We start from the raw sequence: 71,589 nt of genomic DNA, 5'->3' as shown, positions 1-71,589 counted from the left end.
ACCAAATTTTACAATTTGAAGACTCAGAAGGGGGCCTCAGAGTCAGCGAGAGTTGAAGCAATCTCAAGCTACCTAGCTGACTGTGATCTCCCCACACTGACAGAGGAAGAAAACTCCCGCCTCAACTCCAAGATCACTAAAGAGGAACTGATATCCGCGGTGAAGTCCTCCAAAATATCCAAAGCACCGGGCCTGGACGGCTTCTCCAATGCCTATTATAAAAGGTTTCTCCCGATCTTAACTAAACTCCTGCTGGGTCTGTTCAATCCATTCCTGGAAGGGAACCCTATCCCCTCGTCAATGTCCCTAGCAAACCTGGCCATTATTCATAAAGAAGGGAAAGACCCGACACAATGCAGGAGCTACAGACCCATCTCGCTCCTAAATAATGACCTGAAATTATATAGCAAAATCCTGGCGAATAGGCTGAACCCTATCTTGCCAAGATTAATAAACATTGACCAAGTAGGGTTCGTCTCAGGGCGTCAGGCCTCAGACAATACCCGAAAGATCTTTGATATTATTGAGCATGTTCACCTTACAAACTCCAAGACAATGTTACTAAGTTTAGATGCAGAGAAGGCATTTGATAGAATTGATTGGCTTTTCCTTACCAAAACGTTAGAGAAATTCGGTTTCAAAGACACATTCTTAGAAGGAGTCCAAGCACTGTACCAGAACCCATCAGCAATTGTTAGATTGCCGGGAGGAAATTCAGAGAGATTCCAAATAAGAAACGGTACAAGACAGGGTTGCCCCTTGTCCCCCCTCCTCTTTGCTCTCACCATAGAACCTCTGGCGGCTAAAATTCAAAATATCCAGGGCATAGCGATTGGAAAAACAAACTATAAGATCTCCTTGTTCGCTGATAATATTATCCTGACGCTAACCAAGCCCCAAACTATCCCTTCCTAACCTCCAAAAGGAACTTGAGGACTTTGGGGGTATATCGGGATACAAAATTAACAGTGATAAATCAGAGGCCCTAAATCTCAGTCTCATAGAGCCAGAAGTGAAACTAATTAAAATAAATTTTGCTTATAAATGGAGCCCTTCATACATCAAATACCTGGGAGTGAATATATCAAGGGACTACCAGTCACTATATCAGCATAAATACCCAGCTCTCTTTGACAAAATCAAAAAGGATTTGAGCAAATGGGAAGATTATCAGATATCATGGATCGGAAGGATGATATCCTTAAAAATGAACATACTCCCAAGATTACTATATTTTTTTCAAACCCTCCCGCTCCATGTCCCCGGTTCAGAGCTCAAAAACATCCAAAACAGGATGTTCCACTTCATTTGGCAAGGCAAAAGGCCCAGAGTAGCCCGTTCAGTGCTATTGTCACCACGGGGGAGAGGGGGCATGGGGGTCCCGGACATCCAGAAATATTACCAGGCGGCCCAGCTAAAACAAGCGGCACTATGGAATGCGGACCTGACCCAAAGATGCTGGCTCCAAATAGAAACACACTATGCTAAAATGCCTTCTCTGCCAGCATGCCTATGGAGTATGGAAAGGGAAGATGTGCCACCGCAAAAATTTAAATTAAGAACGACAAGACACACATGGGAAGTCTGGCTAAAAACTAAGCTCAAATATAGGCTCTCCTCCACTGGCTCACAACTTACGCCAATATTCGATAATCCCAAATTCCCCCCGGGGTGTGCATCTAAACAGTTCGACCAATTAAAGTCAAAAGGAATAAAGACATTGACGGATATACTGAGTCTAGGAAACCTCTTAAGCTATCAGGACCTAAGAGCTAAATATAAGATCCCGGATTTGGATGCGTTTAAGTACCTCCAAATAAGACACTTCGCCCAAAAAATATCCCCAAACCCGGAGTTCCCCTCTCTCACTAAATTCGAGAGACTATGCAAATCTGATTCAGATCAAAGGGGACTTATCTCCAATATCTATTCGGAATTGGAAACGGGAAGGGCCTCCTAAACATGACTATATGCTTAAATGGGCCGCTGACCTGAATATAACTATTGAGGAGGAAGATTGGGAAGAAATTTGGGGAGCGGCCTCTGAGACATCTATATGCACCACCACAAAGGAAAACATTTATAAGATACTCTTCTATTGGTATCTCACGCCAGTGAGATTAAAACAAATCTACCCTCTGGCATCGGATCTATGTTGGAGAGGCTGTGGTCAAAAGGGAGACATGGCCCACATATGGTGGACATGTCCAGAAATTAAAAATTTTTGGACTATGGTCCAAAATTTAATAAAAGAGGTCACAAGCCTCGACCTACCTATTGAACCACTGACCTTACCTATTGGCCAGACCAACTGATGAAATTGGTCGACCAACTAGGAAATTAATCTCCTTTATTCTCACAGCGGCGAGATGTGAAGTAGCGTCTTCTTGGAAGAAGGTAGCCCCCCCCCCCCCCCCCAATAAGGGAATGATAAAAAAAGAATTAACGAGGTGATGCTTATGGAAAAGCTCACAGCCTACCTAAAACAAAAAACTAAACCATTTTATAGGGTCTGGGAACCCTGGTTGACGCTATAGGAAAGGATCCCGCTCCCCCCCCCTCCCTCCTCTCGAAGTAGGAATCCTCCCACGGAGGACTATCAGCCTTAATAACTGGGAGGCAGACCGCCCAGGGGAAAATACACTCCCTCTCGTTCTCGGGGGTCTCCGGCACGGCCTCGTTCTCGGGGGTCTCTGGCACGGCCTCGTTCTCGGGGGTCTCCGGCACGGCCTCGTTCTCGGGGGTCTCCGGCATGGCCTCGTTCTCGGGGGTCTCCAGCACGGCCTCGTTCTCGGGGGTCTCCGGCACGGCCTCGTTCTCGGGGGTCTCCAGCACGGCCTCGTTCTCGGGGGTCTCCGGCACGGCCTGGGAGAACAGCGCTTAGTCCACGTCAGGATCAAATGGCGACTTGTAACGTTGATCGGGTTCCGGTATATAGATTCCCAGCTGCCATAGGAAATCATGGTAGACGGGGGGAGCGGCGGCCAATCCCAGTGCGGATGCTGCACGGGGACCAATGCAGCCTGTCTGCATGGCCAATCAGGGCAAAGGTGAGTTAAAGGGCTTGGAGGGAAATACGAATGAGCCAATGGGATCAGCGCCTCGGCAGCAGCTTCCCCAGCCGGCAGGATATCCCCCGCTGGGCGCCACAATGTCAGGGAACAGCCAAATGCTCTGCTGTTCAGGCAGATGGACCCCCGCCCGGTTTCCGCCCGGGCCCCTCACCCTCTTTTCCCTGCTCCTCTCCCTCCAGTTCTCATGGCTCAGAGACCTGGCTATGCCTTATTGTGGGCACAATCACTTTAATATTTGGGTACAGTTTATAACACAGGAATAAAAGGATTACATACACAGGTTATACAGGGGGCTAACGGGCATGTAAAAACAGGGTAATCTGGGGCCAGGTCATCCCCAGGCAGGGCCAGGCTTAACCCTTATTATGCTGGTCCCAGGACCCACTATTTATTTATACAATATTTTACCAGGAAGTAATACATTGAGAGTTACCTCTCGTTTTCAAGTATGTCCTGGGCATAGAGTTAAGATGACAAATACATGGTTACAAATACAGTTACATTAAGGGAACAGGGTTATACATTATATACAAGACATTGCATGCACAGTTAGAAGATATACATATTATAGGCGTATGAAACAGTTACAGACCAGGTTAAAATGTGTGACAGCCTTAGTTTTGAAAGAACTTAGACTGGTGGCGGCTGTGAGAGTCTCTGATAGGCTGTTCCAGTTTTGGGGTGCACGGTAAGAGAAGGAGGAACGGCCGGATACTTTGTTGAACCTTGGGACCATGAACAGTCTTTTGGAGTCAGATCTCAGGTGATAGGTGCTGCGTGTGGTAGGGGTGAGGAGCTTGTTCAGATAGGTGGGTAGTTTGCCCAGAAAGTATTTAAAGGCAAGACAGGAAAGTTGAACTTTGCGCCTAGACTCAAGTGATGACCAATCTAGTTCTTTGAGCATTTCGCAGTGATGTGTGTTGTAGTTGCATTGGAGAACAAAACGACAAATTGAATTGTAGAGGGTGTTAAGTTTGCTAAGGTGGGTTTGAGGTGCCGAGCCATATACTATGTCTCCATAGTCAATAATTGGCATTAGACTCTGCTGTGCAATACGCTTTCTGACCAGCAGGCTTAGGCCTGGGACATAGTAAGCACTTAGGTGCTGCTACTCGCTCTTGCTTGCTGCCGCTCGCTCTACCAGGAGCTTTTTGCTGTCCTGGCAGAGGAGACAGCAAGCGCGCTTGGGAGGCAGGTATCACTGTGTGTGTGTCACTTGGTAGCTGTCAGTGTGTGTGTGTCACTTTGAAGTGGTCTGTGTGTTTGTGTGTCACTGGGGAACCTGTGTGTGTATATGTGTGTGTGTGTGTGTGTGTGTGTATATTATATAATATTTTAAAAATTAAAAAAAAAGATATGTGAGAATAAATTATTTATTAACATTGTGCAACTTTGATAAATATATTCACGCACGTGCACACACATCACACACCACACACCACACATACATACATACATACATAAACACACCTCTGTGCTGCCTCTGTCTTGTCTGGTAGTTACAATGCCGGACCGGCTGCAAACCCATTGGATGGGAGCGGTCACGTGGCCGCTCCTCCGCTTCCCCGAGCGGCAAATTTCAAACTTGCCTGTCTCGGGGAAGTTTCTCAGCCTCCGCACGCATCAGCACGCATGCGGAAAGGGAGAAACTATAGCCGCGCTTTTAACAGATGCAGGGGCTTTGTGCATCTGTTCAGCGCGGCTCAGCGACGCTGAGTTCACTATGGCCTGGGCCTTAGGGAGGATTTGTTCCTGTAAAGTACACCTAGTTTGGCATAGGTTTTGGATGTTAGGGTATCAATGTGAATTCCGAATGTTAAGTGGGAGTCGAACCATATGCCCATGTATTTAAAACTGGTAACAGGAGTTAGGGTGGTGTTATTGTTGGTTCTGATCTGGAGCTCAGTCATGGAAGCTTTAAAAATGTAGTCTTTGTCCCAAACACCATTGTTACAGTTTTGTCTGTCTTTAAAAACAGTTTGTTTTGGGAAATCCAGTTTTCGAGTCTCAAAAAGTCAGACTGAAGTACGTGTTCAAGGTCAGAGAGGCTATGGCTGTGTGCATATAGGATTGTGCCATCTGCATACATGTGTATTGAGGCTTCCTGACAAGCTGTGGGAAGATCATTGATGAACACTGAGAAGAGTCGGGGCCCCAGAATAGAGCCTTGCGGGACGCCACAGGTGATATCCAAGGGGATTGGAGTTAGACCCTGAGATGGACACATGTTGGGATCTACCTGATAGGTAGGAATGAAACCAGTTTAAAGCATGCTTCCCTATTCCAGAGCTCTGGAGTTTGTTGAGCAGGATAGCATGATCAACTGTGTCAAAAGCCTTTGCAAAATCTAGGAATATTGCACCAGTGAGTTGTCCCCGTTCCATTCCACACTGGATTTCATTGCAAACTTTTAGCAGGGTAGTTACGGTAGAGTGTTTGGGGCGAAAGCCAGATTGGAATTGGCTAGGGAAATTTGTCTTGTTATAGTAATCGCTTAATTGGCAGTGGACACATTTTTCCATGACTTTGGATAGGATTGGGAGAAGGGAGATTGGTCTGTAGTTTGAGACAGTGTTTTTGTCCCCACTTTTGAAGATTGGGACAACTCTGGCACTTTTCCAGGTCTTAGGGATATGGCCAGCAGACAGGATAGAGTTGACTATGGAAGCAATTGGTTTGGCAATTGCTGGGGCACCAAGTCTTAGGAACCTAGATTGTCGTAAGTCAGGTCCACATTGGCTGCTTAGTTTTAATTTGAGAAGCGCTTGTGTAATCTCTTCGGATACTGGGCCAAATTGAAAATTGTGGGCAGTGTTGGGAGGGGGTGGGGCTATGTGGGTACTCCCAGGATGAGATTCAGGTTTGTGGTTTGGGTTGCGTTTAGCTAATAAGTTAGTAGCACACCCCACAAAGTCATCATTGAATGCATTTGCAATGTCAATGGGGTTTGTCAGAGTAATATCCCCCTTAGTGATATTACTTGGTTGTTGATGGTTAGGAGGCTGGAATATATTGTTGATAACCTTCCAGAAGTTAGCTGGGTTTGATGTGTTCTGGAGGAGATTGTCAGAGTAATATTGTGCTTTTGCGTGCCTTGTTTGCCTTGTGCACATGTTCCACAGGCATCTGTAGTGATTGAGATCCTTGGTAGTGCCAGTTACACTACCATCACCATGGCGCATAGTCATCCAAGATACCCTAGTAAACAGAGACTAAAGTAGATTGATGAATCCCTGTGCGTTTCTCTATGAATCGAGCATGCAACTCTCAGGTGGTTTTACCACCGCGGGCCGTACCTCAAGGGCGGTGCTCCGTCTCCTATATACAAACCCCGCACCCAGCGCAAAAATCCGACCCCCTGCTATTATATAAAGTAATAACAATGTATTATCCTGCAAAATAGATTTGTGTTAGCCAGTTTGAGGTGATGTATTAAAAAGTAGCACTCAGTCTGACACAAAACAGCACGGTCGTAAATGCAAAATACCCGACAATAGAGACCCCCAAAATCCCCCCCGCAGCGTCCCACCACGTAGAAAACATTCAGAAAAAATATACCCGGGTATAAAAAGTAACAGCAGCACATGTGGTATGTAAGATGAAAACACAAACAGAATATACAGCTCACTAATAATATCAATACAGGCATACCCCACTTTAAGTACACTCACTTTAAGTACACTCGCGAGTAAGTACATATCGCCCAATAGGCAAACGGCAGCTCACGCATGCGCCTGTCAGCACGTCCTGAACCGCAATACCAGCTCCCTACGTGTACCGAAGCTGTGCGCAAGCGGGGAGACTATAGAGCCTGTTACACATGCGTTATTTACATCAGTTATGCACGGATATGACGATTGCAGTACAATACATGCATTGATAAGTGGGAAAAAGGTAGTGCTTCACTTTAAGTACATTTTCGCTTTACATACATGCTCCGGTCCCATTGCGTACGTTAATGCGGGGTATGCCTGTATAGTAGTGAATATGAGTGTGCCCACAAATGCCTAGTTTGGCATTGGGTGCATCAGATGAGCTGATTATAATGTATTGTCAAAAATTAGAGAGAGGTGTATTGACACCACTACACTCCATTAATGCACTCCGGGACCATTAAAACATAACATTTAATGGATATCTAATTAAAATAAAGTCTACATGCATGAATATCATTATAACAAAATGTAATTAACATGGATAGGGAGGGAGATGGGGTGGTAAAGTTGAGCTAGAGGTGTATTGCAAAGTATAAATTTACCTCTAATTGTGAAAGGTAAGTAAGCAAAATAAACACCTGAAGACACCTGTCTAAGATAGGGCGTAGTACCTCGAGATTGCCACTACATAATGTGACTACATATCTGGATTAGCATCTGATACTGTAATGCGGTATCTAGCACAGCATACCGATCAAACCAACCTATTATTGATTATTGTAGTGCCAACCCGTGGTAGGGTCTACGCTAAAGATAACTAATATAAGTAGTTGATGAAACCAGTTGAAATGATCAGTACATACTGTCACGGTAGCTTATGACAAGATATAATGAACACCAAATATCTGGGTTGAACTGAACGAGGCTTAGATATAATAAAATATAATTTATTCCTTAAAAAGGTGAACACAGCAATATAGTACAATTAACAGACCTACGAAACTAGTTGGATGTAACATTCTATTGCCTTATATCTGCTTACATTGGCCTTTGTCTATGTATTGGCCTGTCCTGTTTTTATTTCATCCTGTGTGCTGTTTTGGACACTTGTGAGAGACTTTGTAAGACTGTTCAAACTTCCCTATTGAATCCACCACTGCTGTGTAGACAGTGACGTCATTACACAGCGTCCCGCGACGGAGCGGCATCGTGGCACGCTGAGGGCACCCCAGCAAGCTGCGTTTTAAACTCTGTGCAGAGGATACACCTGCCGAGGTACAGGAGCAGCTTCATATCGGCCAGGAAGCAGGAGCGATTTCACCGAGCCCCAGTACCAGCTGCTGAACCTGGCTGCATGAAGGGAAATCCCCTTGGGAGTGAAAGACTGACGTCCTGCCCCAGAATCAACTGAGCTGCATCAGCAGAGGGAAGCAAGCACCCGATTCTACAGTTAACAGCTGCCGAGTGGTAAACAGTGTGATACACACTACATGCCTTTTACCAACTTTTTTCATGTACGCAGATATATTACCCCCTTTTTAATTCTATAATATATTGTTGAATTTGCTTCACTATTTGGCGTTGTGCGCTGTTTTCTTTTGTTTCCAATTAACAGACAAGAAGGTAACACTTACTTAGGGTTGTGGGATGGAGAAGTATCAGCTAGCAATTCTCCAGCAATCCGGTGACATTCAAGATGGTATCAGAAGAACTCAAAACTGTAGGGTTGACACAGTTTATATACCTGTGTAACCCTATTATTCTTAACATTGAATACAGACTATTTGTGAACAATTATCTGTATCCAATCCCCAACGTGGAGACACAGATTAACCCATGCCCCCCCCCCCAGCTAGTTAGCCCATGTGTACTGGGACTCTGAGGGTCTTATTTCTGTAGCCCCATAATTCAATCAGGGGCAACGACCAGTCTACCAAATGAAGTATCTGATAGGATCTTCATTGTTTGTAGGTGTAGACATAACACTTACAAACCACTCCAGTTTGGTGATTCTCCGCCCTCAGGTAACAATTAGAGTGGCAGAGTCTGTTGATTAGTACTTAAGCTCAATCATCCGGCTGCCCTTCCTGACCTATTTAGCATAGCAGATGGAGTCTGCATTTTTCAGAGCAGATCCAAAATACCATACATATACTCTTTAATATCTACACATATTAATAAGTTCCATTCTGGTGGGCTCAGTGGATCGAAATTTGCCAGTTTTTAATGCCTACAGTGACTCCACATATTGGCCAAATATCAACTCTCTGTGACCTCCAGAACTGGAGATACAGAAATACACTTTAAAACATTAAAATACAGGATTATAATGAAACAGGGGAAAATACATTTTCATGACATGACAAGGTGTAAACCACATTCCTGGACCGCAGTCCAGTTAACCCCTTGCCTCCCTGGTGAGGTCAGGGGTGGCCATATGGGGTGCAACCCCTTTAATACCGGGCCAACCCCCTCTCCCTCTACACATACTTATAGCAAAATGACCCTAGGATAAATGGTTGATCACTCTGATATAATATCTACACTGAAGGCACAACACAATCATAGGTTGGTGGTATGTGGATTGAGACTGTGCAAGACAACAGCTCTAAACACAATGTAAGAGTGGATGAAAATTTAACTGCAAATTGATACAATAGTGACATTAGTATTAAAATGCCTAGTGCGCTGATAAGGTGACTTTCACTGCTGATGCAAAGTAAAAAAGCTGACACTCCGTTATAAATAATGCTATGGTATATATAAATGCTATCTATAATCTATGGTTGCTGGTAATGCACCACAAGAAGATATATAAGTCACTGTGTGGTATGAAAATTGATTAAGCAATGGCTAGTGTGTTGATAATAAGGCTAAATAGCGATGTGCCAATTGCTATACAAAGGATGTAAGTATGCAGTGATCCTGGCTAATCATTAACTCCAAGCCGTGTTAGTCAATGCAGGAATGAAATTGCAAAACTAGCCAAGATAAAAGTGCATAGCGTTCAGTAGGTACACAAAGAATGCACACGGCGGTGCCAAATAGTTCAAGGACAGCAATATACATACAGTAGCCAAGCGGCAATGAGATGTCAGCCAGCGCACAGTAGCAGAAAACTGCTGTAAGAAAATAAGTGGCAATCTGGTGGAGGATACAATTTACCAACGATACACAGCTCCCATACAGCCTGCCCAGATGACGTCACTACGCGAACGCCCTACGCGTTTCCCTCCTACACGGAGATTCTTCAGGGGCGAGTTGCACAGAGTCCCACATCCGTGGGTATCACCACTCCTATGTGTGCTGTATACACCATGAAATGATGTATCCCAGGGGGATGTTATTGGTGGAATAAAGTGATGGGATGGGGGGAGGGAGGACTCGAGAAGCTCCGGCTGTAACCCCCCCCCCCCCCCCGTTCCCCCACCCGGGCTCAGGAACCTGCTATACTGCCCGAGAGACCCCATTACATGTTTTCTGGGTGTCAATCCCGCTGAAACATCTATACGTAGGGACTACTCAACCCCTTCCCTGCCAGACCTGCAGTTTTGCTTTTCCCATTCCTCCTGTTTGCCATGCATGCGGGTCCATGTAGTTCTGATCTCTCTCTCTCTCTGGTTCTGTATTTGTACAACAAAAGACAGGGGTGCCCAATGCTACATCCAATTGACAAAACATATATGGTAATAATGTATAACGTTTAAATACTTCAATAATAATAATAATAATAATTACTTGGTTATTTAGTTAAACCCTTTGGCCAAAGCGTCGTAAGCCTGCATACCAAACGTCAAGGTATAACCAAAAATGCAGGTCCTACACTAGTGTAGGACCTGCATTAATTTGGTTATACCTTGACGTTTGGTATGCAGGCTTATGACGCTTTGGCCAAAGGGTTTAACTAAATAACCAAGTAATTATTATTATTATTTAAGTATTTTAACTTTATACATTATTACCATATGTTTTGTCAATTGGATGTAGCATTGGGCTCCCCTGTCTTTTGTTGTACACATTTGCCACGCTCAGTAGCACTCCTTTTTGACATAAATATATATATTCATGATGTGGTGGGTGTAGGAGTTTGAGCTAGCTGGGAATGTGTGTGGTTCTGTATTTGCCATGCATTCGGGTCCCTGTTCTGAGCTCTCCCTGGTTCTGTATTTGCCATGTATTTTGGTCCCTGTAGTTCTGCTCTCTGGTTCTGTATTTGCCCTGCATTCGCGTCTCTGTAGTTCATTCAGGGGAATTAGCGTATAGGTTCTGTAGGGGAAGAGGAGTGTTTGCGCGCACACACACACACACACACACACACACACACACACACACACACACACACACACACACACACACACCTCAACTCGTTACTTCTGTACTGTTCTAGAGGTTAACAAACACACCGATACCCAGTAAGCTCATTTAAGCCCCAAAAGTTACCACAAAATATATATGTATATAAATGTCAAAAACGAGTGCTACTGGGCATGGCAATATATACTACAAACAAACACAAACAGAGCCCAGTGCTACATCCAATGCAAAAATACACAGTGACATACCTATATATCTCTTGAATAAAAGGGTCATTTAGTTTAACACTTTGGCCAAAGCATTGTAAGCCTGTGAGCCCCTCCAAGGCATGACCATAATTCACAGGTCCTAACGCTGATTACAATTCTTAATAACCTGTACCATACTAGGAAGAATGATCATAATTGATCTGTCATAATCAGCTGCATGGTTCTAAATCTGATTGAAATTCTTATTTACCTTGACAATACCAGGAAGAATGCTCTGTATTCCATCTGTCGCAATCAGCTGCATGCAAAGACCTGTGCACATGGAAAGTGGGATGGGACGAGCTTTCCTAGTATTGTACAGGTTATTAAGAATTGTAATCAGTGTTAGGACCTGTGAATTATGGTCATGCCTTGGAGGGGCTCGCAGGCTTACAATGCTTTGGCCAAAGTGTTAAACTAAATGACCCTTTTATTCAAGAGATATATAGGTATTTCACGGTGTATTTTTGCCATTGGATGTAGCACTGGGCTCTGTTTGTGTTTGTCTGTTCTAGAGGTGCAAGCTCGCTATCCCCAAGTCCAGCGCGCCAGTCCTAGAAGTGCCCACAGACAAATATCCAGTCCTCGAGGTGAACGCAACATCATTTATTGAACACAAACATGAAACAGTGTAATGGGTCTGTGTGTATCTAAACAGGGGGGGGGGAGCAGAAGGGTGTTGGCTCGTTAGGACTCCTCGTTAATTAGCATGTTGGGGATCCCTCTGGTGATGGGGAATTCTGTGCCAGACTCGGGGCACCTCAGAGACCCTTCAATCACCTCAACCTTGGGGGAGAAAAGAGGGGAGTACGAGACAGAAGAGGGGAGGGAGATAGAAGAGGGAAGTAGGGTGGGGGGGAAGTTTGAATGATAATGTCATCTTTATAGCGTAGCCCTCTCCCCACCTCTCATTCTATCTTCCCTTCCCATTCTCCCTCTCCCCTTCCTTCTACCTTTCCCTCCTTCCTCAAACTCTCCCCCCCCCTCCCCACGTTACCTCCAGTAGGACATGGTGAACCTTCCTCAGGAACTCCTCATCATTTTCATATCCAGCCTGAAGCTGGCGGGGCAAATCTGACAAGTGCCCCAGCTGTGGGGAACAGATAATGGATGTAAGAGCAGGGACATTCACATGGGAGGGGGGGAGAGAACAGATACCACTCAGACTGGGGAAATCACATATACTTGGAGGAAAGTGTGACTCACACTTGGGAGAGGCATCAGAAAGATGAGTGGGTCACTTGCACTCAGGGGAGTTCTTACTCACACTCTCTGCGGCTCCCACCAGCGCTTCCCACTCCAGTTTGGGAATCATACGGGAGACAAAATCTCGACTGAAATCTACAGAACTGAGTTTGACTTCATCAGCCTGTGAGGGAGCAATAAATATACATTTTTAGTGAGTGAGAGACAGACACAGAGAGAAGGGATATATAGAGGCGGAGTGAGGCAGACATATAGAGACAGAGAGAAGATATATCTATCGCTATCGATATAGATATATATACATATACACACACACACACACACACACACACGCACTATCCCTTCTCTCTGTCTCTATATATCCCTTCCCTCTATGTCTGTCTCTCACAAGATATATAGGTGTATATATACACACACACACACACACACACACACACACACAATCTATTTTTTGCGTGAGTAGACCCTTTGGATTTACAGAGCCCCTCAAATATATTATAGGTATTTGAATTTATTTTTTTAAATCTTTGTATTTGGAGGCCCCTCAAAGTGCGAGGCATAAAGGTGTGTGTGTGTGTGTGTGTGTGTACACAAACACACACCCCTTCCCCAGCCACAGGGCAGGTCCAACAAGGAAACACCAACTGCTGAAAATACCAGGAAATAATAATATGGGAAACCCCCTCACTCACTATCAGGACGGGACACTACCCGGGGAAATCAGGAGATAGCTGCCCCGCAGAGCTCATGCACAGCGTGTACATATAGTGTAAGTAAAACTACATTCAAGTCCAATTTTACATCAAAGGTTTATAAAATCAGTTGTCACACTACTTTTGCGATTTACTTTTTACAACGTTCCTGTGGCCTACAATATGTGGGGCGAACGGGGGGGGATCGTTTCAAAGTCGAATCAATGAACTATAACATCAAAAAGGGACTCGCTACACACAGTCTCACGTCACTTTTTTGGTTCATCATGATCAAAATCCTAAGGGTTTGGTCTGTCAAGCAATTGGAAGTTATTCACATAACTGGAGAGCTGGGAATAAGATAAAAACAGATCAGTAAGCGTGAAGCATACCGGATCTAGGAGTTAAAAAAGCAGTCCCCAAATGGGTCGAATATCGACTTTGATTTGGGAGTATTCCTAGAGAGTTAGGGATCGCAGCCAAGGTTAGGCATTCTCACCCCGCCTGTTCTTCTAGTTTCAGTGACGTGTAAGATAAATGTAAGACGGTCACTGGGAGAACGGCGATTAGATAACCTTATACCACCTGTTGTCATGACAACATTGTTACGGAGTTTGTGGTGCTATATTTGACAAATGGGGGGGGGGGGGAACGGCTATAGTCACTGGGGTAGATAATGGGCATTTAGAAGATTCATAATATTGTATTTCTTTTAAAATAGCCAATTATTATCTGCATCGCCTTCTATTTAGTATTCTCTATAACATCCATTCATTAACTCCTTGTTTGGGTGCATAATCTATTTCACCTTTGTTTTTCTGCTGTCTCTGATGGGACACCTAAAGGGATTATATGATTGAGAGAGATAAGAGATACACACACACACACACACACACACACACACACACAATCTCTTTGGCATGATATATATGCATCCCCCATGGCAGAGAATCAAAAATCTTTAGCGTGCCTGTGGATTAACCTGCCAATGATTTGTTGTTAACCGTTTGGTACTATATGTTGTGTTTGTTATGTATTTGATATGCTGAGACCTAATCCAGTCTCTCTAACCTGCAAAACAGTTTTTATTTATTATTGTACACAAGTTGATTGTTGCGGGTATAAATTAAGAGACATGCCTATCCACATTACATACCCCTGAGGAAGTGACGTTTTACAAAACGCTTAGGGTTAGAGGTGAAGGCATTCACCACAACTGATCCTGGGAACCTTGACTGAGCCAAGGTGAGTGGAATTACTTCTGCGTTGCGCACGCCGTTCGAGCGGACAGCGAGGTGAGTGCAGGGGCACCAGTATACCAGAGTGTGCGGCGTCTGTGTGAGTGCCCCAGAGGGACACTATCAACATCCATGTGAAGCCAGGCACACAGGAGAGAGACTATCCTGTTTGTCCTAAGTATGATTCCAATTTCTCTCACTGGATGAGCAACAACAAAATCACTATTTCCCTGTGATCAAGACATGTCTGTTTTACATTATTTTATTAAACTAGCTTTCTAGCGTATCATTAAGTGTTGTTTAGTGTTTTGTTATTCTGTTTGTGTTAGCATTTTTTTACCATCAGTTTTCAGCAGTTACACACTATGATTTTCTCATGTGCTTATTCCCACATATTAGGAGATCGCCCCCCGTGGTTTATCTGAAGATTCCCGGATCATCCAGACTGGACATTATTGTATGGTCAGGTTCCATTATTTGATATCTGGACATTATTTCATGCGCCAAATTTTATTTGTTATATGTCTCTCACTCATGAGATATAGATATACACACACACACACACACACACACACACACACACACACACACACACACAATGTATTTTTTGCGTGAGCAGACCCTTTGAATTTATAGGGCCCCTCAAATATATTATAGGTATTTGAATTAAAAAAAAAAAAAAAAAATTATTTGGAGGCCCCTCAAAGTGCGAGGTATAAAAGGTGTGTGTGTGTGTGTATACACACGTACACATATACACACCATAACCAGGTCGCAGGGCAGATCCAACAAAGAAACACCAACTGCTGAAAATACCAGGAACTAATAATATGGGAAACCCCCTCACTATCACGGCGGGACACTACCCGGGGAAATCTGGAGATAACTGCCCCACAGAGCTTACAATCTACAGCGAGGATAGTTAGAATATCAGCAGAGACGTGCGTGTGTTATATCAATATACACAGATATAGAAAGATTTAGTATATAGATTGATGTAATATAGAGAGAGAGAGTGTAGTAAAATATGTAATAACTTTATTTCATATAGTGGTTCTCTCACAATGGGACTCAGCGCTTTACAAAGTGCCAATATATACAGCCTGTGAGAGAGACTGAAGGGAGATTGTATATATCACACACACACACACACACACACACACACACACACACAAGTATATACAGGAGGAGGTATATTTAACCCCTCTTTACGTGGATATGATGCACGGCTGCAGGACGCGGTGCTGGTGACTGACTTAACTCCGGTGCCAGTTTTGGATTTGTAGGCGCTCTGGATTTCTACACTCCGGTATATGTGGTTACAAACACACACAAACACAGTCTCCCCCCTGCTGGATGAAGCCTCCCCAATGATCTCCCAGGTCCTGCGGTTGCAGCCTCTTCTCCACGTCGCTCCCACACATTCCCTCATCCCATCTTACTTTGGTCGTCGTCCTGGTCTTTTCATTTCCCTTGGAATCCAGTTGTGCTTCATCTTTGTTCAACGATGGTCGTTTCTTCTTGCGATATATATCCGGCCCAGCGCCATTTTAAATTTCTTCCCCCTTGTGATGTCACAGACTCTTGTTTTGTTTCAAACCCATTCATTCTTTTTCCTGTCTTCAGACAATACCCAGCATGCATCTCTCCATACGTCTTCGTGTTGTCTGAAGATTCTGAATTATCTTCGTATTTAGGGCTCAATTGTCACATCCACACGTGAGCACCGGCAGGATACGCTGGTCCAACACTTTCCTCTTGGGGCACAGTGGAAGGTTCAGTTGAAATATGGTCTTGTTTATTCCAAATGCCTCCATCCCATCTTATTCTCCTAGTGATTTCATTGACAAAGGTTCCCATCCGTTGTTTACCGGCCAAGGTAGATATAGTCTTCAACTTCTTTTATTTCGATCTTTGTAGAGGTGACACATTTTTGATCATCACTTTGGTCTGAGAGTCATATGGAGGCCACTTTCTTCTGCGAGTTCTCCGACTTGGTGCCTCACTTGTGGCAAAAATAATGTAATCTGCAGATCTTAGGTGATTCAAGTATTCACCGTTGATTTTGATTTCTTTTTTCTCCCACTTCAATATCTTGAACTATTCAAGTATTCCTGTGAAAAGCTTTGGGGACCTCGTGTCTCCCTGCCGCGCTCCCTTGCTGATCCTGGTGACACAGTGTCTCCCTGCCGCACTCCCCCACTGATCCTGGTGACACCGTGTCTCCCTGCCGCGCTCCCCAGCCGATCCTGGTGACACGGTGTCTCCCTGCCGCGCTCCCTCGCTGATCCTTGTGACACCGTGTCTCCCTGCCGCGCTCCCCCACTGATCCTGGTGACACCGTGTCTCCCTGCCGCGCTCCCTCGCTGATCCTGGTGACACGGTGTCTCCCTGCCGCACTCCCTCGCTGATCCTGGTGACACCGTGTCTCCCTGCCGCGCTCCCTCGCTGGTCCTGGTGACACTGTGTCTCCCTGCCGCGCTCCCTCGCTGATCCTGGTGACTCCGTGTCTCCCTGCCGCACTCCCCCACTGATCCTGGTGACACGGTGTCTCCCTGCCGCGCTCCCTCGCTGGTCCTGGTGACACTGTGTCTCCCTGCCGCACTCCCTCGCTGATCCTGGTGACACAGTGTCTCCCTGCCGCGCTCCCTCGCTGATCCTGGTGACACAGTGTCTCCCTGCCGCACTCCCCCACTGATCCTGGTGACACCGTGTCTCCCTGCCGCGCTCCCCCGCCGATCCTGGTGACACGGTGTCTCCCTGCCGCGCTCCCTCGCTGATCCTGGTGACACTGTCTCCCTGCCGCGCTCCCCCACTGATCCTGGTGACACCGTGTCTCCCTGACGCGCTCCCCCGCCGATCCTGGTGACACGGTGTCTCCCTGCCGCACTCCCCCACTGATCCTGGTGACACCGTGTCTCCCTGCCACACTCCCTCGCTGATCCTAGTGACGCTGAGTCTCCCGCCCGCACTCCCTTACTGATCCTAAATCTCGCATGTATCTTCATGTAATCTAATGGTTGATGTGGCTTGCTTGTAAATGTTCCTTAAAATATCAATGTACTATACGCTTCAACACTTTGTCTTCTTAATACATTTAAAAACATCCGAGGTGTAAAGAGACGCTTTTTCTAATCTACGAATCCTAGGCTGAGTGTTGAATCGTATTTATTACTTCGGGAACTCCGTTCTTGTATCACTTGGATGGGGTCTAATAGTGTTGCACCCACTGTGACATCCCGCTTGTTCTCTGGGCTCGCGGCAAAGTTCCGGGTCTGTAGCAGCCGATTAGTGATACTCTTCGTAAACATCTTGTAAGAGATTAGAAGTAGGCCGATTGGTCTGTAGTTGAGGTCTTCTTTGGAAGGACACATGGTACATCTTGCTTTTCCTCTTCTGGATTACGTTGTATCTCATTTGTTCTCGCACAATTTCAGGTAGAAGTCATCAGCTCTCTGATAAGTGCACGCTCTTTTCTTGTCGGTCCATCGTCTTGAGTGCAATGATTTGCTTCTTCCCAATCAGAAGTCACTGCTGCGTCTTCTTTAGGCTTTAGTTATATACACACACACACACACACACACACGGCGTCATATGACGCACTGGGCCTCTTTCCCACGCTCACTTCACATGGTACCTGGAGTTACCGGTTCTTACACAGGACCGGTATAATGGTGGTGCCATCGGTGCTAGGGCACACCGAGCGCCGCAGTTACAGAGGCTCCGCGGCTTTCCCCCACAATACAACTGATTGCCGGGGGGAGAGTGCAGGGCCTCTGTAACCGTCTTACCTTCTCCCTCCATCATTAGGCTCTGCGATGCCGTAATAACAGGAGCAGAGAGGGGGAGATGCTGGGAGGAGAGGAGATGCCCCCAGAGAAGATAAGAGCCGACCCCACACATCACTGCACCGAGCCCCGCAAACATCCCAGCTGGCCCTGCTTACAGCGCGGCCCCCCACTCTCCTCTGGCCCAACTTCAGTAAAACTGATTGATTGAGATATATATATATATATATATATATAGATATAGATATAGATATATATATATCATATGTAACATCGCCGGAAGAAGAGATCAGTGTATCTCGAAAGCTCGCACAAATAAAAGCATTTCGTTAGCCACAGAACGGTATCATCTATTTATTTTTTGATTATATATATATATATATATATATATATATATATGAGACACCTTTCATTTTTCAGCATATCTTGTATACTTCTCCCTCAATCCCCATAAAAATGTGCTTGTTAATGTGTAATCTGCTGTAATTTAATCTGAAACCCTAAAAATATTATAAAGTGTGTGTTCAAAATCGTCGTCCTACTGAACCGCGCGCCTGGAGACGAGAACGCCGCGGTCTGATCGTATCATAACTCGCTGATCCAGCTGCTCCTGAACGATACGTTGTTTTACGAATTCGTTTTAGCGACAATCTTCCCCACAACATTTATACTGATTGCCGGGGGAGAGCGCAGGGCATCTGTAATTGCCTCTTATCTGCTCCTTGGCTTCTCCTGACCTCTGGGTGATGTGGTCATGGCGATATTGCGACAGCAGGGGGGAGGGGGGCAGGTGTACGACTTAAAATGTTTGCGCACCCCTGGGGTACAGTACTGTTCTGTCTATGGAATAGTGGGTACGGTGAAGAGATTGCAACTAGCATCGTTACACCGGGAGGTTGATCCCCGTCCCTGAAGGGTTAATAGAGTGGCTAAAACCCTCTTGCATCCTCCTCCCATTAACTCCTTTGCACACGGTGGGTAGCAATGACAGCACTTGGACTTCACACACCTGCACTGGGTTTTGGTGTGTATTATACACACTATCAATCAAGTTCTCATACAAGCAATTCATTGAGTGTACCTGTTATGAATGACACCCATTAAATACAGAGTGTGTGCGTGTATATTTTTTTTTTATTTTTTTTATATATAAATATATATATATATATATATAAATATATATATATATATAAATATATATATATATATATATAGTCGGTGTACGTACCCGGATAGTGAGAGGGAAGCCCCGTGTGACCCCGGTCACGTGGGACTGCAGCATGTTGTGCGTCAGCAGTTTCATCCTCCGGTACCGGGAGCCCACGTGCTGGCGCAGAAAATCAGGCACACAAAACTTCCGGGTCCTAAAAGCTTCGGCCAATCACAGGACGGCACTGTCGCTTCACCACCCCCCCGTTGCCCTTGGTGACCGACTGAGCGACGGCTCCGCTCATGCGCAGTGAGTGAAAAATGAGCCGCGCGAACAGCCAGAGAAATAGGATCCGCGCATGCGCAACACGGAGCACGAAAGCTCTGAACATGTGTAGTGCTGAGGACATCACGCGCATGCGCTCCTCCGTTGCATCGCTCTGCGGTCTGTAATCTGTTGAGACACGTGACACGAGCGCGCGGGCAGTGATTTAATGTCTTGGGCACATGCGCATGCGCACTAAGCACAGCCACACCCCTTTTGCCATTTGCTCCTGGTTCGCAGCCGTCATGCTCTCATTCCGCCTCCTGTCAGCAACCCGTGCAGCCGCGAGAACCGGAACCATTACCAGAACCATGTCTCTCAAGGTAGTGTGTGTGTGTGTGTGTGTGTGTGTGTGTGTGTGTGTGTGTGTGTGTGTGTGTGTGTGTGTGTGTGTGTGTGTGTGTGTGTGTGTGTGTGTGTGTGTGTGTGTGTTTTTTTCAATACTATACGTGTAATACATACTGTATGTATAGGTGTTATATTATTGTATTGTGTGCCTCAGTGAGGAATGACACTGAGCGGGGGATCCAGGTGTCAGCTTCTTGTGTCCTTGAATGGATCACTTTATCTCCTTAAGCACCTAGATTGTAAGCTCTCTGTGGCAGGGACTGTGTGTAACATTCCTGCGTACCGCGTGCTATACTGTCACTGTCACGCGTTTAGTCACACTGGGAGAAAAGCGCTATATGAAATAAAGTCATAAAGTATGTATGTATGTATGTATATCTATCCTATCTGTATATCTCTCTCCCTCTCTATCTTGATTAGAGGAAGCGAGAACTCTCAAACTTGTCTTATATCAATTGTTAGTCCAAATTAAAAAGGTATTATCTAATACTGAAGTGTGTATGTAGTTCTCCATCAGTCAGTGCTGGATTAAGACTTTGCCCTAAACTATGATACAGATGAGGCCCCTAATAAAAAAAATGTATTTATATATTGTGGGCAGAGTAGCAACATAAGCTGTATTTAGTAATCCTCACAATGGAAAGGTGCGGGAGTCCATTCCTAGAACTTAAACAGAACCGGGGCTGTGGGTACGAAGTCGCAGGAAAGAACCAACTAACCCATTCTGTTCTGCGACATGTTGCTGAGTCACTGCTGTCCGGCTTTTCTTTACATGATACCAGTCGCTTTTCATACATTTGACTTTTGTTACTAAAGACCTATTGATGTGGTTCTAATCCTTTTTTTTTTTTGCGTGGATAGACCCTTTGCATTTACAGTGCCCCTCAACTATATTATAGGTGTTTTAAGAAGAAAAAAAATGTTCTTTGTATTTGGAGGCAAAGTGCGAGGCATAAAGGTGTGTGTGTGTGTGTGTGTGTGTGTGTGTGTGTGTGTGTGTGTGTGTGTGTGTGTGTGTGTACACATACACCCCCTCCCCATTCACAGGACAGGTCCAACAAGGAACCACCAACGGCTGAAAATACCAGGAAATGATATGTGAAACCGCCTAACTGGGGAAATCTGGAGATAACTGCCCCACAGAGTTTACAGTCTACAGCAAGGCTACAGTTAGAATATCAGTGGGGTGTGCATGTTATATCAATATACACAGATATAGATTATAGAAATATTTAGTATATAGATTGATGTGTATACTCCATATTACACCTATGAATAGAGGCGGTGAATATGTAATAAGAACTTTATTCCATATAGCACATTTATATCCCAATGGGACTGAGCACATCACAAATAACAGTACAGCATGCGGTACGCAGCACACAGGAATGTTACAGACACCGTCCTGCACCGTAGAGCTTACACTCTATGTTGTTGGTGCCTGAGGCACAGGAAAATAAAGTGACTTACCCAAGGCCACAAGGGACTGACACCGGGAATTGAATCTAGTTCTTCTGATTCACACTCAGTGGTGTTATGAGTCGGTGTCTTTACTCCCTGAGACGCTCCTTCAGATCCATATCATATATGATATGTATAATATATTTGTAATAAATAATTATTGTTATATCCTCTGTCGCAATAATAAATGTCATTGTAATAGGAAGATTGTATCACAGTGATTAATTGCAAACCTGTTCTAATGATGACAGTAAGGGGAAGTGTAATTGTAATATGATCCGTTAACCTGAGCAGCACTGCCAGTCACAGGGCAGTTCCAACAAGGAAACTGCTGGAAATACCAGGAAATAATAATGTGGGAAACCCCGTCACTGTATCACGGCGGGACACTATAAAAATATATAGGTGCAAAGTTTTAGGAAAGGGAAATAAAGAAACAGTGTCGTTTTGTTTAACCAGTGTAAACCTCCCCAAGTAGTAAGTAATGCACTTGCATCATGTTTACGTAAGACTGTATGCCCTCGATGTGAGACACGCTATCTCTGGAACAGATCTCTGCGGTGGATCATCTGATCTTGCAGGATTCACCTCTCAGAGAATAGGGGCAGACATACTGGGTACCACCTAATACATATTTTGTGTAAGAAGTTGGTAATGCACTTACATCAATGCAAATAAAAACAAGCCTTGCAGCAGCACACACAGAGCACTCGGTCTGAGGTTCTCCGGACGCCGACCTCCTCCGCGCGTCTCCCCGTGACTGCAAGCCACATCGTGAAAGGCCAGGATGGAAAGTTCTGAGACCCGGCGTATCGGCTCCTTCCTTGGTCCGTCATGCGCTGTTGGGCACTTTTCTTACCCTACGCGTTTCACTGAATGGCTTCTTCAGGGGTCACGAATGAGGTTGGTGTCCGGAGAACCTCACACAGAGTGCTCTGTGTGCTGCTGCAAGGCTTGTTTTAATTTGCATTGATGTAAGTGCATTACTAACATTTTACAGAAAATATATAATCGACAGTACACACTGCCTGCCCCTATTCTCTGAGAGGTGAATCCTGCACGATCACAGAGGAAGAGAGGTTCCACCGCAGAGATCTGTTCCAGATATATATGCCCTCGATGGGAGACACGCTTACTTAGAGACCGTGATGCAAGTGCAATACTTACTACTTGGGAAGGTTTACACTGGTTAAACAAACTACACTGTGTTCTTATTAATTTTTTTCTAAAGCTTGGTGTCTAGGTATTTGAAGACCTTTCAAATATTTCTACTTCAGGGGTTGGACCCCTTAAGGCCGCGTCCATGGATAGTGCTTGCGGGCTGAGGCGCGCTTCCGCTCGGCACTGAGCCCCTACAGCCGCAATGAGAGCGGCTTTAGTAGGGGCTCGCCTACGCTTCCGCAAGCGCGCGGAAGCGTAGGTCTTAGGGAAATTTTACATTTTCCCCCTTGCCGGAGCGCAGTGCCGGTCACGTGAGCGGTTCGCCCAATGAGGGCGAACCAGCTCCGTGACGTCACTGGCCCGCCCACCGACACGCCCCCGGACGGCGCACTGTCTAAGGCCAGGGAAAGCACCCGCCTTCCCTCAGCCTCAGCGCGCCTCCGCCTGCCAGGAGTAACCATGGCCGAGGCCTAAGGCAGCATTGATGAGGGAAAGTTTTAGATGTTGTGATTTATTTTGTTGATGCTGGGTGGGTCTCCTCCACACTGTCCCATTTCAGAGGCAGTGAGCGGTGTCCTCTCTCTGCCCACAGGTTGGTGACGCTATCCCAGACTTGCAAGTTTTTGAGGATGCTCCCGGGAACAAGATCAGCATGCAGGACGTGTTTAAGTGCAAGAAGGGGGTACTGTTCGGGGTCCCGGGAGCTTTTACCCCAGGGTGTTCCAAGGTGAGACAAGGGAAGAGGGACTCTGTGTCACACTGCAGTGCAGTGCAGTAGAAATTCCCGTCTTGGCTTCTGCTGGGTTAGTTTGATTGCGAAAATGTTGAGAAATTGAGAAACGTCTCAGAGGCGTGTGTGTGTGTGTGTGTACATACATTTGATACATTTGATACACTTTTTCTTTTAATAAGGATGCAATAATAACTATGTATATGTCACCTTTTCACCCACAATAACCTAAATAATGTGTGGTGAAGACCTACACAAAGTCTTAAATTGCAAAGCCTGTACAACCAACCTCACACTGAGATCCACAAGGTTGAAAAAGTCTGACTGTGAGTGGGTTCACTGGCTTTGCATCTCATCCCAGGCTATGTTTTAAAAGCTGTGTTTAAAACAGCGAGCATTGGCTTAAGGGTGTCATGTAATAATGGCTTTAAGACAAAAGGTGGCACTTCGTGCTCATTTGCATGTCATTTCCCAGAATCCCTTGCTGCAGTGGAAGCACTGTATGCTAGGTGATAATGACGAAAAGCAGGGTTGCAGACCTGTCTAAGACATGTGAATGTGCTCACAAGCTATATATCTATCCTATCTATCTCTATCTATTTATCTCAACCCCGTTACAAGACAAATCCACTTATAACGCGATGCACGCGTGGCTCCCAATTTTCGTATTTATGAATACTTTACAACACGATTATTGGTATCTTAAATACTTTATTGTACAATGCATACAATTGAACATTATTTGTAACGCGATCCGCTTATAGCGCGATGTGATTCTTTGGACCCCAAGCGCAGCGTTATAAGGGGTTCAGCTGTATACACACAATATACTATATAAAGGTGTGTGCGTATATATATGTATACGTGTTCTCTGGCCTCAGACTCACCTGCCCGGATTCGTGAAGGATGCCGACAAGCTGAAGTCTCGCGGTGTGGAGGTTATCGCCTGTATTGCTGTCAATGACGTCTTCGTGATGAGCGAGTGGGGGAAAGTGCACGGAGCAGAGGGGAAGGTGAGCAATGTTCTGCAGAATAGGGAGGGAGGGTCACGGCAAATGGGTGAGAGATTACACTCTGCAGAGAAGGGGGATACTCTGCAGGAGGGCAGAGGGGACACTGCAGGGCTCTGGTAGGGGAGGGGTTAAATGTTGCCTTGCAGGGCTTTGCATGTTTCCTAACTCCTGACATTGACTCATTTCCACCTCCGTGTAACATATTGTGTAAGATTAATGATGGCAGTAAAGGATGAGCAACATAACTGCCCCAAAGGGCCAGTCCCATTAACTTCATCACGATCATGTGGGACTGACCCGTTAACCCATTAAACACCTCCCTGTGATTAGGTCCCTTTGCTGCCTCTGCACATTAGTAAGAACGATCTCTCCCTCTGTAGGTTCGGATGCTTGCTGATCCCTGTGGACACTTTGCCAAGGTAACTACTCCATGTCCCAAGTCTCTCGCGTTATATTTAGCAAATGCCCCACCTGCTGTTTAACCACTATGCTGCGTGGGCATAACTGCGCGTCCGTGCGCACTTTCTTCAAATGTCATTGATTAACAAGTGTTCAATGTTTATTCTTTTAGAACGTTTGTCATATAGTATTATATTGTATGTATATCTAAGCTCATTTAAAGTCACATCCGGCATATAGCAGCATGTACAGTTTATGTATTTTAGACAGAACTAAACAAATTGGAATTAATCTATAAGATATTAGTGTTTTTGAACATCCCCCTTTTTTTTAAGGAACCCTATAATTATATGGTGACATTCTGCAGAACCCCAACCCTCTCTAATAGCGCGTCTGAGATCGGATGCATTGTAAGGAACCCCAAACCCCTCTAATAGCGTGTCTGAGATTGGATGCATTGTAAATTATTTTGTATTTGGCACAACTTTCAAGTAGCCTGTAATTTGCAGGAAACACTTTTTAGCGATGCCCGGGGAACACATTAGCTCCTAGTAACCCCCATTGAAAAACACTGGATTACACTTAGACAGGCTGACGTAGATAGTTTTGGTCTTCGTGGGCAAGACTAAACGGGACACAGAAAATGGCAGTCCATTGGTCTAACAGAGTGGCCTTATGTGAAGGTACACCAGATCACCCAGTGGCACGCCGTTTTCTGCAAGTGGGGCATTGTGTAGCCAGCCTTAGACCAGGTCCATAGTGCCTCCGCCCCTGCGGAGGAGTGCGCGGCCGTGACGTCACTTGAAGCGGTGTGCGTTTTTCGGCCAGGGTACGTGCCTCATCCATGGGCGTGCCAGCGATGTCATTGGGCGAACCGCTCACGTGACCGGCCTGTCGCGCCAAGAAATCAGTTTGAACTGATTTCTTGCGCGCCTGCTTCCGCACGCCACATGGACGCGAACACCGCCTTGAGGCAGTCTGATCGCTCACGGACTGCGGTACCATGGCCCCAGCCTTAGATGCATGGCTTAAAAAAAGCACAAGAAAGGAGGAACCTCATGGTGTAGTATATTTTTATTCCAAAGTGGTAGAAACAAAGTAAAGAAATGCACTTACAATGCTTCAGCTTCCCACAAACGTTGATTAGTTTGTGTAGTCCATGAGGTAGTATACAGTCTGAGCTTGTGTGCGGTGTCAGAATCCCTGTGGGTGGTGTCGTGGGCAGCTGCTTCAGCCTTTGTCTGGCGCTTCTCTCAGACTCCACGCTCTCACTTTCTCCGTTTGGCGCCCTACTTTCTCCTCTGTTCATCTCAGCCTGTAGTCGCGTATCCAACGCGTTTCGTGCAAGGGATGTCAGCACTTCGTCAGAGTTTATTATTATTATTTTTATTATTGTCATTGTTTTAACCATTTTTGTGAAATTGCCAGTGTGGGAAAAGCAGCAAGGAAGGAACCGCTTAGACAGGGGTGGGCAACTCCAGTCCCCAGGGCCCACCGACGGGTCAGGTTTTCAGGATATCCCTGCTTCAGTACAGATGGCTTAATCAGTGGCTCAGTCGAAGACTTGCCACTGGTGTATAATTAAATATTTCATAATCGCCTATTGACGGTGTTATAGTGCAGTCACTTTAGTATACAGGATATCTGAGCATTAACGTTTTATAATGAATGGAATATTTTAATATACCATATTTATGTGTTTGATAATTATCAGTGCATTTGACTAATGGAAATGTAAGTACATCAAGTCTCTTAATTACTTTTAGCGCTTTAAAAACCTTGTACTCTTCAGCCTAAGAGGCACGCCACCTGACCCTGTTCCATTACTGTACCCCTCAAGGGGGAGATCAATCTCCAGTACTTCTGCGCCAAGAGTCTTATTGAATATATACTCTTAATACCATTCATCCTAAGGGACTAAACATCCATTTTTAATTGCCATGTTATTTAGACGAGCGGTGAAACACACAGCTATATGGAAGTACTGACCTTCTTTAACGTATTGAGGATTATACAGTCAGAGTTCAATTTAACTTCTAGTATACCACCACAACAACAAAAAATGCAAAAATGTTCATCCTTTTTTTGGTTAGAATAGTTTTTGATTCAGTGTACTATGTTGAAAAGTTATAGTTTCATAGTATTATAGGATACGGTGGTCAGTTGTCACTGCCTTGATATATTGAAACTTTAAAACCCCTACATACCACATGTAACCCCCTCCTAAAAGTTTACTAACAAGGCTATTGTATGCTGGGCCCCACCCTGGGTTGCTATGGGGATCCAGACATCATTCGGGGTTATTTAAGGAGGAGAGACGATTCTAGAAGGTTAGGTTCCAGGAGGATATGAGGAGTGGAGCGTCGGGGAGAGTAGATCAGTAATGTTTCTAAAGTAATAGTACAGACCAGGCCCCTGTGTTTTTTATGTGGTAAATGGGGACAGTACCTGTTAAGTTGGGGTTCCCCTAAGGAAGGAACGGCACACCACAGAGTGCCTCAGGAAAGAGTGCTTCAGGGTGCCGGCAGATCAGCTCTAACCGCGGACTGGTGTCTGTGGCAGTTCAAAACGGGCAAAAGGTATTGGGTCACGTAAGAAAAAACCCGTCAGGATTCCCGTAAGGGCCCAGAGTAATCGGATTAATGATGGTGGTTCCGAAGCGACCAGGGGGTCGGGTCCTACATTTACTCAGAGCAACGAAGTGAAAGTACCTCCATGGGAGTATTGAGTGGCACTGATGGAAGATCTGTATTCATGTCCGTCTATTATAAAATCCAGCACAACGTTATTAACGCACGGGGACATGAATAAATGAGTTGTACTACAAAAGTTCCTGGCCCCCAATATTATACAACGTTGCTACCTCGTCACCCAGCCGCCTGAATCCAGCCCCGAGTTAAGGTGCCTCCTGCGGAGCAGCCATACAATACACCCGATATAATCTCCCTAGAAGCCGGACAGGCAGGGCTACACGGTTGTGACGTTAAATCACTTCATCTCGTACATGCGGACACCCTAAATGTCGACGTTTAGTGTCTCCATACAGCAGGGGGCTCGGCTCCAGTCCTCAAGACGACCCTCCAACAAGTCCGGTTTCAGGATATCCCTGCTTCAGCACAGGTGGCTCAATCAGTTCCTGCTTCCGCACAGTTGGTTCAATCAGTGGCTCAGTCTTTGACTGAGCCACCTGTGCTGGAGCAGGGATTTCCTGAAAACTGGACCTGTTGGCCTTGAGGACGAGTTGGCCGCCCCTGCTGTATAACGAACAGCTGTTTAAGGTATTTTCTTATAGACCATAGTAATATCTAACATTTTTAATTAGGAAAAATATAATTTTTGTGTTAATATATAAAAGTATAGGTTAATTACTTTAGGTTTTGAAAACGTTAACACTTTTGATTCAATTCTTTAGAACTTGAATATTTTCGCTCACGTTTTGGTGCGTTAGGCTGTCATTACGCACAGAATTACGTCCCTTTGGTGCAGTTTTTCGGTGATAATATACACTTCCGAGGCTATTGAATCTTTTATTCCTTTTTTACACACATTCTATGCCTTCAAAAAGGTCCCATGGGGAACCGAAACGTCAATTATAAAACATCAATATTCATTTTGTATATCGTGTTTGTTCCTGTTTTAATTTTGTCTAACAATGTCTGTGCACCTAACTTTTGCGGTTGGGGAGTGCTGACCACAAGTTTGACTGTATATATTATATTATATATTACTAGATATAGAGCTATAGATATATTTTGTCATGTTAATAATATTCAATGTTTCGGTTCACAATGGGACCATCTCGAGAGTTCCCATTGGGGACCAAAACCCCAAACTCTGACATTGCAAGTAGGTGAAAAGACATTTGCCGTGGGCTGGCTATCCGTACCTACTTTATACCAGCCTATGCTGTGCACCTGGGACATTGACCCTTTTTTAGGTGTGCCTAACTTCTTGTGTGTGTCAAGGCATTCCTTAACGTTGTTACAGCCAAGGTGTAACGGATGTGAACGTGTGTACAGTACAGCATTGCAGAAGGAGTTTTCCGTAACGTGTTGTTATTACAGTGTTAGAACGGATCAGTCTCCGCTGACAAAGGCCCCAATGGGGACGTCGGTCACTGTAATAAAAACACGTTGCTGAAAACTCTGTGTGTGAGATCACATCTTCGTCCCTTGCTGGTTCATTGCTGGATGAAGGCCTCCCAATGATCCTCCAGGTGTGGTGGTTACAAGCCTCTCCTTCACGTTGCCCACCACCATTTTAATTTTGCATCTGGTTTTTTCTTCTTCTTCCAGGTAATACCCAGCATACATATCTTTCCGTATTTGAGTTGTCTGACACTTCTGAATTGTCTTTGCATTTAGAGTACAAGCTTCACATCCGCACGAGCAGGGTACACGGGTCAGGCTATTTCCTTTTTGATGCCCCGTGGAAGGTTCCATTTAAATATTGTCTTGTTTCTTCCAAATGCCTCCATCCCATCTTCATTCTTCTTGTGATTTTTTTCATGCAAAGGGCTCCCATCCATTATTTGCCAGCCAAGGTAGACATAATCTTTGACTTTTTAGTTCTTTCCCATTTATTTCGATGTTTGCAAAGTTAACACATTTGTTGACATCACTTTGGTGTCGCTGAGATTCCTATGGAGGCCACTTTCTTACTGGCTTTAGGGAGTTCTCTGGTTTGTTGCAGGAGGACTTTTGGCAGAAATAACAATGTCATCTGCAAATCGTTGGTGACTCACATATTCACCGTTTTTTTTATTCCTCCTTCACAAATCCAATGTCTTGAACAATTCTTCCAGTGTTGCAGTGAGAAGCTTTGGTGACACGGTGTCTCCCTGCCGCACTCCCTTCCTGATCCTTATCTCACTTGTATCTTCATCTAATGGTTAATGTGGCATTCTCATAAATGTTCTTTATAATATCAATGTACGTGTCTTCAGCGCACTTGTTTTTAAATGCATTAAGAAGACACCGAGGTGTAGACCGAATCGAATGCCTTCCCATAATCTACAAATCCTAAAAGGATTGGTAAGTGTATTCATTACTTCGGGAACTCCGTTCTTGTATCACTTGGATGGGGTCTAATAGTGTTGCACCCACTGTGACATCCCGCTTGTTCTCTGGGCTCGCGGCAAAGTCCAGGGTCTGTAGCAGCCGATTAGTGAGAATCTTAGTAAACATCTTGGAAGTGGTTGGAAGTGGTTGGAAGTAGGCGGATTGGTCTGTAGTCCTTGGGGTCTTTGTCTCCTTGTGGATGAGGATAACTATGGTATTACTCCAATGTTCTGAAATGTTCCTGTTCTTCGAGCAGCGTGTAAGAGTTCTGCAAGGATCTTATCTACTTCTTCCCCAGCTTCTTTCCAGGTTTCAGTTGTAATTCCACCTTCTCCAGGTGCCTTCCCGGTCCTCATGGATTTTTTTCTCTGCCACTTGTTCTGAAAAGACGCATGCTGGCTGGGTTAAATCATGTACCAAACTCTCTCCCCTCCCCCCTTTTCTTACTCGCCCCCTTTCTCTCCCCCTTTTTTTGCAGGCTGCTGGACTGCTCCTGGATAAACAGGAGCTGTTAGACCTATTTGGGACCCAACGCTGCAAGAGGTGAGCACTTAACCCCTCCGCTGCCGGCGCTGCTGCCCAGCGTCTCTTAACCCCTCCCCTGCCAGAGACCCTGCACATTGTGTAACTTAACCCCTCCCCTCCCTCAGGTTCTCTATGGTGATTGAAGACGGAAAGGTGAAATCTATTAATATAGAGGAGGACGGTACCGGTCTCACCTGCAGCCTGGCAGGAGGCGTCCTCTCCCAGCTCTGAGGGAGAGAAGTAGCACTTTGGAGTAGGGCAATCATGGAGCACCCTGTAATATGATACAGAATGTATAATTAATAAAGATGATATCGACATACCTCTTCTGTTTATTACGGTGTACTATCTACATACAGGGACAAGAGTTGACAATCTACACAGATAATCGTTTATTTGTGATGCGCCAACATATTCCGCAGCGCAGTATAATGGGGTACAGAGTCTTGTATATTACATAAACCATTACGTACAGGTGAGGACACGCATGCACAAACAGATACTGAGAGCCCTTCTCGTGTGAGCTTACACGCTAGAGGGAATGAGGGACAATGATGAAATAAGATACATGGCTTCCCAGTGTAAGATAAGGTGTGGCTCAGGTTACATTATAGCCCAGTCTGACAGCTGAAGCCATTACATTTTGTTGTTCTTTTGGGAGAGGGGTGAATAGGGTGTGGGGGGCTTGTTGCATAGGGGCTGGGGCTTGCTTTGGCCACACTGCTGGTCCCAATGAGGTTGGAGGGGAGTTGGATGTGGTGAAAGTGGTATGCCAACTCCTCCGCCCTGTCTATTCTCTGGTGTGGGAATGTGGCTAGGGGAGAGACCACTGCAGCAGAGGTGGTGTCTGAGGGGGCGAGCCAGGTTTCTGTAATGGCTAAAACAAAACAGAAAACAGCGCACAAGGCTCATCGTGAAATAAGTAAATACAATTTATATATTAAAAATGATTCAAGGTTCTGCGTACATCAGATAAATGGAAAACGGGCACAGAATGTAACAATGATAGCTGTTACCACTCAAGGAATATACCATTTGTTGACCTGCATGTAACCCATTGTACTGTGCAAGTACTCTGATTAAGCAGCATTTTCGGCACTTTTCCCGACCGACGCCTGCACGGTGACGTCATCATTGCCCGACGGCACTCGGCGTGGTGCCGCGAGCTAGACGTCAGACGCTGTCCCACGAGGCTGCCAGTGTAACAACTGCTACTCCTGATCTAACGGAGCTTTGGACTTACTCCCCATGGACTCTGCGGGCGAGCTTACAGGACTCTTTGCACGCAGACCGTGACGGACGGGAGCACTGCAGGCCATCTGACCGCAGAATACTGAAGTGGACCAAGCTATCCATCTCTGCTTCCCTGTGTGTTCCAGTATCCATGAGTGGTGACAGCTATCATTGTTACATTCTGTGCCTGTTTTCCATTTATCTGATGTACGCAGAACCTTGAATCATTTTTAATATATAAATTGTATTTACTTATTTCACGATGAGCGTTGTGCGCTGTTTTGTTTTGTTTAGATATTCAGGGTCTTGGGCCACCCTAACTACAGCAGCAGACGCTCCTTACATTTAATTGGTAACACAGTTATTTATACTCACTTGGGTATTTAGTGGTATTTTATTCACTATTATTTCACAATTGTTAGTTCATTTTAGTTGCGCACTTGTATTGTTTTATTTTCTTCTGTAATGGCTGGGAGTTGGAAATTAACAGGTTGTGTACGGCAGTGCGTTTGTTGCAAACAGATCTTGTGTTCCATGGGGCACAGAATGAGGGAAGGGACGGGTGTAATGCGGGTGAGGTTGGAATGATGGGCAGTGCGTGGTGAGATGACTTTGGGGCAGGGTGTGGGACGTGAAGGTTTGGTATGTGGGTAGGGCCAGGATTTGGATGCATGTTGCCACAGAGTAGGAAAGGGTTTTTTGTTTGTTAGGTGTGGTGTGAGAAGCAGAAGGAGTTATAGCTGCAGAATGAAGGAGATGACAGAGTAATGGTAATCCAAAACTGAGAGGTGGCTGCAGGCATTATTTAGTATGATGCTGCAGTGTATCCAGCTGGCCTGTGCGCACACAACGTGTGGTGTGTGTGTGCGCGTGCCCTTTGGCTGCTGTATTAGGCAGTGTTCGGGTGTGTTGAAAGGGGTCGCAGAAGGAATTGTTGGATGGGGGTTGTCACGAACTGCACCCTGCGAGCACGTGACCTGCATACGGGACAAGGGTTAATACTCACACTTGCAAGCTCTCCCACTTTTCACCTCTGCAGAGGTCCCTCAAATGGACAGTATCTCCTCTACAGGACAAGGTTAATATTCACGCTCGCAAGCTGCCCCACCCTTCACCTTCGCAAAGGTCCCTCAGATGGGTTAACATCTCCCTTAAATCTGTCCCAATATACCACCGTCACGAACAGCACACAAGTGAGCACGTGACTTAGATATGCAATATGGGTTAATACACGCGGTTACTTTAGCCAACTCACCTTTTGTCTGCGCAAGGTACCTCCCGTGAGTTAATATTAACCACTTACGCCATTGCAATCCTATCTATACACTGCCACCACCTGGGGTATGCAAATAAGAGATGCCAAATTAATATTTGTGAGGGCCCCAGGTCCCTGTTTATTATAGGAAAAACTATGCACTTGAGCAAAATGTGTCTGACAATGTAAATACTCTCTCCAGAGCGTGCAACAGTTAATTCAGAGCCCAAAGCATCACTTATTAAATGTTTTAATACATATAAAAATACAGTGCTTGGGTTACAGGGGAAAAAAATTACGAAACATTACAAATAAATGCAGAACAGCTTCTTAAAATCAAAAGATAAAATAGAAATTCCTATACATTACTCCCAATGTTATAGGTTTTCTCCCAGAGAGGTTACTGATTCAGAATATGAGATCTCGCGTATTTGGTCCCAAACACCCCTCTGTTAAGATCTGATTTTCATAATCTTTGCTCAGACTTAAATAATATTTCTTCCCATGTAAACCACATAAACCCACCACCTGTCGTAAATCAGCTGTGAGATTTGACGTTTTTACGACAGAGGAAACAAAACTTACAAATGCCATTTGAATCTTGTCTCAATATCTAAATGTACTCATAACTTTCCTTACACGTGAATCACATTACTACATTCAGGCAATCATCGCGGATACAATGAGACTAAATATGAACATCTTAATCCTAAATTTAAGTGACACATTAATATCTGTCCCTTATTACCTCTTAAACATAGTGTGTGATTTCAGAATGTGCCCCTCTGTGACACAATTACAGATTTGTACTCTTATTAGGCAGAGATGACATCACAGGATATTCTCATTTTTAATAAAGTCACTCATATTGAATACTTTCTTATCCTCGCCCCAAGCCATCCATAAACCCCCCTCCAGAGAATGATTAGAAACTTGCTCTAAAAAAACAAGTTTATAGACGGTTGTCACAGGGGCCATATTTAATTCCCACGTCTGCCCTTATCTGGAGACTATAAGCAACATGCAACCCATGTGGCCCTTTTAAGTGAGCCATACAGGATAATTGGCCAGTTAAATTCTGTGTGAAACCCAGCAGCCACCCGTGACAAGCCTGTGCTTGTCTTAAACCCAATATATATTGTATTTTTAACGTCAAACTGTAGCTCATTAACCCCTGAAGCGCTAGATGCATTAAAATACATAATATATCATGACCTTATCATGACTGGGTAGTCATGGGAGGAAGATGTGATGAGTGTTTTTTGGGGGATGGAGGGGGTTTAAGTGTTGCAGGCCTTCAATGCAGAACATGAGTAGAGTAGTGAGCTCACTGACAGCTGCCCAATAATATCACACAGATAAAGTCGCTGGAAGATCGCGACAGACTGTAGTCCATCTCGTATAACACGAAGAAAATGTTCCCACTTGAAATGCTGTGCTCCCCCCTCTAAACCCCCCACACCCCCCTTAGCAATGCTTCCTCCATGCTATCAGCAGACTTATACTCCAATACAGGTGGGGAGAAAAGCTGACAATCTAAATAAAAGGTACAAGCAGGGGTGGATAGCCGCTCCAGCTGTCCCGCGGGGTTTGGCCTGGTCACCTTCCTGCTGCATGTGATTTATCTGCAGGGGCCCCAGAGCTGCAGGAAGCACTGGAGAGTTCCTCTAGGCCAGTGCCGCTCAACTCCAGTCCTCAAGCCCCCACCACCAGGTCAGGTTTTCAGGATATCCCAGCTTCAGCACAATTTGGCTCAATCAAAACTTATCGATTGTTAGTCCAAATAAAGCAAAGGTTTCCCCTAATACCGAAGTACTCCTTTATTCTGCGCGATTCCTGCTGTAATAACACAGCCTGCATGCTCGGGAAGGTTTCTGTATCAAGGGTTTTCTAAATAGACACTAGGTGTCCTAGTTAGACAAATAAGTGTAGGATAAGATAGTATTAATACCACAATATAATCCACAATATTGCAACGAGTGCAACGAGGAAAATGGCCATACTGTTTCAATAGAGTAGATAATAAGCATAAAAAGGATTAAAAAATGAAATGTCAAAAATATAAGAAAATAAGTAAATGAACAAAGTGACTAGTTACGTGGATTTATAAAAACCGCGACACGGTTGGGTTAGTACAGGGGTAGGAAACGCCAGTCCTCAGGCCACCAACAGGTCAGGTTTTCAGGATATTCCTGCTTCAGCACAGCTCAGTCAAAGAGCCACTGATTGAGCCACCTATGCTGAAGCAGGAGTATCCCTAATACCTGACCTATTGGTGGCTCTTGAGGACTGGAGCTGACTAGACCATGACTGGGCCACTAATTGAACCATCTGTGCTGAAGCAGGGATGTCTTTAAAACCCGGCCTGCTGTTGTCCTTTGAGGGCTGGAGTTGCCCACCGCTGGGTTAGTACCTGCAGGCAATAGAGCAGTTAGTTTGCCTCACGTCGGTTAGTGGGGGTAAAATATAGTAGATTCTCAGGCGGTCGCTGCTATTTAAGGTCCAATCACCAAACAGGTAATAATATACCTGTGGAAGAGAGCAGAGCCGCCCCCAATAGTGCGTTCAAACATTCATTAACCACATATAACACAATACGTCCCACTCACCCGTGTGAGGATGTACACAATCTCACCATTACCAGCGGGGGGGGCAGTGTGGTTGTGGCCGGGCCTCTTACCTTCTCCGGAGGGGCAGCGCCTTCCTGCGTCGTGTGACATCACGTTGTCATGGCAACGCGCCGCCACGGAGTCCTTTGCCATCGTGTTGACGTGGCATCACAGCGCTGCCGGAGGAGATGCCGCCACCCCGGAGAAGGTAACAGGCACAGAGGCCCGCGCTCTCCTCCCAGCAATCCGTTTAGTTGTGGTGGGGACGATCGCCGGGGGGAAGGGGCTCAGTAACCACGGGGGTTCGGTGCAGTGGCACCGATGGAGCCGCCATGACGCCGGCCCGGATTACCAGGACACTGCAGGGAAGAGCCGGCCTGCGAGAGGACGAGGTGCAATGTGTGCTCTGCATCGCCACCTAATGGCCAGCATCTGCATTGAGCTGCACACAGACGCTGCTTCTCCTCCCTGCTACCGGACCAATTATTCCAAATCTGACCGACCCCAGAGGCAATTTCCCCCCAGGCCAACCCACCCCTGCATTGACTGTAAGCTCTATTGTTGCGTCTCTTACTGCTGTGAAGTGCTATGTACATGGATGGAGCTATATTTATATACAGTATATACTAGCTGAGAGTACCTCACGTTGCTCATGAATTCTAAGAAACGAACCTCATCCTCTCACCCCCCTACCCGATTCTCTCTCTCCCCCTCCATCACTTTCTTTTAATACGTTAGGATGTCCCCAATTTTTTCCGCCTCTCTCTCCTCCAGCATTCCTACTCCCTCCTCACGCGCCAACCGACTTCCTCACTTTCCTTCTTCGCCTGCTTTCTGTGTAAATGTTCTAGTTATCGGACTCTCCTTATCTGCCACCAGGCTATGTGCATTATGATGTCACCAGATACATAGCCTATCAGTGGCTGACTTGCTTAGAAAAATTGTAATTACTCATATAATTTAAAGTAGAATGTATCCAAACAGACACAAACCTGTTCCTCGATCTCAGGAACCATCATGGAGAATGTGGTTAATATACCTTAAGAGGCGTCCAAATGCCCAGCGATCAGACAGTCAACTTTCCAACATATATAGAAGACACTCTCACACTCTCACACTCTCACTCTCTCACACTCTCACTCACTCAACTCACACACACACACACTCACACTCACACACACTCACACACTCTATCTCAAAGTTTGCAGTTGTTTCAGTGGCAGTTACTTTATTTGATCTTGGAATTGGGGAATTATTTTGACCTTATGTTGCTATTTTATGCTGCTTCATGTATTGAGAATTCTGGGTATTAATATTTTTGTATCAGCGCTATACATTATATACCTTTTATTAGGGCAAGTTACATCCTGTGCTGAATTAAAAAAAAAAAAAATGTTGTGCAGACACAGATACTATACAGGGAGAAGCTAATCCTGCCCCACAGAGCTTACACTCTAATATACAGAGGGATACAGATACTATATTGGGAGAAGGGAATCCTGTGCCACAGAGCTTACACTCTAATATATAGGGGTATACATATACAATGCATGGAGAGGGGAATCCTGCCTTACAGAGCTTACAATCTAATATATAGAAGGACATGGATACAATACAGAGAGAGGGGAATCCTGCTCTACAGAGCTTGCACGCTAATATGAAGGACATAAATACAATACAGAGAGAGGGGAATCCTGCTCTACAGAGCTTACACTCTAATATGAAGGACATAGATACAATACAGAGAGAGGGGAATCCTGCTCCACAAAGCTTCCACTCTAATGTGACGGCGTCTCAGTGGGAGTTCTCGGGCCGGTGCGGGGGTCTAAGAGACTGCGCAGTGAGAGACTTCCTGCTAAGAGAGCGCTGTGGTAACAGGAGGGAGGTTACGAGACTGCGAGAGAGGAACTGATGTACATGAAAAAACCACAACCAAGAACCAGGGGAAGGGTGAGAGGAGAGAAACGGGGTGAGAGGAGAGAAAGGGGGGAGAGGGCGAGAGGAGAGACACAGAGTGAGAGGAGAGAAACGGGGTGAGAGGAGAGAAAGGGGGGAGAGGGCGAGAGGAGAGACACAGGGTGAGAGGAGAGAAACGGTGAGCGCAGAGAAAGGGGGGAGAGGGAGGGAGGAGAGAAACAGGGTGAGAGGAGAGAAACGGGGTGAGGGGTGAGAGGAGAGAAAGGGGGGAGAGGGTGAGAGGAGAGAAACGGGTGAGAGGAGAGAAAGGGGGGAGAGGGTGAGAGGAGAGAAAGAGAGTGAGAGGAGAGAAACGGTGAGGGCAGAGAAAGGGGGAGAGGGAGGGAGGGAGGAGAGAAACAGGGTGAGAGGAGAGAAACGGGTGAGAGGAGAGAAAGGGGGGAGAGGGTGAGAGGAGAGAAACGGGGAGAGGGAGGGAGGAAAGAAACAGGGTGAGAGGGGAGAAATGGTGAGAGGGGAGAATCGGAAGAGAGAAACAGGGTGAGAGGAGAGAAAGAGAGGGAGGGCGTAGAAGGGAGAGAGAGAAAGAGACTCAGAAAAGCGGGGAGAGAGCTTAGTGAGTGAGACAGGAGAAGTGACATCCACCAGCGCCCTCTTTTTCGCCCTCTCTCTGTGGGAGACATGGAGAGCAGCAAGAGGCGGCCCGTGGAACAGCTGATGGATGGAACATTGGTCACATGGGTAAGAAAGACACCTGTACACCCTATATAACCTATAGAGAGATTATCTGTACCCTCTTTATGTTCTGCAGGGAGATTACCCTGTGTCACCTATACATCCTATTAGGAGCAGAGTCCTGTGCCTACTACAGGTAGATTACCTTGTACCCCTATAGAATCTAAGGAGAGATGAATTCTGTACCTCTATATATTTTATAGGAAGATGTGTCCTGTACCACTATATATTCTAATGTATGATGATCCTGTACTGCTATATATTCTATTTGGAGATTAGGTTGTACCCCTATATAGTTTACAGAAATATGAGTCTGCACCCCTTTTGTATTCTATATGGAGATGAGTCATCCATCCCTATATATTCAATAGGGATCTAGATTGTGTCCCTAGATATTTTATAGGAGATGTTTGCTCTAAATTCTATAGAAAAAGAGGAGACCTGTTATATTCTATAGGGAGGCAAGTCCAGTACCCATATATATTCTATAGAAGATTAGCCATATAAACCATATATATATATTCTACAGGGCCTCACAACCTGTTCCCCTATATATTCTATAGGGAGATTCATACTGTACCCCTCTATACAGAGGCAGATTGGAGATAGATATCGCCCCGGGCGATATCTGTGTTACCAGTCCACCTTCCACGACACAGCGTCATGTGACGTTGCATTGTCATGGAGACTCAACGCCATGTGATGTCACATTGCCATGACGGGCAACGTTGCAGGAAGAGATGCCGTTCCGGTACGAGACACAGAGGTCCCCGCGCTCTCCCCTGGTAATCAGTGTAACTGTTGTGGGGAAGAGCGCGGGGACCTCTGTAACCGGCAGCAAGCCCCCGTTACACGGCCCCAGGGACCTGCCGGGCATTTGCCCGGTTTCCCGGCGGACCATACTGCCCCTGCCTGTATATTCTATAGTGTTTATATTATTTAGAGACAGCATCCTTGTACCCCTATCGTGAGATGAGTCATGTGTCATATATGTTCTATAAAGGGATGAGCCCCGTAGCTTTATATATTTATATATAAGGACAAAGGACTTTGGAACCAGAGCTGCATTCAATCTGAATCCCTTCAGTCTACATCTGTGTCGCCCCAAAGGCGGACACCTGATGGGACTCCTCTGCACAGGATCAGCGTGCTAAGGGTTAACATTTGCTTTCACAATGTGTAAGGTCGACCCCACCCACTGGAATGTTAATGAGCCAAGAGGACAAAGAACTTTGCATTCACAGCTGCATTCATTCTGAACCCCTTCAGTGTACATCTGCGTCGCCCCAAAGGCGGACAGCCTTTGGCACAGCCGAAGGGCAGCTAAAGGGAGATGTTAAAGTGTCTTTAGTTCAATCTGAAACTCACAAGCCCTGTTATCACCTGTACCCAATTTTCCATTAAATGTCTGTGAATTGACTGTACAACCCTGTTCACCTAATGTATGTATCTGTCACCATAACGCTGTGCCCAGGACATACGTGAAAACGAGAGGTAACTCTTAATGTATTACTTCCTGGTCAAACACATTATAAATAAATATTCGATTGGGAGATAATTTCTGTGCCCCTATATGTTCTATAGGGAGATGAGCCAGTACACATATATTTTCTTCTGGGAGATTAGACTATACTCCTAGATATTTTACTGGGGGATGCTGCTGTAACCCTATAGTCTATAGATGAGTCTGTACCCCTGTATATTCTATAGGGAGAAATATATTTCTCAACACCCGACCTTACACCTGTTGTACAAACCAAAGTCTCTGAATGTCTCTCTGCTATATCATCCTGGATGGCCCTCCGACGCCTTAAACTCAACATGGCTAAAACAGAGCTCCTCATACTTCCTCCCAAACCTGGCCCTACTACCTCCTTCCACATTACTGTTGGAACTACGATCATTCACCCAGTAGCCCAAGCACGCTGCCTTGGGGTCACACTCGACTCCTCTCTCACATTCGCCCCTCACATTCAAAACATTTCTAAAACCTGTCGCTTTTTCCTCCGCAATATAACAAAGATACGCCCTTTCCTCTGTTGCTCGACTGCTAAAACTGACTCAGGCCCTCATTCTCTCCCGTCTTGATTACTGTAACCTCCTGCTGTCCGGCCTTCCTGCCTCTCACCTGTCTCCCCTACAATCTATCCTAAACGCTGCTGCCAGAATCACTCTACTCTTTCCGAGATCTGTCTCAGCGTTTCCCCTCATGAAATCCCTCTCCTGGCTTCCGATCAAATCCCGCATCTCACACTCCATTCTTCTCCTCACTTTTAAAGCTTTACACTCTTCTGCCCCTCCTTACATCTCAGCCCTAATTTCTCGTTATGCACCATCAAGACTCTTGCGTTCTTCTCAAGGATGTCTTCTTTCTACCCCCTTTGTATCTAAAGCCCTCTCCCGCCTTAAACCTTTTTCACTTTCTGCCCCACACCTCTGGAATGCCCTTCTCCTCAGTACCCAACTAGCACCCTCTCTATCCACCTTTAAGACCCACCTTAAGACACATCTGCTTAAAGAAGCATATTTATAGCACTGTGGATATTCTGAACACACGATACATAAAGCTTGGCCCCCTGCAGACGCACTTACCAGAACTCCCTCCTACTGTCTCTGTACGTTCCCCCTACCTACCAATTAGACTGTAAGCTCCTCGGAGCAGGGACTCCTCTTCCTTAATGTCTAAAGCACTTATTCCCATGATCTGTTATTTATATTATCTGTTATTTATTTGACTACCACATGTATTACTGCTGTGAAGCGCTATGTACATTAATGGCGCTATATAAATAAAGACATACAATACAATACAATACTATATACAGCTATGCCCCTATATATATTCTATAAAGAAATGAGCCAGCACCCACTAGCCTGGAACTCTAAATATTCCATAGGAGCCATGTATCACATTATATTTGTAGTGAGAGAAGCCCAGTGTCCCAATATATACTATAGGGAGATTAGCCTGTATCCCAATATATACTATAGGGAGATTAGCCTGTATCCCAATATATACTATAGGGAGATTAGCCTGTATCCCAATATATTCTGTAGGATACATGTATTCTAATATATTGTATGGAGGGTGGGAGGGTCCAGTACCTCTATATTCTATTGGAACTTGAGTCAGGTGTCCCATTTAATACACAGACACACATATATATATATATATATATATATATATATATAATATATTGTGAATAGTCCTATTCCCCTATGTATTCTACAGGGTGAGGAGTCAGTACCCCGATATGTTCCATAGCGATCTGAGCCCTGCAGTCCTATATATTCCATAGTGAAAGGTACCTGTCTCCCTATATATTCTATTGAGGGGTGGGTCTCATGGGTACATGGATTATATAGGTAGACTAAAATGCTCTATACATTCAATAGGACATATGTGCCCATATACACTGAATGGAGGGTTATGAGTCCTGTATACCCTATATATTCTATTGGGAGATTAGTTCTGTACCCCCTATATATTCTATAGGGAGATGAGTCTGTACCCAAATATATTCTATTCTACAGGGATGTTGAGTTATGACACCCCTCCCCGATATACCTATATATTCTATAAAGAGACGAGTCCTGTGCGTATGTATGTGTGTGTGTATGTATATATATATATCTATGTAGCCAGGTCCCCCTTTTCAGAGCTGACCCCCCTCCTTCTTCAGCACACAGCCGCCGCGCGCGAGGGAGTGAGGGGGCAAGTGCGCGAGCAACGCGCGCTACCTTAGAGAGCAGGCCGGTTGCCGGGGACGCGAGCGGGGCGGTTGCCGGGGACGCGATCGGGCCGTTGCTAGGGCCGCAGTCGCGTCGCGAGGATCCCGGCGGCTCGCGGTGAAGGAAGCCACCATTGCCAGGTGTGTTGCGCATGCACAGGGGCTAGAGGTACCGGTAGGCTCACAGACAGGTCGCGCCTGCGCAGTAAGAAGCGCGCGAACCCTAGCCTACCAGGGAAGGCTCTTGGAAGGGACTATAAGTCCCATGAGCCTCTGCAGCGCCCCACGTGATACCAGGGAGCCAATAGGGCTAGAGGATGACCCTGCAGGAGCAAATAGATACATTTCGCGGGCTTGGAGCACGCAGTTCAGTCAGAGCCAGGAGCAGCCAGGGGAAGGAGGTAGGGTGCAGGAGTCAGTGACTCCCTGCACTAGGCCAGCAGCCCCCAAGGCCCGAGATAGCCCTGAGCCACCCAGTAGTATTGAGTGTTGCCAGGGACAGCCCTCAGGTTAGGGACCCTGCCACTTACGTTCTAGAGCCAGTTAGGGACACAGCAGAAGCTGCGCGTCCGCCCAGAGGTTTGGGCTCAGACCTTCGCTGTCGTTGCAGTAGCCATCCGGGGGGGATCGCCCCGGACGGTAGCTCCTGCATTCAGCCGACATCAGCCTTCGGATCCTTTGTGAAGTTCCTTGGCAGGTCCGGGCACCGGAGTGTCCGGCAGGTAATCCACAAGTGCACCAACGAGCTCACTCCTATTCACACGGGACATAGTGGCTGCGCAGACACACATACACATCTCACTTGAAGGGTGGGGTAATACTGTGTGGGGCTACTGGACACTGGGTGGGATCATCCGCTGGGGTTTGGTGGTGAAGGTAGCGTCCTGCGCGACGCGGTTATTAGTGTCTCCTCTAGAGAGGGACACCTGTTGAAGTACGTGCATGTTGATGGTTATTATATGCAAGTACGTTTACGTGTACAAGTAAAGTCATTGATTGTTTACATACGGTGTGTTGATTATTTGTATGTGTCCTGCGAGGACAAATTCCCGCGTTGCCGGGAGGCATCGCAGGTGGAGGCGCTGCACCGAGTACAGGATTACTCTTAATATAATTGCCCCAGGTTCCCCGTGGCGGAAGCTCAGCCCTCCTGTGAGCCAAGCAGGTAAAGCACCACACCTGGTAACACTAAGTTCCCCGCCCCCACACTATATCTGCGATTGGGTGGGGTGGAATACCCGTTACATACATATATATATATATATATATATATATATATATATATATATATATATAAAACAACCTGCAACAGACCAAAAGTAAGAAGTGCTATAACCAGTAAGGTGAAGTGTAAGATATAAACACTACTGGCGGTGCTAGGGATGATGAATATATGTGAACATGACAAAGAAAAAAGAATCCCAGATTAGCACTCTAGCATACAAAAGATGCGGCGTATCTGCCTAAGACATGCAAGTGAGCATACAGGAATATTTCCATTTACTATATGCTTTGCTGTGGAGGGTTTTTGTCACTTTTTTTACTCACCATAACTTAACTAAGTATGGTAAACCCCATCCTCATTGCTTCATTGCATAGCCAGTTAACCAACCCCACACTGAGGAGACCCATTAAGGTCGAAACAGCTGTCTGTGGGTGGGTTTACTGGCTATGCATCTTAACCCTGGCTGTGCTTAAAGCTGTGACCATGCAGCAAGCTTAAGTCTATAGGTATTCTGGAGGCCAGGGTCATGTGTAAGATGATTAGCCCAGATAGTTTCAACTCTGCCCTCTTTTCAAAGCACAACAAGTTCTGTATCTTTACTTTATTTGGGGAAAGCAGCATAAAAGACAGGCACTTGTGAAGAGATGTTGGTGTTTGGATAATGTCTCTCTGTGGGTGCTTTGTAATTAAGGACAGGTGAAAAGGGTAATCCTGCCACTAGAGCAGTTACAGCAGGGTACTCACTCAGCCGGTGGTGAAGGTGGAAAAGGAAGTCCCAATGTATGCTGGGTAGCAAGATAGCCTGGGGACAGACCATCTGTGGGCAGAGCAGAGGGGGAGAAAGCAGACTGGCTCATTTGAGAGAAAGGCTGAGGCTGCTATAGCAACTCACTGAAATGTCTAAGGGAGCCACAACATGTAGCAATAATGTTGCATTTCTGATACAGCAAGCTGCTGGGATAGGGGAAATAGCACTGTGTCTGTCACACGGGCACTGTGTGTGTGCACAGGGCAAAACACATGCAGCTGGGAATGAGAAACTGACAGGCAGAACTACAAGGAAGGGGGGGGGGGGTGAAACAGAAATGTAGTTCTTGTTCCATGACAATAGGGAACCATGTTAAAAATGGTTTTGAAGCAAAAGGTGACACTGTGTGCCCATTTGCATGTCATTTCCCAGAATCCCTTGCTGCAGTGGAAGTGCTGTGATAATGGTGAAAGGCAGGGTTGCAGACCTGCCTAAGACATGCAAATGAGCATACAGTAATATTTGCTATATATATATATATATATATTGTAGAGGGAATTGAGCCAAGTTTAACCCTTTGCCCCTAGGTCAGAACCTTTGAGCGGGGTCAGGAGTTAGATGACGGGAACATCCTCTCTTTCCCCCGGGACCCCCGCAGAGAGTTCCTGCGGCTTACAGGAGGAGGCCTCCTGCACAACATCATGAGTATAATGTGAGGGGTGTGTGAGGGTGTAAGGAGCGGCGGAATAGCAGAGACTTTGTGTGTAAGGAGGGGCGGAATAGCAGAGTGTGTGTGTTTGTGTGTAAGGAGGGGCGGAATAGCAGAGAGTGCGTGAGTACGGAGGGGCGGAATAGCAGAGAGTGTGGGTGTAAGGAGGGGCGGAATAGCAGAGAGTGCGTGTGTAAGGAGGGGCGGAATAGCTGAGAGTGTGTGTGTAATTAGGGTCAGAATAGTAGTGTGTGTGTGCAAGGAGGTGCGAAATAGCAGAGTGCGTGTGTAAGGAGTACCGGCGTAGCCGAAAGTGTGAAAGGAGGGGCGGAATAGCAGAGTGTGTAAGAAGGGGAAGAATAGCATAGAATGTGTGTGTGTGTAAGTAGGGGCGGAATAGCAAAGAGTGTGTGTGTGTAATTAAGGCCGGAATAGCAGAGTGTGTGTAAGGAGGGCCGAAATAGCAGAGAGTGCATGTGTAAGGAGCGCCAAAATAGCAGAGAGTGCATGTGTAAGGAGCGCCAAAATAGCAGAGAGTGCATGTGTAAGGAGCGCCGAAATAGCAGAGAGTGCATGTGTAAGGAGCGCCGAAATAGCTGAGAGTGCATGTGTAAGGAGTGCCGAAATAGCAGAGAGTGCATGTGTAAGGAGCGCCGAAATAGCAGAGAGTGCATGTGTAAGGAGCGCCGAAATAGCAGAGTGTGTGTAAGGAGCGCCGGAATACAGTGTGTGTAAGGTGCGCCGGAATTACAGAGTCGGTATAGCAGAGAGTGTGTGTATAATTAGGGCCGGAATAGCAGAGAGTGTGTGTAAGGAGGTCCGGAATAGTAGTGAGTGTGTGTGTAAGGAGGGCCAGAATAGCAGAGTGTGTGTGTGTGTATATAAGGGGACCGGAATAGCAAAGCGTGTGTGTGTAAGAGAGAGAGAAAGTATGTGTGTGTGAGAGAGAGAGAGAGTGTGTGTGTGTGTATATAAGGGGACCGGAATAGGAGAGTGTGTATCTGTGAGAGAGAGAGTGTGTGTGTGAGAGAGAGTGTGTGTGTGTGTAGGACCGGAGTAGCAGAGCTGAGCGGTTTCTCTGTGTTATAGTGACACGCGCACATACTGCGGAAATCTGGATCTGCGGAGCCTCAAAATGCGACTGCGGTCCTTTTACCAGGTAATAACTTATGGGATATATATATATGTGTGTGCGTGCGTGCGTGCGTGCGCGCGTGTGACACAGAAACATAGACTGTGACCCGCCAGATCTGCCCATTCTCCGGCCCTCTGTAAAACGTCTGTCACATTTAGGATTTAGCCTTATTATGTTTATCCCAAGCAGGTTTCAGTTCCCTTAAAGGATTACCCCTACCACCTCTGCTTGGAGGCTGTTCCACAACTCCACCACCCTTTCTGTAAAGAAGTACCTCCTCACATTTCCCCGGAGCTCCCACCCTCCAGGGTCAGAGGACGACCTCTTGTTCTAGTGCTTCTCTTTCTTTGGAATATGCTTCCCTCCTGTACTTTGTTCAAACCCTTTGTGTATGTAAAAGGTTCTCTCATATCCCCCCTATCCCGTCTCCCCTTTCTCTTCTCTCTTCCCCTCTCTCCCACCTCTCCCTTCCCCTCTCTCTCCCCTCTCTCTTCTCCCTTCCCCTGTCCCTTCTCTCCCCTCTCCCTTCTCCTCTCTCTCCCCTCTCTCTTCTCCCTTCTCTGCTCTCTCTTCCCCCTTCTCCGCTCTCTCTTCCCCCTTCTCCCCTCTCTCTTCTCCCTTCTCCCCTCTCTCCCTTCTCCCCTCTCTTTCTTCTCCCTTCTCCCCTCTCTCTTCTCCCTTCTCACGTCTCTCCCCTCTCTTCTCCCTTCTCCCCTCTCTCTTCTCCCTTCACTCCTCTCTCCCCGCTCTCTTCTCCCTCTCTTCTCCCTTCTCTCCCTTCTCCCCTCTCTTTCTTCTCCCCTCTCTCTTCTCCCGTCTCTCCCCTCTCTCTTCTCCCTTCTCTCATCTCCCCCTTCTTCCTTCTCTTCTCGCCTCTCCCCTCTAAGCTGCGCATATTAAGGGCCTTTAGTCTTGGGCCTCGGACATGGTCAAAAAGACCGTGCTAAGCCGCGCTGAGGGGAAACATTATCCCTATCAGCGCGGCTTTAGAGGGCGCTTCCGCAGGCATGCGGAGGTATGCGGAGGCGTGTGGAAATGCAGGAGACAGGCAAGTTTAAATTTTGCCGCTCATGCAAGTGCAGGACCGGTCACATGACTGCCAGAAGCCAATGGCAGTCCGTGACGTCGGCGCCGTAACGTCGGCGCCGTGACGTCGCGCGCTAGCCCCGCCTCCCGATCCGCCTCCAGGCCCGCCTCCCGAAAGCCTCCCACCCGGCACACAAGCGCGCTCGCTGGCGCTCATGCAGGGACAAGAAAAATCTCCTGCATGAGCGTCAGCGTTGCCCAGCGCCGCTCCCTGCACCATGTCCCAGGCCTTAGACAGCGGCCATGTTCGGGGAGACGGCGCGGAGGCGTGCGCACGCGGCACGATCACGACGCCTTAAGGTAATAATTCACATCCATGGACCGCGATGGGGCGCGCGGTGCGCGAGAAATCAGTTACATTGATTCCGCCGCGCGATGGCGAGATCATGCGAGCGGTTTGCACAATGAGGGCAAACCAGCTCTGTGATGTCACGGCCACGCCCCCCAGACACGCCTCCCCATCGCGTCTAGCCTGGCCACAAACGCTCCCGCTAAACTTCAGGTGACGTCATGCGCACGGACGCGAGCGGGAGGTCACCATGGACGCAGCCTTATGCTGTAGATCAGGAACGGCCAACTCCAATCCTCAAGCACCACTAACAGGTCAGCTTTTAAGGATATCCCTGCTTCAGCACAGGTGGCTCAATCAGTGTCTCAGTCTCAGACTCCAGTGGTCTCCGGACTGAAGCCAGACTCTAGGTGAGGTTTCCCCCATGACCTAGAAAGTAGCATCTCACGGCATAAACCGCGTCCATGGTGGCTGCGCGGGCGCGGCCGGGCGCGGGGCTTCACGCGCACCTCTAGCTGGAGTGATTTGTGCTGTGTGTGTGGGTACGTACATGTGGGTGTGTGTGTGTGTGTGTGTATGTATGTGTGTGTGTGTGTGTGTGTATGTATGTGTGTGTGTGTGTGTACGTACATGTGTGTATGTATGTGTGTGTGTGTGTGTACGTACATGTGTGTGTGTGTGTGTGTGTGTGTGTATGTATGTATGTGTGTGTGTGTGTGTACGTACATGTGTGTATGTATGTGTGTGTGTGTGGGTACGTACATGTGGGTGTGTGTGTGTGTGTGTGTGTATGTATGTATGTGTGTGTGTGTGTGTACGTACATGTGTGTATGTATGTGTGTGTGTGTGTACGTACATGTGTGTGTGTGTGTGTGTGTGTATGTATGTGTGTGTGTGTGTACGTACGTGTGTGTGTGTGTGTGTGTGTACGTACGTGTGTGTGTGTACGTACATGTGTGTACGTACGTACGTATGTACGTACGTACATGTGTGTGTGTGTACGTACATGTGTGTTTGTGTGTGTACGTACGTACGTACGTACGTACGTACGTACGTGTGTGTGTGTTTGTGTGTGTACGTACATGTGTGTGTGTGTACGTACGTGTGTACGTGTGTACGTGTGTACGTACGTACGTACATGTGTGTGTGTGTGTGTGTGTACGTACGTACATGTGTGTGTGTGTGTGTGTGTACATGTTACAGGGTATTTCTGTGTCTATAGGATGAGCTCCAGCAGCTGATTCTGATGCCTCTGCCTGATACGTCCCTCATATCCCAAGACCCCATTACAGGTCATTATAGCTGCTCTCCCCCACAAGGATATCTCTGCCCACCTAGCTCTGGTACCTGCCATCCCACTCTGGGTATCTTTGCCCCATTCCTGCCCACCTAGCTCTGGTACCTGCCATCCCACTCTGGGTATCTTTGCCCCATCCCTGCCCACCTAGCTCTGGTACCTGCCATCCCACCCTGGGTATCTATGCCCCATCTCTGCCCACCTAGCTCTGGTACCTGCCATCCCACCCTGGGTATCTATGCCCCATCCCTGCCCACCTAGCTCTGGTACCTGCCATCCCACCCTGGGTATCTATGCCCCATCCCTGCCCACCTAGCTCTGGTACCTGCCATCCCACCCTGGGTATCTATGCCTTATCTCTGCCCACCTAGCTCTGGTACCTGCCATCCCACCCTGGGTATCTATGCCCCATCCCTGCCCACCTAGCTCTGGTACCTGCCATCCCACCCTGGGTATCTATGCCCCATCCCTGCCCACCTAGCTCTGGTACCTGCCATCTCACTCTGGGTATCTTTGCCCCATCCCTGCCCACCTAGCTCTGGTACCTGCCATCCCACCCTGGGTATCTATGCTCCATCTCTGCCCACCTAGCTCTGGTACCTGCCATCTCACTCTGGGTATCTTTGCCCCATCCCTGCCCACCTAGCTCTGGTACCTGCCATCCCACCCTGGGTATCTATGCCCCATCCCTGCCCACCTAGCTCTGGTACCTGCCATCCCACCCTGGGTATCTATGCTCCATCTCTGCCCACCTAGCTCTGGTACCTGCCATCCCACCCTGGGTATCTATGCCCCATCCCTGCCCACCTAGCTCTGGTACCTGCCATCCCACCCTGGGTATCTATGCTCTATCTCTGCCCATCTAGCTCTGGTACCTGCCATCCCACCCTGGGTATCTATGCTCTATCTCTGCCCACCTAGCTCTGGTACCTGCCATCCCACCCTGGGTATCTATGCCTTATCTCTGCCCACCTAGCTCTGGTACCTGCCATCCCACCCTGGGTATCTATGCCCCATCCCTGCCCACCTAGCTCTGGTACCTGCCATCTCACTCTGGGTATCTTTGCCCCATCCCTGCCCACCTAGCTCTGGTACCTGCCATCCCACCCTGGGTATCTATGCTCCATCTCTGCCCACCTAGCTCTGGTACCTGCCATCCCACCCTGGGTATCTATGCTCCATCTCTGCCCACCTAGCTCTGGTACCTGCCATCCCACCCTGGGTATCTATGCCCCATCCCTGCCCACCTAGCTCTGGTACCTGCCATCCCACCCTGGGTATCTATGCTCTATCTCTGCCCATCTAGCTCTGGTACCTGCCATCCCACCCTGGGTATCTATGCTCTATCTCTGCCCACCTAGCTCTGGTACCTGCCATCCCACCCTGGGTATCTATGCCTTATCTCTGCCCACCTAGCTCTGGTACCTGCCATCCCACCCTGGGTATCTATGCTCTATCTCTGCCCACCTAGCTCTGGTACCTGCCATCCCACCCTGGGTATCTTTGCCCCATCCCTGCCCACCTAGCTCTGGTACCTGCCATCCCACCCTGGGTATCTATGCCCTATCTCTGCCCACCTAGCTCTGGTACCTGCCATCCCACCCTGGGTATCTATGCTCCATCTCTGCCCACCTAGCTCTGGTACCTGCCATCCCACCCTGGGTATCTATGCCCCATCTCTGCCCACCTAGTTCTGGTACCTGCCATCCCACCCTGGGTATCTATGCCCCATCTCTGCCCACCTAGCTCTGGTACCTGCCATCCCACCCTGGGTTTCTATGCCCCATCCCTGCCCACCTAGCTCTGGTATCTGCCATCCCACCCTGTGTATCTATGCCCCATCCCTGCCTATCTATCTCTGGTACCTGCCATCCCACCCTGGGTATCTATGCCCCATCCCTGCCCACCTAGCTCTGGTACCTGCCATCCCACCCTGGGTATCTATGCCCTATCTCTGCCCACCTAGCTCTGGTACCTGCCATCCCACCCTGGGTATCTATGCTCCATCTCTGCCCACCTAGCTCTGGTACCTGTCATCCCACCCTGGGTATCTATGCCCCATCTCTGCCCACCTAGCTCTGGTACCTGCCATCCCACTCTGGGTATCTTTGCCCCATCCCTGCCCACCTAGCTCTGGTACCTGCCATCCCACCCTGGGTATCTATGCCCCATCCCTGCCCACCTAGCTCTGGTACCTGCCATCTCACTCTGGGTATCTTTGCCCCATCCCTGCCCACCTAGCTCTGGTACCTGCCATCCCACCCTGGGTATCTATGCTCCATCTCTGCCCACCTAGCTCTGGTACCTGCCATCTCACTCTGGGTATCTTTGCCCCATCCCTGCCCACCTAGCTCTGGTACCTGCCATCCCACCCTGGGTATCTATGCCCCATCCCTGCCCACCTAGCTCTGGTACCTGCCATCCCACCCTGGGTATCTATGCTCCATCTCTGCCCACCTAGCTCTGGTACCTGCCATCCCACCCTGGGTATCTATGCCCCATCCCTGCCCACCTAGCTCTGGTACCTGCCATCCCACCCTGGGTATCTATGCTCTATCTCTGCCCATCTAGCTCTGGTACCTGCCATCCCACCCTGGGTATCTATGCTCTATCTCTGCCCACCTAGCTCTGGTACCTGCCATCCCACCCTGGGTATCTATGCCTTATCTCTGCCCACCTAGCTCTGGTACCTGCCATCCCACCCTGGGTATCTATGCCCCATCCCTGCCCACCTAGCTCTGGTACCTGCCATCTCACTCTGGATATCTTTGCCCCATCCCTGCCCACCTAGCTCTGGTACCTGCCATCCCACCCTGGGTATCTATGCTCCATCTCTGCCCACCTAGCTCTGGTACCTGCCATCCCACCCTGGGTATCTATGCTCCATCTCTGCCCACCTAGCTCTGGTACCTGCCATCCCACCCTGGGTATCTATGCTCTATCTCTGCCCACCTAGCTCTGGTACCTGCCATCCCACCCTGGGTATCTATGCCTTATCTCTGCCCACCTAGCTCTGGTACCTGCCATCCCACCCTGGGTATCGATGCCCCATCCCTGCCCACCTAGCTCTGGTACCTGCCATCTCACTCTGGGTATCTTTGCCCCATCCCTGCCCACCTAGCTCTGGTACCTGCCATCCCACCCTGGGTATCTATGCTCCATCTCTGCCCACCTAGCTCTGGTACCTGCCATCTCACTCTGGGTATCTTTGCCCCATCCCTGCCCACCTAGCTCTGGTACCTGCCATCCCACCCTGGGTATCTATGCCCCATCCCTGCCTATCTATCTCTGGTACCTGCCATCCCACCCTGGGTATCTATGCTCCATCTCTGCCCACCTAGCTCTGGTACCTGCCATCCCACCCTGGGTATCTATGCCCCATCCCTGCCCACCTAGCTCTGGTACCTGCCATCCCACCCTGGGTATCTATGCTCTATCTCTGCCCATCTAGCTCTGGTACCTGCCATCCCACCCTGGGTATCTATGCTCTATCTCTGCCCACCTAGCTCTGGTACCTGCCATCCCACCCTGGGTATCTTTGCCCCATCCCTGCCCACCTAGCTCTGGTACCTGCCATCCCACCCTGGGTATCTATGCCCTATCTCTGCCCACCTAGCTCTGGTACCTGCCATCCCACCCTGGGTATCTATGCTCCATCTCTGCCCACCTAGCTCTGGTACCTGCCATCCCACCCTGGGTATCTATGCCCCATCTCTGCCCACCTAGTTCTGGTACCTGCCATCCCACCCTGGGTATCTATGCCCCATCTCTGCCCACCTAGCTCTGGTACCTGCCATCCCACCCTGGGTTTCTATGCCCCATCCCTGCCCACCTAGCTCTGGTATCTGCCATCCCACCCTGTGTATCTATGCCCCATCCCTGCCTATCTATCTCTGGTACCTGCCATCCCACCCTGGGTATCTATGCCCCATCCCTGCCCACCTAGCTCTGGTACCTGCCATCCCACTCTGGGTATCTTTGCCCCATCGCTGCCCCCCTAGCTCTGGTACCTGCCATCCCACCCTGGGTATCTATGCCCCATCTCTGCCCACCTAGCTCTGGTACCTGCCATCCCACCCTGGGTATCTATGCCCCATCTCTGCCCCCCTAGCTCTGGTACCTGCCATCCCACCCTGGGTATCTATGCCCCATCTCTGCCCACCTAGTTCTGGTACCTGCCATCCCACCCTGGGTATCTATGCCCCATCTCTGCCCCCCTAGCTCTGGTACCTGCCATCCCACCCTGGGTATCTATGCACCATCTCTGCCCACCTAGCTCTGGTACCTGCCATTCCGCCCTGGGTATCTTTGCCCCATCTCTGCCCACCTAGCTCTGGTACCTGCCATTCTACTCTGGGTATCTTTGCCCCATCTCTGCCCCCCTAGCTCTGGTACCTGCCATCCCACCCTGGGTATCTATGCCCTATCTCTGCCCTCCTGCAGTGGGTATCTCTGCAACCCCCACCCCCTGCGGTATCTCTTCCCCCTCTCACCGGGTATCTCTGACTATATGCCCTCCTACACTAGGTATCTCGATGCCCCCTTCCCCCTGGTATCTGCCCCCATATTCTGGGTATCCCTGGCAGGGGTATCTCTAACTCTCCCCATTCTCTCTCACAGACTCTGCTCTCCTGGAGATGGAGAAGCTTTTATTACTGATGCTAGGAGCCGCCGTCCAGGTAACTGCCCCATCTCTCTCCTCTCCTCTGGTACCCTTTAGTATCTGCACCCGGTAACTGCCCCATCTGTCTTTCTCAGTGCGAGGACCGGGGTCAAATCATTGCCGGGATCCGGAGCCTAAATCTGGATTTACAGACAAAACTAGCAGAGAGAATCCAGGAGGTGAAACGGATTCACACCTCGTCCTGTCTCCCCCACTCACTGTCTCACACTCAATGTCTCCCACTCACTGTCCCTCTCACAGCCCCCCTCACTCACAGCCTCTCTCTCTTCCCTTCTCTCTCTTGCACTCTATTTCCATCTCTCTTAATCACTTTCCATCTCTCTCCCCCTGCTCCTCTCTCACTTCATCTCACTCCCTCTTCCGTCCCTCCTCCTCATCTCTCTCCCTGCTCCTCTCTCTTCATCGCTCCCTCTCTCCTCTCTATCTCCCTGCTCCTCTCTCCACCCCTTCTCCCTCTCCATCCCTCCTCCTCTCTCTCTCCCTGCTCTTACTACTCTCTCTCTTCCTCTCTCTCCGTCCCTGCTCCTCTCTCCCTGCTCCTTTTCCCCCCCTCTCTCCATCCCTCCTCCTCTCTTTATCCCTGCTACTCTTTCAACCCCCTCCTATTTCCCCCCTCTCTCTCACCCTGCTCCTCTTCCCCCCCTCTCTCTCTCTCTCTCTACTTTCTGTCTCTCTCTCTCTCCTTTCTGTATCTCTCTCTCCTTTCTCTCTCTCTCTCTCCTTTCTCTCTCTCTCCTTTCTGTCTCTCTCTCTCCTTTCTGTCTCTCTCTCTCCTTTCTCTCTCCTTTCTGTATCTCTCTCTCTCCTTTCTGTCTCACTCTCCTTTCTGTCTCTCTCTCCTTTCTGTCTCTCTCTCTCTCCTTTCTCTCTCTCTCTCCTTTCTCTCTCTCTCTTTCTCCTTTCTGTCTCTCTCTCTCTCTCCTTTCCGTCTCTCTCTCTCTCCTGTCTGTCTCTCTCTCCTTTCTGTCTCATTCACACTCTTTCTTTCTCTGTAGATCACTCAGAATTCTCGGAAGATATTATCATTTCCAGGCCCTGACTTGTCTCATCTCTCCCCCTCTGACCTACAAGAGACCGTCTACATGCTAAGCACTCACCTGAGAGACATCCTGAGACAGAGGGATGAGAGCGCTGAGGTCAGGACCCTAATCTATACTCATTAGTAGGCAGCCTCACTCATTGCAAGACTGTCTCACTCATTGGATGACTGTCTCACCCATTGGATGACTGTCTCACCCATTGGATGACTGTCTCACCCATTGGATGACTGTCTCACTCATTGGATGAATGTCTCACCCATTGGATGACTGTCTCGCCCATTGGATGACTGTCTCACTCATTGGATGACTGTCTCACTCATTGGAATATACTCCCACTTATTTGAAGGTAGTCTCACTAATTAGAAGACATACACACAAAAGGGGCACAAAAAGAGAGAAAACAAAGACTGAATTAATACCAAAATAATACTTTATATGTCAAATAATGAAAAACATATAACTTTCACATTAAAAGAAAAAGATCTAGTAGATCCAGTGGTCTGAGATCACACACAGAGCATCAAGTTCTATACTGAGAACCCCGCATTCTAAAAGTGTCTTTAGTTGTTGAAAGGAAAACAAGGTCCAGCTGCAGAGATGGAATACAGGCAGTCCTCGTTTTACAACGCTTCGCTTTACAACGAATGGCTTATCCAACGCTATGCAATGCATACCTATGTTCATTTTTACAACGCCAAAACGGCTTATCCAATGCTCTTACGACGCTTTGCAACGTTGTTTATGTGTATGTGTATATATATATATATATATATATAGCCTGGCCTTCAGCAGCTATTGCTGTTTCTGGGCCTTTCCTCTGTCAGTCCTGTTAGTACAGGTAGTGGAAAGGTTAATTCCTTCAGGTGGCCTGCATGTGCATTTCAGCCTTGAAGATTGTAGCAATATTCAAGGGCGGGCCTTGCAACATGAGGATGTCAATCCAAGGGGTGGATATTGGTTGCAACATCCCCTGCTGTGTGTGGGCCAATCTGTATCCTGCTCTGGCTTGTAATGAGTCAGAGTTAGAGACACTCCCCAAGGATTGTTCAAATTGGGACATGCCTCCTAAATTAGAGTGTCAGTTAGTTCAGTCAGTTAGTCTGTGAGTACTGAGTTAGAGAGTGAGTGATTCCAGGAACTCTCTCTCCCTCCACCCATGCCTGGGTTGGAGGGTGGGGGGCAAAAAAGACCATGCTGCTAGTCAGGGCTCTGAGCTAGAGAGAAAGGAATGATGATTACAGACTGTGCTGTTATGCTGGAATTATATGCTGCAATAAACTACAGAAAGACATTGTTGTGTGGATCCCTGTCTCTGGTATGTGAAGATTGTCAGTGGGGGTCCCTCCTCTGAAGACCCCAGAGGATCCCTACTGGCTGGAGGCACTGCACCACCCAGAGATGACAAGACCAAGGTAACCTGTCCCCCCTCCTGTCCCTGTCCTGGTTCTCCCCACAACACCGCGGAGCCCTCAGCCCTCCTGTTACCAGCAGGTATGCAGCACCAATACACCTGAGAGTAACCCGAGCAGGAGTGTACCCCCCCCCCCCCCCCAATCTCACTTAGGGTGGGGGATAACAGGGTTACATATATACACATATACACAACGTTGCAAAGCGTCGTAAGAGCGTATATATATATATATATATATATATATATAATATTATACTATATATTATATTAATACTATATAATATTATATTATACTATATAATATATTAATTATTGTTATATTATATATATATATTTAATACAGTATATACACTATATAATTTATGTGTGTACTGCATGTCTTATTGCCTGCGTAAAATATTTGGTGTATTTTAGTGTTAAAAATGCCTTCAGGAACAGACCCTTTCATTTAAACAGTGTTCCTATGGGAAAACGTGTTTCTCTTTACAACGTTTCGCTATCCAACGCCATTTTGAGTAACGCATTGTGGGGCCTATGCAGAGAGCAGCGCTATTTCGAAATTCGCCATTTTTTGGAGAAAATCGCGCAGAAAGCAGCAGAAAATGGCGAGTTCCGAAAAACGCGCCAATTTTTCTTTTCTATTTGTAAAACTCGCCTCGCGGCTGGCGAGAACCTCAATCTCGCCAGTTTTAAAAATATCCGTATGCAGAGAGGCGCGAACGGCATCTAGCGGCTGTTCGCGCCAATAAAATGGCGCGATTGTCTCCTTTTTGCCTCGCCAGAAAAAATTGGCAAGAAGCTGCCGCTCGCGGCCATTGCAAAGGGAAAAAAAAGGCGCGAATTTGTTTTTACACGTTTCTGAAGCGCGCATCTCGCCAATTTAAACTCGCCACACGCATCCATGTTAAACATAGCAGAATTCGCACTTTTCTGCATATGGAGAATAAAACTCTCCAAAAAAGCTACTTTTTAATAAATTTGCCAATTTTAAAATTCGCTGCTCTCTGCATAGGCCCCTGTGTCAGATAACCGAGGACTGCCTGTATAGCTACCAGCCTTAACTTTCAGTCGGCGTCCTGCTCGTGGTGTATTCTGCTAGCAGCTTCCGGGGTTCCATCGTCACGTGTATCCCGTCGCTGCGCTGACCTCACCACACAACGCGTTTCGTGTTGACTTGACACTTCTTCAGGGGGTTGAAGGGGTTGCGCCCCTTTTGTGAGTATATGTATTTGGAAGTGCCCCGCTGATCACGGCAGACTGGGAGCAGCAAGGAGAAAAACGCTGACTTAGGAGAGAGAGGATTTAAAGGGACAGCGCACACTGACTTTTTTTTGCTAATTAGAAGACAGTCGTACTCATTGGAAGGCAGTCTCATTTATTGGAAGGAGTCATTAATTAATTGGAAGACAGTCTCAGTCATTGGAAGGCAGTCTCACTCATTGGAAGATGGTCTCACTAATTGGAAGGTGGTCTCACCAATTGGAAGGCGGTTTCACTCATTGGAAGGCGGTCTCACTCATTGGAAGGCGGTCTCACTCATTGGAAGGCGGTCTCACTCATTGGAAGGCGGTCTCACTCATTGGAAGGCGGTCTCACTCATTGGAAGGCAGTCTCATTTATTGGAAGGAGTCATTAATTGGAAGGCAGTCTCACACATTGAAAGGCAGTCTCACTCATTGGAAGGCGGTCTCACACATTGAAAGGCAGTCTCACTCATTGGAAGGGGGTCTCACACATTGAAAGGCAGTCTCACTCATTTGAAGGCAGTCTCACGCATTGGAAGATGGTCTCACTCATTGGAAGGTGGTCTCACTCATTGGAAGATGGTCTCACTCATTGGAAGGCGGTCTCACTCATTGGAAGGTGGTCTCACTCATTGGAAGGCGGTCTCACTCATTGGAAGGCGGTCTCACTCATTGGAAGGTGGTCTCACTCATTGGAAGGGTCTCACTCATTGGAAGGCAGTCTCACTCATTGGAGGACAGTCTCACTCATTAGAAGGCGGTCTCACTCATTGGAAAGTGGTCTCACTCATTAGAAGACAGTCTCACTCATTGGAGGACGTCTCACTCATTGGAAGGTGGTCTCACTCATTAGAAGGCGATCTCACTCATTGGAAGGCGGTCTCACTCATTGGAAGGCGGTCTCACTCATTGGAAGGCGGTCTCACTCATTGGAAGGCGGTCTCACTCATTGGAAGGCGGTCTCACTCATTAGAAGGCGGTCTCACTCATTGGAAGGTGGTCTCACAAATTGGAAGGCGGTCTCACTCATTGGAAGGTGGTCTCTCTCATTGGAAGGTGGTCTCACAAATTGGAAGGCGGTCTCACACATTGGAAGGCGGTCTCACACATTGGAAGGTGGTCTCACAAATTGGAAGGCGGTCTCAGTCATTGGAAGGCAGTCTCACACATTGGAAGGCAGTATCACTCATTGGAAGGCGGTCTCACACATTGAAAGGCAGTCTCACTCATTGGAAGGGGGTCTCACACATTGAAAGGCAGTCTCACTCATTTGAAGGCAGTCTCACGCATTGGAAGATGGTCTCACTCATTGGAAGGTGGTCTCACTCATTGGAAGGGTCTCACTCATTGGAGGACAGTCTCACTCATTAGAAGGCGGTCTCACTCATTGGAAGGCGGTCTCACTCATTGGAAGGCGGTCTCACTCATTGGAAGGCGGTCTCACTCATTAGAAGGCGGTCTCACTCATTGGAAGGCGGTCTCACTCATTGGAAGGTGGTCTCTCTCATTGGAAGGTGGTCTCACAAATTGGAAGGCGGTCTCACACATTGGAAGGCAGTCTCACATGTTGGAAGGCAGTCTCACACATTGGAAGGTGGTCTCACAAATTGGAAGGCGGTCTCACTCATTGGAAGGCAGTCTCACACATTGGAAGGGGGTCTCACAAATTGGAAGGCAGTCTCACACGTTGGAAGGCAGTCTCACGCATTGGAAGATGGTCTCACTCATTGGAAGGTGGTCTCACAAATTGGAAGGCGGTCTCACACATTGGAAGGTGGTCTCACAAATTGGAAGGCGGTCTCAGTCATTGGAAGGCAGTCTCACACATTGGAAGGCAGTCTCACTCATTGGAAGGCGGTCTCACACATTGAAAGTTAGTCTCACTCATTGGAAGGGGGTCTCACACATTGAAAGGCAGTCTCACTCATTTGAAGGCAGTCTCACGCATTGGAAGATGGTCTCACTCATTGGAAGGTGGTCTCACTCATTGGAAGGGTCTCACTCATTGGAGGACAGTCTCACTCATTAGAAGGCGGTCTCACTCATTGGAAGGCGGTCTCACTCATTGGAAGGTGGTCTCACTCATTAGAAGGCGGTCTCACTCATTGGAAGGTGGTCTCACAAATTGGAAGGCGGTCTCACTCATTGGAAGGTGGTCTCTCTCATTGGAAGGTGGTCTCACAAATTGGAAGGCGGTCTCACACATTGGAAGGCGATCTCACACATTGGAAGGTGGTCTCACAAATTGGAAGGCGGTCTCAGTCATTGGAAGGCAGTCTCACACATTGGAAGGCAGTCTCACTCATTGGAAGGCGGTCTCACACATTGAAAGGCAGTCTCACTCATTGGAAGGGGGTCTCACACATTGAAAGGCAGTCTCACTCATTTGAAGGCAGTCTCACGCATTGGAAGATGGTCTCACTCATTGGAAGGTGGTCTCACTCATTGGAAGGGTCTCACTCATTGGAGGACAGTCTCACTCATTAGAAGGCGGTCTCACTCATTGGAAGGCGGTCTCACTCATTGGAAGGTGGTCTCACTCATTAGAAGGCGGTCTCACTCATTGGAAGGTGGTCTCACAAATTGGAAGGCGGTCTCACTCATTGGAAGGTGGTCTCTCTCATTGGAAGGTGGTCTCACAAATTGGAAGGCGGTCTCACACATTGGAAGGCAGTCTCACATGTTGGAAGGCAGTCTCACACATTGGAAGGTGGTCTCACAAATTGGAAGGCGGTCTCACTCATTGGAAGGCAGTCTCACACATTGGAAGGGGGTCTCACACGTTGGAAGGCAGTCTCACGCATTGGAAGATGGTCTCACTCATTGGAAGGTGGTCTCACAAATTGGAAGGCGGTCTCACACATTGGAAGGTGGTCTCACAAATTGGAAGGCGGTCTCACTCATTGGAAGGCAGTCTCACACATTGGAAGGGGGTCTCACAAATTGGAAGGCAGTCTCACACGTTGGAAGGCAGTCTCACGCATTGGAAGATGGTCTCACTCATTGGAAGGTGGTCTCACAAATTGGAAGGCGGTCTCACACATTGGAAGGCGGTCTCACACATTGGAAGGTGGTCTCACAAATTGGAAGGCGGTCTCAGTCATTGGAAGGCAGTCTCACACATTGGAAGGCAGTCTCACTCATTGGAAGGCGGTCTCACACATTGAAAGTTAGTCTCACTCATTGGAAGGGGGTCTCACACATTGAAAGGCAGTCTCACTCATTTGAAGGCAGTCTCACGCATTGGAAGATGGTCTCACTCATTGGAAGGTGGTCTCACTCATTGGAAGGGTCTCACTCATTGGAGGACAGTCTCACTCATTAGAAGGCGGTCTCACTCATTGGAAGGCGGTCTCACTCATTGGAAGGTGGTCTCACTCATTAGAAGGCGGTCTCACTCATTGGAAGGTGGTCTCACAAATTGGAAGGCGGTCTCACTCATTGGAAGGTGGTCTCTCTCATTGGAAGGTGGTCTCACAAATTGGAAGGCGGTCTCACACATTGGAAGGCAGTCTCACATGTTGGAAGGCAGTCTCACACATTGGAAGGTGGTCTCACAAATTGGAAGGCGGTCTCACTCATTGGAAGGCAGTCTCACACATTGGAAGGCGGTCTCACAAATTGGAAGGCAGTCTCACTCATTGGAAGGCAGTCTCACACATTGGAAGGCAGTCTCACTCATTGGAAGGTGGTCTCACACATTGGAAGGCGGTCTCACACATTGGAAGGCGGTCTCACACATTGGAAGGCGGTCTCACTCATTAGAAGGCAGTCTCACTCATTGGAAGGCGGTCTCACACATTGGAAGGCGGTCTCACACATTGGAAGGCGGTCTCACACATTGGAAGGCAGTCTCACTCATTAGGAGGCAGTCTCACACATTAGGAGGCAGTCTCACTCATTGGAAGGCAGTCTCACTCATTGGAAGGCAGTCTCACTCATTAGGAGGCAGTATACCCATATACACACTCTCTGCTATATACAGAGCCCTCTCTTTCCCCACAGCGGCTGTCTCTCCTCCCTTGGGACCAGCAGACCTCCCCGACCTCTCCCAGTGACCTTCGGATTCGAGGGGGAACCCAAAATGTTACCTCTGACCCCCAGTTCTGGCAGAGCCACTCACTGCAACTCGCTGATCTACAGAGCAAACTTCGGCGTGTGCGACAGGAACTGTGAGTGAGGGAGAGAGAGGGGGGGGGGAGTGAGTGGCAGGACTGAGAGGGGGGTGAGAGGGAGTGGCAGGACTGAGAGGGAGTGCCAGGAGTGAGAGGGGGAGAGAGAGGTGGGGTGAGAGGGGGTGAGAGTGAGTGGCAGGACTGAGAGTGGGGTGAGAGGGAGTGCCAGGAGTGAGAGGGGGAAAGATGGGGTGAGAGTGAGTGGCAGGAGTGAGAGGGAAGAGAGATGGGGTGAGATGGAGTGCCAGGCGTGAGAGGTGGGAGAAAGGGAGAGAGGGATGTGGTGAGAGTGAGTGGCAGGACTGAGAGGGGGGTGAGAGGGAGTGCCAGGAGTGAGAGGGGGAGAGAGAGATGGGATGAGAGTGAGTGGCAGGAGTGAGAGGGGGGAGAAAGGGAGAGAGAGATGGGTTGAGAGTGAGTGCCAGGAGTGAGAGGGGGAGAGAGAGATGGGGTGAGAGTGAGTGCCAGGCGTGAAAGGGGGAGAAAGTGAGTGCCAGGTATGAGAGGGGGGAGAAAGGGAGAGAGAGATGGGGTGAGAGTGAGTGGCAGGAGTGAGAGGGGAAGAGAGATGGGGTGAGATGGAGTGCCAGGCGTGAGAGGTGGGAGAAAGGGAGAGAGGGATGGGGTGAGAGTGAGTGGCAGGAGTGAGGGGGGAGAGAGGGAGAGAATGGGGAAGACAGAAAGAGAGGGGGGAGTGAGGGACAGAGAGGGAGAGATGGGGTGACAGTGAGTGGCAGGAGTTAGAGAGGGGAGAGAGGGAGAGAGAGGTGGGCTGAAGGAGTGCCAGGAGTGAGAGGGGGAGAGAGAATTTGAGAGACAGAAAGAGAGGGGGGAGCGAGAAGAGGAGAGGGGGAATATGGAGGGAGGGGAGAAGAGAGAGACAGAGAGAGAGAAGGGATGAGAGGGAGTAGAAGGACTGAGAGGGTGAGAGAGAGGAAAAGAGGAAGGAAGGTGAGAGGGGGGAAGGAGAGAGAGAAGAGGGGAGAATGGGGAGAAAAAAATTAGAGTGAGGAAAAGACAGAGGTGGGAAGTTGGAGGGTGTAAGGGGAAAAGAGAGAGAAGTAGGTATACAGAGAGAAGAGAGACAGTGGGAGGGGGGAAGAGAAGAAGAGAGAAAGGGAGAGAGACACACACACAGAGAGGGGAGGGGGGAAGAGAAGAAGAGAGAAAGGGGAGAGAGACACACACACAGAGAGGGGAGGGGGAAGAGAAGAAGAGAGAAAGGGGAGAGAGAGACACACACAGAGAGGGAGGGGGAAGAGAAGAAGAAAGAAAGGGAGGGAGAGGAGTTTTATAACTGGATGGATGACGGACGGAATACATTGTGGTTAACACCCCCACCCCCACCCCCCATCCATTTCTGCCCCAAGGGAGGAGAAGGGAGAGGAGCTACTGGACGGTCAGCAGGAGACGCAAGCGCTGGAGGTGGAGCTAAGAAAACTGCGTCAGCAGGTATAGAGAGCACGTGACACCAGTGCATTGTGGGGACTAGTACTGACACCACGCACGCACACTACTCTGCCCATTTCCTCCCCCTCTGATCTATTCCACTGCCCCCCCTTTTCTGTCTACCTCCACTTTTCTCTCTTCTCCCTTTCTGTATTTTTCTCCATTCTCTCTCTCTTTCCCCCCTTCTATCTCTCCCTCCTTCTCTCTCCCCCTTCTTTCTGTATTTCTCCCCGTTCTCTCTCTCTCTTCCCCCTTTCTTTCTCTTCTCTCTCCCCTGCTTTCTGTATTTCTCCCTGTTCTCTCTCTCTCTTCCCCCTTCCTCTTTCTCCTCTTCTCTCCCCCTTCTCCGTTCTCTCTCTCCCCCCTTTCTCTTTCTCCTCTCTCTCTCCCACTTCTCCCTGTTCTCTCTCTCCCCCTCTTTCTCCTATTCTCTCTCCCTCTTTCTGTATTTATCCCCTCACTATCTTCACTTTGCCCTCCTCTCCACCCCCTTTCCCTTTTCTTTTTTCCCTCCGATATCTCTCCCCCCCCCTTTTACTCACTCTCTCTCTCCCCCCCCCCCTAGGTCCAGGAGCTCTCCCCCCTAGCTGTGCTGTCTCGTGGTTACCGGGACGAACTGGACGCTCTAAGAGAGCGCTTTCGACGCTCTGAGACACAAGTGAACACTCTCACAGAGAGACTGCGCACCTTGGAGGTCTCTCACCGATCCCTGCAGGTCTCCCACTTCAAAGATCTTCAATGGCACACTGGGGCTTGGAATAGGGGAAGGTTTAGCGGGCGCAATTAATGGCGGCTCCAATCATTCTTTGCAGGAGGAGAGAGAGCTCTCGAAGGGTCTGCTAGAGGATAAGGAGGCATTAGAGCGTCAGCTATCTGCGGAGAGAGAGCGCTCACAGAGACTGCACCTATGCGAGAGAGAAAAGCACTATCTAGAAGAGAGACTGCAGAGTCTGGAGATGGTGAGTGAAAGTGATGTCTCTTTACGTGTGGATGTCTCTTGATGTTTCTTGTGCTTCCCTAGAGCTCTCTGAACGTCTCTTGCGGATGTCTCTTCTTCTTGTTTCTATGGTTGTCTCTTCTGGATGTCTGTCTATATATCGTTGGATGTCTCCGTCTGGTACTATCTTCTGGATAGAGACAACGAAAGAGACATCCAGACATATCTCTTGAGATGTCTCTTTCTGGATGTCCGTTGACGGGACCGCCCTGTCTCGCAGGAGAGAGACGCGGAGTGCCAGAGAGTGCAGTTTCTGCTACACGATAATCTCACTCTGGCCGAGGAGGTGAGAGTGCTGAGGAAGAGACAGCCCATGCTGGGAGAGAGCGCATGAGTCCGACGGAGAGACGGCCTGAGCTGGGAGAGAGAACCTGAGTCTGACGGAGAGGGAGAAAGACAGAGAGACTGGGAGGGACTGCAAGAGACAGACAACGAAAGTGAGTATCTGAGAGTAGAAAATGAGGCAGTCGGAGAAAGAGACAGCTTGTCTAAATAATTTATCTCTCCCCTCTTTCCCTCCTCATCTCTCTACTCCGGTCTCCCCCTCTGTTTTTTTGTCTCCCCCCTCCATTCTCTCTATCCATCCTTTTTCAACTTTCTCCCTCCCTCACCCTACCTTTCTCTCCCCCCTCACCCTACCTTTCTCTCCCCCCTCACCCTACCTTTCTCTCCCCCCTCACCCTACCTTCTCTCCCCCCTCACCCTACCTTTCTCTCCCCCCTCACCCTACCTTTCTCTCCCCCCTCACCCTACCTTTCTCTCCCCCTCACCCTACCTTTCTCTCCCCCCTCACCCTACCTTTCTCTACCCCTCACCCTACCTTTCTCTACCCCTCACCCTACCTTTCTCTCCCCCTCACCCTACCTTTCTCTCCCCCTATCTCCATCTCCCTACCTTTCTCTCCCCCCCCTCTCCCCATCTCTCTACCTTTCTCCCCCCCTTCTCCTATCCTTATCCCCCCATCTCTCTACCTTTCTGTCCCCCCTATTTCCCTACCTCTCCCTACCTTTGTCTCCCCCCTCTTTACCTTTCTCCCCACCATTCTCTCCCCTTCTCCCCACCATTCTCTCCCCCTCTCCCTACCTTTCTCCCCCCATTCTGCCTACCTTTTTATCCCCATCTCACTACGTTTCTTCCCCCCCCCCCCTCTCCATACCTTTCTTTCCCCCTCCCCCCCTTCCTCTATCCCTCTCTCTCAGTTCTAGACTTGAGTTCTGAGCTGTCTCTCTTCCGGCTGGAAAGAGACAGCCAGAACCTGAGAGAGAGACTGCAGGCTCTGACTGGAGAGAACCTGGAGACCTCGAGACCACCTGACAAAATGCAACGGGAGCGAGACAGAGAGCTACAGACCCAGGACAGACTGAGAGAGTTCTGTGTCAGAGAGGTGAGAGCGATGGGGGAACAGAGGGGGGGGGGGAGAAGAGGGGGGGGAGAGAGTGGGAGGGGGAAAAGAGGGAGGGGGGAAGAGGGAGGGGGGCAAAGAGAGGGAGGGAGGGAGGGGGAGTGGGAGAAAGTGAGGGAGGGGGGAAAGTGAGGGAGAGGGGACGAAGGGAGACAGGTGGGGGGGAAAGATGAAAGGGGGAGAGAGAGGGAGGGATGGGGGAGTGGGAGAACGTGAGGGAGGGGGGAAAGTGAGGGAGAGGGGAGGAAGGGGAGACAGGTGGGGGGGGAAAGATGAAAGGGGGAGAGAGAGGGAGGGATGGGGAGTGGGAGAACGTGAGGGAGGGGGGAAAGTGAGGGAGAGGGGAGGAAGGGGAGAGAGGTAGGGGGGAAAGATGAAAGGGGGAGAGAGAGGGAGGAGGGAGAGACAAATGGGGGAGGGGGGGGAGAATTAGAGAGAGAGGAGAGTTAACAGGTCCGGTTTATTTTTGACCCCCCCAGGAGCCAGACGGGGGCAGTTTGGGGAAAAGAGACCGTCTGCAGGGAGAGTGTGAGAGACCGCTGCACGAGAGCACAGGGGAGGAACAGTTATTGAAGAGACAGCTGGAAGAGAGCGCAGGAGAGGAGCAGCCACTGAAGAGACCGCTGAAAGAGCGCACAGGAGAGGAGCAGTCACTGAAGAGACAGTTGGAAGAGAGTGGAGTAGAGCAGCAGTCACTGATGAGACAGTTGGAAGAGAGTGCATTGGACGAACAGTCACTGAAGAGACATCTGGAAGAGAGTGGAGTAGAGGAGCAGTTACTGAAGAGAAAGCTGGAAGAGAGCGCAGGGGACGAGCAGTCACTGAAGAGACAGCTGGAAGAGAGTGCAGGAAAGGTGCAATCACTAAAAAGACACCTGGAAGAGAGTGTGGCAGACGTTCAGTCTCTCGTGAGACAGCTGCAAGAGACCGCTAGAGATGAGCAGCAACTAAAGAGACAGCTGCAAGAGAGAGCTGAAGAGATGCAATCACTGAAGATGGAGCTAGAAGAGAGTGCTGGAGAAATACAGTCTCTAAAGAGACAGCTTCAGGAGAGCGCTGAGGAGGCAGAAGCTTTACAGTGTCAGCTACATGAAACAGGAGAGTCACATTCACTAAAGAGACAGCTGCAAAAGAGCACTGCAGAAGTGCACTCTCTCAGGAGACCGTTTCAAGATAGCGCTGAGGAGGCAAAGACTTTACAGAGACAGCTTCAGGAAAAAGAGAGCGAGATACAAACATTTAACAGACAGTTGCACGAGAGCGCTGATGAGATGCAGTCACTAAAGAGACAGTTGGAAGAGAGCGCAGGCAAGGAGTCACTAAAGAGACAGATTCAAGAGGAAGAGAAGCAGTCACTTAAGAGACAGTTGGAAGACAGCACAGGAAAGGAGCAGTCACTAAAGAGACAGCTTCAAGAAAGTGCTGAAATAGTACAGACTTTACAGAGACAGCTAGAAGAGAGTGCTGGGGAAGAGCAGTCCCTGAAAACACAGCTGGAAGAGAGCGCTGGGAAGAAGCAGTCGCAGAAGAGACACCTTCAAGAAAGAGAGGGAGAGATACAATCACTTAAGAGACAGCTGCAAGAGAGCGCTGAGGAGATGCAGACATTGAAGAGACAGCTTCAAGAAAGCACAGGGGAACAGCAGTCACAGAGGAGACAGCTAGAAGAGAGTGCAGGGAAGGAGAAGTTACTAAAGAGACAGCTTCAGGAAAGAGCTGAGGATGCACAGGGCTTACAGAGACAGCTGGAAGAGACTGTTGGGGAAGAGCAGTTACTGAAGAAACAGTTAGAAGAAAGCACTGGGGAGATGCAGTCACTAAAGAGACAGCTGGAAGAAAAGGAGCAGTCACAGAAGAGACAGCTTGAAGAAAGAGAGGGAGAGATACAAACACTTAAGAAACTGCAGCAAAAGAGCGCTGAGGAGGTGCAGTCACTGACGAGACAGCTCAAGAAATCACAGGGGAGGAGCAGTCACAAAAGAGACAGCTAGAAGAGAGTGCGGGGAAGGAGCAGTCACTAAAGAGACAGCTTCAAGACAGTACAGGGAAGGATCAGTCACAGAAGAGACAGCTAGAAGAGACCACTTGGGAGATGCAGTCACTGAAGAGACAGATGGAAGAAAAGGAGCAGTCACAGAAGAGACAGCTACAAGAAAGTACAGAGAAGGAGCAGTCACATAAGAGACTGCTTCAAGAAAAAGAGGGAGAGTTACAATCACTTAAGAGACAGCTGCAAGAGAGCGCTAAAGAGATGCAGACATTGAAGAGACAGCTTCAAGAAAGCACAGGGGAGGAGCAGTCACAGAGGAGACAGCTAGAAGAGAGTGCACGGAAGGAGCAGTCACTAAAGAGACAGCTTCAAGAAAGATCTGAGGATGCACAGGGCTTACAGAGACAGCTGGAAGAGACTGTTGGGGAAGAGCAGTTACTGAAGAGACAGCTAGAAGAAAGCACTGGGGAGACGCAGTCACTAAAGAGACAGCTGGAACGAAATGAGCAATCACATAAGAGACAGCTAGAAGAGAGCACTAGGGAGATGCAGTCACTAAAGAGACAGCTGGAAGAAAAGGAGCAGTCACAGAAGAGACAGCTTCAAGAAACAGAGGGAGAGATACAATCACTTAAGAAACTGCTACAAAAGAGCGCTGAGGAGGTGCACTCACTTAAGAGACAGTTACAAGAAAGTACAGGAGAGCAACAATCACAGAAGAGACAGGTAGAAGAGAGCACAGGAAAGGAGCAGTCACAGAAGAGACATCTTCAAGAAAGTACAGGGGAGGAGCAGTCACAGAAGAGACGGCTAGAAGAGAGCACTGGGAGATGCAGTCACTAAAGAGACCGCTGGAAGAAAAAGAGCAATCAAATAAGAGACAGCTAGAAGAGAGCACAGGGAAGGAGCAGTCACAGAAGAGACAGCTTGAAGAAAGAGAGGGAGAGATACAATCACTTAAGAGACAGCTGCAAAAGAGTGCTGAGGAGATGCAGTCACTGACTAGACAGCTACAAGAGAGGACAGGTGAGGAGCAGTCACAGAAGAGACAACTAGAAGAGAGCGCAGAGAAGGAGCAGTCACAGAAGAGACAGCTAGAAGAGAGCGCAGAGAAGGAGCAGTCACAGAAGAGACAGCTTCAAGAAAGTGCTACGGATGCAAATGCATTACAAAGACAGCTGGAAGAGGGCGCTGGGGCAGAGTGGTCACTGAAGAGACAGCTGGAAGAGAGCGCTGGGGAGATGCAGTCACTAGAGAGACAGTTAATAGCGAGCGTTGCCCCCCTCCCTATATCTGCCCCCTCACTCCCCCCCTCCTCTCTAATCCCCCCCCTGCCCCTGACTCTTCGCTGTCATTGTTCCTGCTGGAGCTGCAGGGAGTGCGCAGAGAGCGCACAGAGGTGCAGAGGCGCTGTGACTCCCTGCTCAGGGACCTGCAGAGGCAGGAGGGGGAGCTAGAGAGAGCGCAGAGAGAGCAGCGCAAGGGCAGGAGCGCTCTGAGGGGACTGACGCAGGAACATCGGGAGCTGAAGGAGAGGTGGGAGTGTGTGTGTGCAGGGAGAGCGAGTGTGTGTGTGTGCAGGGAGAGCGCGCATGTGTGTGTGTGTGTGCAGGGAGAGCGAGCATGTGTGTGTGTGTGTGCAGGGAGAGCGAGCATGTGTGTGTGTGCAGGGAGAGCGCGCATGTGTGTGTGTGCGCAGGGAGAGCGCACGCGTCTATGCAGGGAGAGCGCATGTGTGTGTAGGGAAAGCGTGCTTGTGTGTGTGCAAGGAGAGCGCGTGCTCAAGGAAAACTTGTGTGTGCGCAGGCAGTGCGTGTGTAGGTAGCACGTGTGTGTTTGTGTACAGAGTGTGTGGGTGTGTAGGGAGAGCGTGTGAGTACAGAGAGCGTGTGCATGGAGAGAGTGCGTGTGTACAGGCTGCATTGAGAGTGCATGTGTACAGGCTGCATGCATTGAGAGTGCATGTGCACAGGCTGCATGAGTGCGTGTGCAGGGAAAGCGTGAGTACAGGGAGCGGGTGTGTTCAGAGAAAATGCATATAGGGAGAGTGTGCATGCACTGAGAGTGTGTGTGCAGGGTGCAAGAAGAGTGTGAGTACAGGGTGCAGAGAGCGTGTGCATGCAGAGAGCGTGCGTGTGTACAGGCTGCATGAGTGCGTGTGCAGGGAAAGCGTGAGTGCAGGGAGCGTGTGTGCGCATGGAAAGCATGTGTTCAGAGAAAATGCGTGTAGGGAGCGCGCGTGCATGCACAGAGTGTGTGTGCAGGGAGAATGTGTGTGCATGTAGAGCGTGAGTACAGGGTGCAGGGAGAGCGTGAGTACAGGGTGCAGGGAGAGCGTGTGTGCATGGAGAGCGCGAGTACAGGGTGTAGGCAGAGCATGTGTGCAGGGTGCAGGGAGAGCGTTTCTGCAGGGAGAGCGTGTGTGCAGGGAGAGCGTGTGTGCAGGGAGAGCGTGTGTGCAGGGAGAGCGTGTGTGTAGTGAGCATGGAAGGGTGCAGGGAGCGCACGCCTCACACACACAGATGTTGCTTGTTGGTCTCCTGCAGGTTCTCCCAGCTCACAGAGCAAAGAGAGCAGCTACAGCAGGAAGTGCAAAGGCAGCTGCAGGAGCAGGAGGGAAGAGGGCAGGAACTGCAGCGGGAGAACCAGAGACTGCAGGAGGAGCAGCAGAGGTGAGTGTAGGGGGGAGAGAGCGTGCAGGAACAGCAGAGGGAAGTGCCGCAAAGGAACAGCCATCTTGCTCTATCCCCGCAGACTGCAAGAGGAGCTGTCTCGCACGGAGCGAACATCAGGAGAGAGAGCGTCGGAGCTGAGAGAGGCAAAGAGACAACTGGGAGCGGAGCAGAGAGAGAGAGCGCAGGTGGAGACAGAGCGTGGGGAACTGAGAGAGCGTCTGCAGCGCATGGAGATCAGCAATGCAGCTCTCTCAGAACAATGCCAGGTGTGTCTCAGACTGTCTCACACTCCCACTGTCTAACTGTCTCCATCCCCCCCACCCCTTCCGTATCTACCTCACTCTCATCTGTCTTGCTTTCTCTCTCTCCCTCAGGTGGTGTCTCAGGTGAAGCTGTCTCTTCAGGATCAGAGCAGTCTCTTGCTGTCTCAGCTACGCGCTCTGAGCCGTGATAACCGGGAGTTATTAGAGCGCAGTTTGCAAAGTGGGGAACTGAGACAGGAGGAGGAGAGACGTTACCGGTGAGGGAGACCTCTGACCTCTCCTCCGGACGCCCTGACCTGTAGGACTGACCTCACCTGCCTGACCTCCGTGACCCACATTATGACTTCTTGTTCTCTCCTCCCTGACTCCATGTTTCTGACCTCCTGACCCCTCCCACAATATGACCCTTGGCCTCCTGACCCCATATCCCTGGCCACCAGTACATCCCCTAGACCTTCTATGACCACACCTATTACCTCTGACCTTTAGTCTTAACAGCCTGACCTTTACGACAATTCCCACCTCTGCATCTCTTGACCTTTGACACCTGACCCTCACCATCCCCGCTCTATTCTCACATTCTGTGACCACCTTCACCTTTATGACCTTTAACCTTCCCATATCTTTCACCAATACAGTCTCCACGACCTCTGACCTCATGCCTACTCGACCACCTGTGGCACATGGTCCACTTAGCTTAGTGTACCTTAAACTCTTAGGATCCGACCTGCATGACCCCTTATTATGACCTTTGATGACCTTCTGTACCTCAGGACGCTGCTGACCGTAATGACCCCCCATTTACCCCAATGACCCTCCCTGACCCCCCCCCCCCCAGAGAGAAACTGACCGAGCTGAAGCACGAGAAGCAGAAACTGCTGGATAAGATCATGGATCAGTACCGAGTACTGGAGCCACTGCCTGTAATACACAGGTAACGCCTATATACAGAGAGAGACCCCCTTATATAAGGAGAGAAACTGTTATATAAAAAGACTCCCCCCATAGATAGAGAGAAACCCTATATACAAAGAGAGATCGCTCTATATACAGAGATGGATCCCCTGTGTACAGAGAGACCCTCCATATACAGAGACAGACCCCTATATATACACAGAGAATGACATCTCTATATACAGAGAGACCCCCTATATATAGAGGGGTCCTATATACAGAGAGAGAGAGAGAGAGAGATATCCTATATACAGATAGAGAAACCCACATATACACAGAGTGATCCCCCTATATACAAAATGAATGTGATCCACATATACAGATACCTCCTATACATATACACAGAGAGAGAGATACACAGACCCCCTATATATGCACATAGAGAATCCTATATACATATTGCGCCCCCTATATACAGAGTAAGAAAGAGGGAACCCCTTATATACAGAGATAGACCCACGTTATAGCGATAGAGACCCCATCTATATACAGGTTGAGAGAGAGCCCTCTATACAGAGAGACTCCTATGTACAGAGAGACTATATACTGTATATATATATATATATATATAGAGAGAGAGAGAGCTCAATATACAGATCGACTACCCTATATATAAAAGGAGAGAGAGACCGCATACAAACCAAAAGTAATATAGTGACCTCCTTTATACAGAGACCCCCTATATACAGAGAGACCATCCTATATACAGAGACCTTCCCTTTATATTGAGAGCTTAGCCCCCTATATATAGAGAGGGGTGATATTGGGGTATCTGGTCACATGACATCTTCCCCCCCCCTCTTCTCCCCCAGGAGGGGTAACTGGATTACTGATAAGATGAAGCGGCTCCTGAGGACCAGAGAGAGACCCCCGCGGGGCCCCGGGGACCCCCCCCAACTCCTGACCCCCGCAGAGGATCCCCCGCCTGAGCAAGGAAGAGTGGGTAGGA

At 48.3% G+C, this 71,589-nt stretch overlaps 3 protein-coding genes across 3 annotated transcripts; 2 read left to right on the top strand and 1 right to left on the bottom strand.

Moving 5' to 3' along the window:
* Window positions 1–11,883: 11,883 nt before the first annotated feature.
* Window positions 11,884–19,686, bottom strand: TRMT112 (tRNA methyltransferase activator subunit 11-2). Its single transcript, XM_075570052.1, has 4 exons — window positions 19,445–19,686; window positions 12,560–12,661; window positions 12,290–12,382; window positions 11,884–12,078 (listed from the first exon to the last, which is right to left on the bottom strand). The coding sequence occupies exons 1-4, from the start codon at window positions 19,517–19,519 to the stop codon at window positions 11,980–11,982; spliced, it is 369 nt and encodes a 122-aa protein (XP_075426167.1). The 5' UTR covers window positions 19,520–19,686; the 3' UTR covers window positions 11,884–11,979.
* A 169-nt stretch (window positions 19,687–19,855) lies between these two features.
* PRDX5 (peroxiredoxin 5) lies at window positions 19,856–30,709 on the top strand. Its single transcript, XM_075570051.1, has 6 exons — window positions 19,856–20,013; window positions 23,253–23,387; window positions 24,272–24,403; window positions 24,784–24,822; window positions 30,341–30,405; window positions 30,513–30,709. The coding sequence occupies exons 1-6, from the start codon at window positions 19,873–19,875 to the stop codon at window positions 30,616–30,618; spliced, it is 618 nt and encodes a 205-aa protein (XP_075426166.1). The 5' UTR covers window positions 19,856–19,872; the 3' UTR covers window positions 30,619–30,709.
* Window positions 30,710–37,827: 7,118 nt separating this feature from the next.
* CCDC88B (coiled-coil domain containing 88B) lies at window positions 37,828–69,420 on the top strand. Its single transcript, XM_075570050.1, is given in 17 exon segments — window positions 37,828–38,142; window positions 44,428–44,552; window positions 45,639–45,708; window positions 48,282–48,351; window positions 52,977–53,035; window positions 53,115–53,198; window positions 54,036–54,176; window positions 60,741–60,907; window positions 62,281–62,362; window positions 62,925–63,074; window positions 63,172–63,318; window positions 63,577–63,793; window positions 64,556–64,740; window positions 65,238–66,720; window positions 66,723–67,571; window positions 67,574–68,284; window positions 69,295–69,420. Coding segments are annotated over 16 exon segments (4,521 nt in total). The 5' UTR covers window positions 37,828–38,082; the 3' UTR covers window positions 68,206–68,284; window positions 69,295–69,420.
* The last annotated feature ends 2,169 nt before the right edge of the window (window positions 69,421–71,589 follow it).

This window comes from Ascaphus truei, chromosome 14, assembly GCF_040206685.1.
Source record: "Ascaphus truei isolate aAscTru1 chromosome 14, aAscTru1.hap1, whole genome shotgun sequence".
Lineage (NCBI taxonomy): Eukaryota > Metazoa > Chordata > Amphibia > Anura > Ascaphidae > Ascaphus > Ascaphus truei.
The sequence above is the reverse complement of the archived record's forward strand: the minus strand, read 5'-3'. Positions and strand labels throughout refer to the sequence as shown.

Excerpts from the sequence above, each read along its gene's own strand:
- TRMT112 (XM_075570052.1), bottom strand. The coding sequence starts at position 19,519 with ATGAAACTGCTGACGCACAACATGCTGCAGTCCCACGTGACCGGGGTC. Across the intron at positions 12,662-19,444 it reads GCTTCCCTCTCACTATCCGG|GCTGATGAAGTCAAACTCAG; the intron begins GTACGTACACCG and ends GCTCCCTCACAG. Across the intron at positions 12,079-12,289 it reads TTCACCATGTCCTACTGGAG|GTTGAGGTGATTGAAGGGTC; the intron begins GTAACGTGGGGA and ends TTCTCCCCCAAG.
- PRDX5 (XM_075570051.1), top strand. The coding sequence starts at position 19,873 with ATGCGCATGCGCACTAAGCACAGCCACACCCCTTTTGCCATTTGCTCC. Across the intron at positions 24,404-24,783 it reads TGCACGGAGCAGAGGGGAAG|GTTCGGATGCTTGCTGATCC; the intron begins GTGAGCAATGTT and ends CTCCCTCTGTAG. Across the intron at positions 30,406-30,512 it reads GGGACCCAACGCTGCAAGAG|GTTCTCTATGGTGATTGAAG; the intron begins GTGAGCACTTAA and ends CCCCTCCCTCAG.